General features: G+C 33.1%; 1 protein-coding gene across 7 annotated transcripts; it reads left to right on the forward strand.

Annotated features, from left to right (window-relative positions):
• The first annotated feature begins 228 nt into the window (after positions 1 to 228).
• Positions 229 to 34,121, forward strand: LOC132751959 (putative uncharacterized protein DDB_G0285119). 7 transcript variants are annotated; one of them, XM_060742181.1, is made up of 2 exons: positions 229 to 373; positions 33,187 to 34,121. In XM_060742181.1, exon 2 carries the CDS (start codon positions 33,228 to 33,230, stop codon positions 34,104 to 34,106), a length of 879 nt encoding a protein of 292 aa, XP_060598164.1. In that variant the 5' UTR covers positions 229 to 373; positions 33,187 to 33,227; the 3' UTR covers positions 34,107 to 34,121. The 7 variants fall into 7 exon arrangements, with proteins under 7 accessions (XP_060598164.1, XP_060598168.1, XP_060598167.1 ...); XM_060742185.1 differs by lacking the exon at positions 229 to 373 and adding an exon at positions 4,873 to 4,965; XM_060742184.1 differs by lacking the exon at positions 229 to 373 and adding an exon at positions 8,799 to 8,922.
• Positions 34,122 to 72,089: the final 37,968 nt, after the last annotated feature.

A 72,089-nucleotide genomic window follows, 5' to 3' on the forward strand; every position in this document is an offset into this window, starting at 1 on the left:
ATGAAAAGCAAAAACTCTATCTAAACATAATATAATTAAAGCATACAAATGCACCAGCTGTACATGGTAAAAGAAGCAAACTATTTTTTTATTCTCGTGCCAGTATTTTCAAAATCATGTTTTTAATTGTAAATTTTTCATTCATGATAAATTATACAGGACGGCTTCTTAATACATTGATTTCCCCACTTGGTGCCCACAGAACTGTCACTTTAATTTTTCCCACAATGCATCATTGACATTTCCTTCAAAATATTCAAAATGGCGGAAGATGTTTAGATAGAGTAAGGATTACGACGAATTTTAGCGATTTACTCGTTAATTGGAGATTACTGAAGTTAATAAATGTGGCCATAGGAAGGCAATTTATTTTGTAAGTTAACTTAACCAGTTGACATTCACATAGCATCAATGTTAGATGATGTTTTCATTGAAAGAGTGCAAATTTTGACCACGTATGGTAGAAATTATCTTTAAATTAATTTTTCAAAAAATCAAAGGGACATAACCATTTGCTGCTGTTGCATATGCATTATTTTTCCCAATCTGTGTGGGTGTATTTTATATGTGCATGTTTACATAAAAGCTATGTTTTCAAAATCATTCCGCTAGATTTAACTTCTTTTCATGTTTCTTAAACTGTTAAATTTAAGCCCCTTCATTATTTGCAAGAAAACAATGTTGTTATTATCTAATTATGTTAAACTTAATAACATAACTAAATAAGAAACATATGTTACTATCTATTCACTTCCCTGTATCCTTATATTTCCTTTCCATGCGGTTAGATATATTTTCTAACTTTTGCAGCACTAAGATATATACACAAACATTGTTTCTTGTATTATAAGGGCATGCTACAAACTGATGGAATCAACACTAATGGATTCGAAAGTATATATTCATTGTAGTATTAGTTTTCCTCTGTCAATATTCAGATTGACATTGAAAATGTGAAGATTGCATTGAAAAGACATGCTTTTTTTTAGATTTTAGTTAACCCTGAAAAATGAGTTAAAATAAAATTATAAATTATTAATAATGAAATAATATTAGAGCTGTCATTGATTCAAGGCAAGGTATATTAATGATATATCGATATCAGATGACAAATATTCACGATACACTGATATATATTGATAATTACCTAAAATAACTTTTCACTTTTATACCTGTTTAAATGATTTTAGTTGAAAACATGTTCTGTTCAGTGTCTTGTTTATAAAAGCCCATTGCATTATTTTTATCCAGACCATTTTTTATTATCATTGCTGTGAAATATTTCCTCTATGTAACAACAGATAATATTAGACATATTAACGAAACATCGATATTGTTTCAATTGATGACAGCTCTAAATAATGCAATTATAATCATACAAGAGTTAAGATATAATTTTGAAAAGCATAGTAAGAAAAGTGGTACCTGTCGTCATCAGACTCTCAATGTGGAGGTCATGGTTTCACCAAAGGCAAAATAAATATACATATGAGCCGTATCAGTCAAAACCAACATAATGGTTTTGCGACCAGCATGGATCAAGACCAGCCTGTGCATCCGCGCAGTCTGATCAGGATCCACGCTGTTCGCTATCAGTTTCTGTACTTGTAATAGGGTTTGTAAGCGAACAGCATGGATCCTGATCAGACTGCGCAGATGCGCAGGCTGGTCTGGATCCGTGCTGGTCGCAAACCCATTATGTTGGTTTTGTCATGATACGGCTCATATGTTAAGTAATATTTTTAAAACAAAATTGGAACTTAATTTTGTAAGTTATTTTTTCAGTGCTTCTTTTTTCTTTAAGTGGTATGGTGGCATTAAGTTGACATGTTGCAGAGATGTTGTAAAACGTTTTTGAAGTACATCATCATGCATTCCATTTCTAATTTGGTATTATTTGTGAAATCTAAATAATAAATCTTTTGTTATTTTAGACATGTAGTTAAAACTAATATAAAGATCCTGTTACACATTTTTTTATGGTTTTATATCATAAATTTGATGCTCAAATAAAGAGTTATCAATTTTGTAAGTTCCAAAAAGCGTTATTTAAAAAGATATTACAGAATTTAACATTTCATATAAATAAAGGGAGGTAATAAAAGATTTATTTTCTATTAGGTCTAAGTCAATTTTTTGCAATAAGAAATGAATGCATATGTTTTAATATTTGCATATTTTACATATCCTTCGATGTTTGAAAATTGTTTTATAAGCATAATTATATACATATATATATATAATTCCACTTAAGTGTGGTATACAACTTCAATTACAACATACCAATCTCCTATGCAGTGATCTCCCCTTACAGGATTAGATCTCTGCCATCACAACATTTTCGTCAAGATTTTTGACGATATGAATTTTTTCAATTTTTACATTTATTTTAAAAAGTAAACACGGTTTTGCTAATGTTTCAAGACCGATAGGTGTTAGATGTGAACTAAAATAAAAAATAATTTTGGAAACATAAATATTATGAAAAATAATTTTTTTAAATTTTAATACCGCACCGTTTATTTCCAAAACAATGACCCCTCTCGAAAGAGAAATCATTCAAGTAATTATTAATTTCGACTCTACGCTTTACAAAAATCAATTTTTTTCAATCATATCGACATATTTGAGACCAGAGTTCAAGTTTTAATGTCGCTGTTTATTACAGATAAAACATTTTTTCAACGATTTCATTGGCGTATACGCCATTTTTACACAATCATGTGATAAGACCATCATCACATGATTTGTGTGAAGGCAGTGGTTACTGGCCGTAGCATACTAACCGGTGCGCGGAGTTTGACAACATACAGGATCTTTAATATAGGAATCTGTGTGAACAAAGTTATTTAAAAATACTACATTGTACTTGTATAATTTTTGCTACCTTTACAACACATAACTGGACATTCAGCCCTACTTTCCTCAGCTGTTAGATATCTAAAAAATACTGCCTGCAACTGACAAATTGTGAAAAATGCATGTTTAAGTAGCCTCCATTTTGAAGTCACATGCCCTTTGCTATAATGATCTTAAGGTGTTTGTGAAGGCAGTGATTTGAGTGCAGCCATTCCAGTGATTTTTTTTCACTGTATTTAGAAATTACAGCGGAAAAAAGGCTGTTTCCTCTAGCCCAAAATAGGCATATTTTCCCTTATCAATGCTAATATTTTCCCCTAAAATGCCTTAGGCTCTTCCTTACCAGAACCATGACTAACAGCATCTGACTTATATCAGCTAGAAGACAGAAAACTGTACCTATAGATAGCCTCTGCTATGTACCATACATGTAAAATTGAATTGAAAATGAAAATTTTATAAAATGTGTGGGTAAATTCCATTTTCAGTTGTTAAAAAAAAAATAAAAAATGACGTCGCTTCTGGTAATTTTATAAAATTTTCAGTTGTTGGAATTTGATTTAAAGCTTTCCCCCTTTTCTGATTTATCATGCTATATTTTCCCCTTCAGAAAGCCACAAGTGGTTTTAAAAATTGGCAAAAAATCACTGCAATCAAATCACTGTGATGAGTTTTAAATACTGGAGTCTATGCATCTTACAGCTCCAGCAGGTGAGGTCGTTTTGAGCCCTAGTGTTGCTTTCAGTTTGTAACACCCAAGTTTCCTCTTTTTGCACCGTATTACCTAAATTGTGGTGATGCGCTGTAAAACCAAACAAACAAAGTTTCATCCCTTTAAGAAGGAAACATGTTATTTGATATGTATTGAAAAATATTTTGTTTTTGCCTTTTTTTATTTTAAGAAGATAAGGCAATTATAATATTCAAGGTAAGACTATTATAGTCAAAATCTGCATAATTCTTGCTTTCCCAGTCATTTCTACATTCATTTATACAAGCAAAGAAATGTATTTGATTAGGCAATTTCTTTAATTGTTTTAAATTGATTAGTATGAAAAACATTTTAATTAGTTTAACAGTCTTTATTTTAATTGTTTAAAATGATGACTTAATTGGAGGGTGATTTTGTCCTAGGTAGCAAATTTAATGAGGGGATTTTGTACACTTCAAAATTTCACACATGAAGGGGATTATGTCCACTCATGGAGGGGATTATGTCTAGATATACAAAAATACATCAAGGGGATTTTGTCCGAAGGGGATTTTGTCTGACATTCAAGAAAAACACGTCTTTAGGCTGATACAGCCAAAAAACTACATCTTCACATTATGTAATTGTATTACATTTACCCCTAAAACCAGGGCCATAACATTACAAGAATCAATTCAGTGTTGTTATTTGACCAGCCTGCGCATCCGCGCAGTCTGACCAGGATCCAGGCTGTTCACTATCAGTTTCTCTACTTGTAATAGAGTTTGTAAGCGAACAGCATGGATCCTGATCAGACTGCGCGGATGCGCAGGCTGGTCTGGATCCATGCTGGTCGCAAATCCATTATGTTGGTTTTGTCATGACGCGGCTCAAAATTTTATTCATTTATGACCGAGGGTCACATCATTTTATGTTGAGTATACTAAGTCATTAAAGGAACATTATGCCTCAGAAATCCATATGTATAAAATTCTTTAGAATTATTTTGATGTTTTAATTTGATTGTGAGCATGTTAGATGTTTAACAGCTGAGGAAAGTAGTGCTTAATGTCCAGTTATGTGTTGTAAAGGTAGCAAAATGTGTACAAAGTACAATGTAGTATTTTTGACTTCTATACAGTTCTATACAAAAAGTAATTCACTAGTATAATTATACCAATTGCCAACGAAGCAAAAGGGGCAAAGATAATTCATCTATGGAATTTTTATATTGTATAAAGATCCATGCTAAACATGTACATGTATATATTGACATTTGAACAGCTGTGTCATATGTCATTAAATATTCTAGAAGGTCTGTTTGTAGATATGGTATATTGACATTGATTTTGTTTTTAGTAAATATTGTCAAAAGTCAGGAAAAACACTTTAAATATTTTACCTATGGTAGGCAGGTAAGATTGCTGTTGTTGTTTTTTGTATAATTAAAGATAATTTTACATTTCTTTTATGAAGATAGTTTTAAATTATCTGGTCACATCCTGACCTCTTATTTTACTGATATTTGGAAAAGAAATGATTGTAGGTTGTCCCACAGCCTGTATGGACAAGTGGAAATTTTCAAGAATTTACTGTACAGATAAAAACGAACAAGTTAGTCAATATCAGATTTTGCCAGCCCTGACAGAACAAGCCAAATTTCAAATTTTGTTACAGTTTATGGCATTTTTAACAGGAATTATTTTTGGGTGAAATATTGGTGGTTCATCTGTGTTATAAATGGTATATTGTGTTTTTCACTTGTGTGCATTTTTGCTAAAAGTTGCCTCAATAGAATCTTGAATGATTAGAACAGTCATCAGTGATCCAATATTGTCTTAAGACTGGTTCTAACAAATATAATACAGAATCTTGTTCACTAGATTGAATTTGACTTATTTTTCAATTAATATTTTAATATAGCTTTCAATTTTTCAATTAATATTTTAATATAGCTTTCATGAAAATGAAAATTGTAAAAAAGAGTTGGAAGTATACATTTGTATATGCATATTTTATGTTAGCCTTAAAATTGTTAAGATACAATGTACATGATTGTGTTGCGTTATGGAAATAATTCTTTCAGTTGTAATAATAATTCTGAGGAAAACAACAAAACATGATTTTGCTATGTCATCTTGTTTGTTAATAAAACAGACTGTAAACAAAACAAAACAAACCCCAACCAAACCTCGAAACATTTCACTATTAATTAATAATGACATTTTGTGCCTTGATTACAAATATAAAATTCTGCTGACATATTAATTATTCATTGACTTGCTTGTCTCACTGAGAAGAATAAGAAGCTTTGTTTGAATAAGAATTGTAAAGAAACAAAGTTAAAAGGGAAATCTAAGGGCCAATTATAATAATGCATTAACTTGCTATGAAAGAAATCATTTTCAAAGCAAAAGTACTTGGTGTAGTTTTTCTTTCTTCTTTATTAGTGATAGTAAAAACCAATATTTCCATCATATCACAAATAAAAGTAAATAACATGTACCAGTACTACACATGCATTAATAATTTGTGTTTTTGTCTTTATTGAAATATTTTCAGCTTGACTATAACTGGTTTTCAGCTTTGTTTTTCATTAATTATAGAAGAGGGCTTTTTTCCTGGAATTTGCTTATGAAGATCATATATATATATGTCTTCAGCCATAATTGTATTGTAGGCATTGATAAAGACCAGTGCATACTCAGTTATTTCCCTTACCTGAACTCTGATATATAAATTTCAGCATCCTTATATAATTATATACAAAATTTATTTTAGTTTAATTGTGTAGGAAGCTATAAGCTTATAGGTACACTTTCGAATCTGTTCCTGGAACCAACCAGTACTGAGTCATGAGTGTAAAGTTTCTTGCTATAGGAAACAACGACTTGGCCCCGACAGGGTTTGAACCCATGCGGCTAGCGATCATTAGATTACTAGTCCAATGCGTAAACCACTCAGCCATGCCACGACTTCACCATCCTTAGTACAAGCATTGGGAATGAAGAAAAGTACACTGTCCTCGAACCGTACTTGTCTTAATGTAAAGGGACGCATGACCATATTTCTACCTATGTTACTGTTTGGGTTCTAAGTGGGGCTTCTGTGTAAGTGCTAGTCAAATAGCAGTGCAAGTCTAGCCTGTTAGGTACAACTCAAATACTTAGTACTGAGTTGTTTTTTGTTTTTGTTTTTTTATCCCTTTCCAAGCATGGGCCAGACCCTGCTTTGAGAAAAATCAAATTTTAAATGACTGAAAATGTAAATTGGTACAATTAAACAGAATGTCAATGTAGAAACATTTAGTATGCAAGTTCACATTAAATCACAGACCTATGATTCCAAATGACAATTGTTGTTGTGCAAACATTTTAAGGTGAAAATGCTACCGAAAATGTCAGATTGTATAAAAAATATAAAATCCTGTTAAAACACCTGTTACTGTTGATATGTTGACATATATCTAATAATCTGTGTTTGGATAAACTATGACATTCATTTGAATTTATTGATAGTTTATGTTGTCATCTTTGTGCAGTTAGAGTAACAGGTTAACTTCTATTGAAATTAATAGGAGATAATCTCTTACTGCATGTGGTGTGGAATATGCTCTACAGACTGCATATATGTGACTTTCAGATCACTTTTTAAAGTTCTTTACCCAATGTATTATACATTTGCCTTCCTTGAGAAGACATTCTGACATTTATGTGACTTTTAGGTTACTCTTTAATTCTTTACCCCATGTATTATAGAATTGCCTTCCTTCAGGAGATAGACTGTACATGTGTGACTTTTAGGTCACTCTTTAATTCTTATTCCTTGTATTATAAATTTACCTGTTATGAGAAAACAAATTCCTTTTTTGGGAAGGCTCAAGCTATATATAGTATAATTATGCAGTTAGCCTGTTTACACCTGAGAAGTGCCTGAGGGCATATTCTGCCAATGTTGCCAAGTCGTAACAGAATCAGTATGACAAGATAGGAAGTAAAATGTCATGTTCATTAATGTCCACAATTTCCTATTCAGGAGTTAAAAATAAGTCCTTAATTGATAAATAAAACAGACATGGGATGTGTATCAACAGTTATTGTAATAATTGCCTATTGTTATCAATGCAGTCCCAATGATCTTTAATAGGAAAATCTCATTATATAAGCATAAATAAGAGCCGCGTTACGACAAAACCAACATAATGGGTTTGCGACCAGCATGGATCCAGACCAGCCTGCGCATCCGCGCAATCTGATCAGGATCCATGCTGTTCGCTATCAGTTTCTCTACTTGCAGATGCGCAGGCTGGTCTGGATCCTTGCTGGTCGCAAAATATGATGGTCATGATTCATTAACAAATTCTTCACTATTTGATATTAAAGTCATAGACTCAGGTAAGTGGGGGAAAGTTGGGGAGCGAAGCAACTATTCATTATTATAATTAATGACTGTTTGATATAGTCTAATTGACTAATTTGTCATTAACTAATATTATTGGATATAATAGTCAACTGATTGGTCACGAGCAATGCAGCAAAATTAAAACAATTGCTGCCACTGCTCCGTTTGATTGAGTCTATTTGTTTTAGGTAATGGTGCTAACATCCCCCAAACTTGCCTCAAGTTGTGGTGACTTGTTATAACATTCATCAACCTTGTTGAAATGAATTGATTGAATAGTTTTGTGACATAACAAGGTACAACTTGGTAACACTTTTGAATTATTGACAATTTTGATATAAAAATACAAATAATTTAATTATTGGTGTACTTAACATTTCTGATAATGATATTAATTATTTACAGTTGAAAAGTACAGAAATTCAAAATCCAATACGTGACAACCTCCTTTTTGTGTTATAATCAACCAAAGCTGTAATAGAATATAGCAAGTAGAACAGAGCATTCTGTTGTCAAGTTTAGGTAACATGGAACAACTAGAATCAAGCACTGTGGAAACATATAACCCTAGAACTTATAATATAAGCTCTCTCACAGTTGTCAAGTAGTAATTCAATACAAGAACCAAGCAACTATTTTGGTGCCTGTGTTAAAGAATTAAATATGGCAAATTAGTTAATCAGCTTACACTAATGAATGGAAAAAGCTTGTGTTATCATAGGATGCTAAATTTATTATAATACAGCAAACATTCGACTGCATGATTTTTTTATGATTTTTTTTCTATTTATAGAAACTGTCTGTGTCAAGATTAAATGGAGTGTATGTCAAATTCTGAGGAGGTGGTTGTTGCGAATGTTTTTCCCAAGCTGCTCTGAGTTTGCTTGTTGATTGTGGAAATAATTATTTTCAGGTGCCTTTTGAGAAATTGCCTTGAATTTGGGGAAAGAAATCATTTGTATTGCTTTATGGTATGTTTTCAATTAGACAGAAACATTTCATTTCCACAAGTCTACCCTCTTCCCTAACTCATGACATTTCATTTCCACAAATCTACCCTCTTTCCTAACTCATGACATTTCATTTCCACAAATCTACCGTCTTTCTTAACTCGTGACATTTCATTTCCAAATCTACCATCTTCCCTAACTCATGACATTTCATTTCCACAAATCTACCCTCATCCATAACTCATGACATTTCTTTTCCAAATATCTACCCTCTTCCCCTGCCTCATGACATTTCATTTCCACAAATCTTCCCTAACTCATAACATTTCATTTCCAAATCTACCCTCTTTCTTAACTCATGAAATTTCATTTCCACAAATCTACCCTCTGCCCTAACTCATGACATTTCATTTCCACAATCTACCCTCTACCCTAACTCATGACATTTCATTTCCACAATCTACCCTCTTCCCTAACTCATGACATTTCATTTCCACATATCTACCCTCTGCCCTAACTCATGACATTTCATTTCCACAAATCTACCCTCTTCCCTAACTCATGACATTTCATTTCCACAAATCTACCCTCTGCCCTAACTTTTGTTATATGATTTTTATGCCACCGCAGCATCTGTGATGCGGTGGCATATAGCGATTCACCTGTGTGTGTGTTTGTTTGTGTGTGTGTGTGTTATATAGATTATATAGTGAACTTAAAAAATCTTCTTGTGAAAAACCACCAGTCCAATTTCAACCAAACTTGGCAGGATTGATCCTTGGGTGAAGGGCTTCCAAAGTTGTTCAAAGAATTTCTTTCCATGCAGAAATCTGGTTGCCATGGCAACCAAAAGGAATTATAAGAATAAATTTAAAAAATCTTCTTGTAAAGACCCAAAAGGCATAGAGCTTAGATATTTTGCATAAGGCATTGTCTGGTAGACCTCTACCAAGATTGTTCAAATTATAGCCCTGGGGTCAAAATTGGCCCCGCCCTGGGGGTCATTGATTTTCACTATATATACATATAGTAAAAACTTAAAATACCTTCTTGTAAAGACCCAAAAGGCCTAGAGCTTAGATATTTTGCATAAGGCATTGTCTGGTAGACCTCTACCAAGATTGTTCAAATTATAGCCCTTGGGTCAAAATCGGCCCCGCCCCGGGGGTCATTGGTTTTCACTATATATGTACATATAATACCTTCTTGTAAAGACCCAAAAGGCCTAGAGCTTAGATATTTTGCATAAGGCATTGTCTGGAACACCTCTACCAAGATTGATCAAATTATAGCCCTGGGGCCAAAATCGGCCCTGCCCCAGGGGGTCATTGGTTTTCACTATATATGTAAATATTGTAAAAACTTAAAATACCTTCTTGTAAAGACCCAAAAGGCCTAGAGCTTAGATATTTTGCATAGGGCATTGTCTGGAACACCTCTACTAAGATTGATAAAATTATAGCCCTGGGGCCAAAATCGGCCCCGTCCCGGGGGTCATTGGTTTCCTTATATGTATATAGTAAAAACTTATAGTAAAAACTTTAAAAAAAATTCTCGTAGCAATTGACAAATGCTAGAGGTTTGATATTTTGCATGAAAAATTGTGAAGTGAACTTCTAGCAAGATTGTTCAAATTATAGCTGTGGGGTTAAAAATTGCCCCCGCCCCGGGGGTCATTGATTTTCAATATATACATATAGTAAAAAATCTAATTGTCTAAGGTACAAGGCTTAGAGCTTTAATATTTGTTTAATGATAACATCTATTGGTACTCTACCAAAGTTGTTCAAATTTTGCCTCTAGTGTCAAAATTAGCCCCGCCCTGGGGGCCATAGGTTTTCCTTATATGTAATATAAACTTAAAAAATCATCTTCTCTGAATTTACAAATGCTAGAGTTAAGATATTTTGAATGAAACATTATGTAGTGAACCTCTAGCAAGATTGTTCAAATTATAGCCCTGGGGTCAAAATTGGCCCCACCCCCAGGGTTCATTGATTTTCAGTATGTACATATAGTAAAAAATTTAAAAATCTTATTGTCTGAAGGTACAAGGCTTAGAGCTTTGATGTTTGGTATATAATATCATCTATGGGTCCTCTACTAAAGTTGTTTTAATTATGCCCCTAGTGTTAAAATTGCCCAGCTGCCCCAGAGGCGATAGTTTTCCTTATATGTATAAAGTAAAGACTTGAAAAATCTTCTTCTCTGAATTGAAAAATCTTCTTCTCTGAATTGACAAAGGCTAGAGGTTAAATATATGGCATGAGACATTGCGAAGTGAACCTTTACCAAGATTGTTCAAATTATAGCCCTCAGCCAGGGGTCAAAATTGAATCCGCCCAGGGGGTCATTGATTTTCATTATGTACATATAGTAAAAAAATAAAAAAGATTTTTGCCTGAAAGTACAAGGCATACAGCTTTGATGTTTGCTATATAATATCATCTATAGGTCCTATTCCAAAGTTGTTCAAATTTTCCCCTGGTTTCAAAATTGGCCCTGTCCGGGGTCAGTGATTCTCATTATGTACACATAGTAAAAACAGAAAATAAAACAAATGTTTTCTGAATGGGAGAAAGCTACAGCTTAGATATTTGACTTGAAATGTTGTTTGGTGGACCTGTATCAAGATTGGTTTGAATTAAATCCTTGGGGTCCAAAATTTTGCCTTGCCCAAGGGGACAGTGACCTACTTTCTTGTCCTTTAATGTACAGCAATGAAATTTTGACCATGTGCACAGTTTTAGTTGTAAAATTGAACTGTGATATCAGGTGACCTAGATTTTGATGATGTGACCTACTTTCTTGTAATTTGATGTACAGCTTTGAAATTTGAACCATGTGCACAGATTAAGATTTAAAGTGAACTTTGATTTCAGCTGACCTAGATTTTGACAAAGTGTCTTTACTGTGTTGTCCTTTGATGTAGTCATGAAATTTAGGCTGTGTGAAATATGACCTTCGCCACCAAATCCACTAGACTAGAGTGCATTGATATATTCCTACTCTGATCTTTTATTGAGTTAACAACAGATTTAACCACTAATCTGATAATAAGAATTAGATAGGTTAGGGATCTATGCATTATGACAATCTTCAAAATTGTATAGAAACAAAAAAAATCTGTTCCTACACTACTATTTAGTGTTGTATTAATGCGGTGGCATAGCATTTTTCTCAAATGCAATCTTGTTTTATCATATAGGGCATTTATATACTATTAGTTCCCTGGAAATACCTGCAGCCTTCATACCATTCAGACAGCTACTTCCCTGCATATTTTAGCCATATACTAAACATTTTAAATATGTATAGCGTTTTTGACATAACAATTAAGTGATTTAAATAGTATTGACCTTCGGTGTAAAATCATCCTTTTTGACATTTTATAATGTAGTATTTAATGTCTGGAATATTGTGACTTGCAGTAAAAATTGATATGTTTTAAGAAAATGCTTGGTTTAATTGTGTCTAAAGGCTACTGTTTTATTTGTTTATCTGATGTCTAGGTCTTAATTGATTTTTTAAGTTGATTATAGATCATGTCCATGAAACTACATCTTTCTTATTTATCACTAGTAAACTTAATAATGATTTTGTTAAATATGTTTTCAACACAAGATGTTCATTATGCCATAGAGTACATGTTGAATATATAGATTGCACAAAGTGCGTGTAGATTTTTTTTAAAAACATGTTCAATATATAGTTAACACGTTGTCCATGAGAAGAACATCTGTTCATCGTTTTAAATGACTGTCTGTCATACACTATTAAGTATTAACAATTTTCTGTTAATGATACGTGTCTAGGTTTATCATTACAATGAAATTGTCATAGTCAGGGGAAATACACATCAAGATTTTTTATAACGGTATGGTGTTTGTTTGATTTCAGATGCTTTTTTTTTACTGTTTATATGAATTGCGTTGTTTTAAATTTCTTATGTTATGAAAACTTTGATTTTGCTGTACAATCTTATTTTATGATTTATGCTTCTAATTTACATGTATTGAGATTCAAGTTGCTGTTATTTTAAATCATTTGAAAAGGGTAAATTCTTTATATAACAGACTGTGAATCAATTTGGCTGTTATTTTAATTGTGTTTGCATCTTTTTCCTGTGCTAAGCTTTCTTTGATCTTGAGTATAGTAAGAAATATTTGATCTTGAGTAAAGTAAGCATTCTTTGATCTTGAGTATAGTAAGTATTCTTTGATCTTGAGTATAGTAAGCATTCTGTGATCTTGAGTACAGTAAGCATTCTTTGATCTTGAGTAAAGTAAGCATTCTGTGATCTTGAGTATAGTAAGTATTCTTTGATCTTGAGTAAAGTAAGCATTCTGTGATCTTGAGTACAGTAAGCATTCTTTGATCTTGAGTACAGTAAGCATTATCTGATTTTGAGTATAGTAAGCATTCTGTGATCTTGAGTATAGTAAGCATTCTGTGATCTTGAGTATAGTAAGCATTCTTTGTTCTTGAGTATAGTAAGCATTCTTTGATCTTGAGCATAGTAAGCATTCTGTGATCTTGAGTACAGTAAGCATTCTTTGATCTTGAGTACAGTAAGCATTATCTGATTTTGAGTATAGTAATCATTCTGTGATCTTGAGTATAGTAAGCATCAGTGATCTTGAGTACAGTACGCATTCTTTGATCTTGAGTACAGTAAGCATTCTTTGATCTTGAGTTATGTAAGCATTATTTGATCTTGAGTATAGTAAGCATTCTGTGATCTTGAGTATAGTAAGCATTCTTTGTTCTTGAGTTATGTAAGCATTATTTGATCTTGAGTATAGTAAGTATTCTTTGATCTTGAATATAGTAAGCATTCTGTGATCTTGAGTACAGTAAGCATTCTTTGATCTTGAGTAAAGTAAGCATTATTTGATTTTGAGTATAGTATGCATTCTGTGATCTTGAATATAGTAAGCATTCTGTGATCTTGAGTACAGTAAGCATTCTTTGATCTTGAGTACAGTAAGCATTCTTTGATCTTAAGTACAGTAAGCATTATTTGATCTTGAGTATAGTAAGCATTCTGTGATCTTGAGTATAGTAAGCATTCTTTGTTCTTGAGTATAGTAAGCATTCTGTGATCTTGAGTACAGTAAGCCTTCTTTGATCTTGAGTATAGTAAGCATTCTTTGATCTTGAGTATAGTAAGCATTCTTTGTTCTTGAGTATAGTAAGTATTCTGTGATCTTGAGTATTGTAAGCAGTCTTTGATCTTGAGTACAGTAAGCATTCTTTTAACTTGAGTACAGTAAGCATTCTTTGATCTTGAGTATAGTAAGCATTCTTTGATATTGAGTACAGTAAGCAATCTTTGATCTTGAGTACAGTAAGCAATCTTTGATCTTGAGTATAGTAAGCACTCTTTGATCTTGAGTATAGTAAGCATTCTTTATCTTAAGTACAGTAAGCATTCTGTGATCTTGAGTACAGTAAGTATTCTTTGATCTTGAGTACAGTAAGCATTCTTTTAACTTGAGTACAGTAAGCATTCTTTGATCTTGAGTATAGTAAGCATTCTTTGATATTGAGTACAGTAAGCAATCTTTGATATTGAGTACAGTAAGCAATCTTTGATCTTGAGTACAGTAAGCATTTTTTGGGACTTAAGTACAGTAAGTATTCTTTGATCTTGAGTATAGTAAGCATTCTGTGATCTTGAGTACAGTAAGCATTTTTTTGAACTTGAGTACAGTAAAAATTCTTTGATCTTGAGTATAGTAAGCATTCTGTGATCTTGAGTACAGTAAGCATTCTTTTAACTTGAGTACAGTAAGCACTCTTTGATCTTGAGTATAGTAAGCATTCTTTATCTTAAGTACAGTAAGCATTCTTTGATATTGATTACAGTAAGCAATCTTTGATCTTGAGTACAGTAAGCATTTTTTGGGACTTAAGTACAGTAAGTATTCTTTGATCTTGAGTATAGTAAGCATTTCATGATCTTGAGTACAGTTAGCATTTCATTCTTGAGTACAGTAAGCATTCTTTGAACTTGAGTACAGTTAGCATTCTTTGATCTTGAGTTCATTAAGCATTCTTTGACCTTGGGTTAGCATAATAATTTTGTTTGATTTCAAGGTAGTTTTTTTGTGATCTTGAGTACAATATGCATTCCTTGATCTTAATTCAAAGCAATTTCTTTGATCTTTAGAAAGCATTAATGTATTTTGATATTGATATTTGATATTGATTTTGATCTGACAAGTAAAATCGGTAAGCAAGCGTAAGTCACTGTCCATATTCATTTACAAGTAATCCATTATTGTAAGTTTTTTATGGTCTTGTTGAAGCATTCTGATAAAGCATTTGGTTAAATTTGAAGTAGTGTGCTTTGATCATGCATTCTGTTGCCTGGCTTGTTTTAATTGGAGTTGTCCTCGCGTTACAGGAGTCATTGAACACCAAAAACTACAGTTACCTATAATAATTTTTTAATGAAGGCAGCCCTGTTAAAGGGCTGTAAGTGCCAAGTATTTTTAAGAACATGCTTTTAAAGCCATCACTGTTTACAAGGGGCTCAGCACCTTAGCTTAGCACCTTTCTTTGTCGCCACTGCCTGCTTTGAACGGCCTGTCAAAACATTAGAAGCTGGTTTGCAAGGTACCCAATAATAGTTGAAGGTTCTGCATCAGTGAATTGTAAAACAAGTTCTTCAAAAAATCTTCTGCTGATACCCTTTACATCTCAACAACATGAACATACTAAGGAAAAGAGAGAGCATATAGGCATGCCCAGCTGATGTTAGGCTTTATGTATTGTTATAGTTGAGTGCAGAGCTTTCTGCATAAGTTTTTGTTCCACCTCTGACCACTGCATCAGGGGCATGGATGCTTTTTGTTTAGTGGCCTAGAACATTGTTCCTGTCTTTGTAAGCTGGTGGTGGCGCCTTTGAATCCCAGCTTTACGCACAATACTTTTTTTATACGCCTGTTTCAAAAACAGGTCGTATTATAGTTTCCCCCCTAGCGGGCGGCTGGGCGGACAATGTCTAATATTTGTCCGGAGCATTATCTCCTTCACCAGTGGAGGAATTTTATGAAACTTCAAACAAATGTTCACCACTATGAGAAGTCGTGTCACAAGCATGAACCAGGTCTCTTGGTCAAGGTCACACTTAAAGGTCATGAAAAAAAGAGTTGTCTGAAGCAAAACTTCTACATCATGCATAGAGGGATTTCAATATAACTTGGCACAGAATGATTTTCACTATTGTGAGGCGAAGTGTCACACTCAAAATTATGTCCCTGTGGCCAAGGTCTCACATAGGGGTCAAAGTTCAGATAAAAATATGAAAATGTGTATATTGACCATTTGTCATCATTTATTGAAGGATTGAAACACAAATGGTCATTTTCATGACTACTTGTGTGAAACATTCAAATTTAAGTTAATACAATGTATATGCAAGGTCAAGGTCACTAAAGATGATTGTGAAGGTCATTAAACATCATAAAATATAAAGATTTTGTCCAGAGCATAAATTATCTCCTAAACATACGGAGAGATTGTAATGAAACTTCGAACAAATGTTCACCACTATGAGAAGCTGTGTCCCTTTTCTATGTCAAACAGCAAGGTCACACTTAGAGGTCATTGAAAAAGCTTGTCCGGAGCAAAACTTCTACATGCATAGAGGGATTTCAGTACAACTTGGCACACTATTGTGAGGCGGAGTTTTGTGCGCAAAATTTAGGTCCCTGTGGCTAAGGTCAAGGTCACACATAGGGGTCAAATTTCAGATAAAAAAATCACCAGAGATGATAAGATATCCAGATATTTTCCAATGGGAGAGTTTCTAGATAATCCAGCAGAGTTATCTCTGCAGCGCCCCTGACAAATAAGAGGTATACTACTGTATGCTGGCTATCTCTGTGTACAGCTGGTTTACATTGAAATTCAATGGGAGGATGCAGAGTATGTAATCAACTGATCTAATTAATAAGCTAAAGTTTATATTTCAAAGTAAACTGATTAACACTACAGTCTAAAAAATGGTGAATTACTGTTGTGTTCCACTTTGTAATGGGTTTGGAGGGTTTCATTTTCCACAAGACAAAAGATTAAAGAATAAATGGAAATTATGGTCTCGCACATTTGCCATGCCAATAATAATCAAAATGTTAGTTCTGGCTTCCAAAACTTTATAAGCCGCTACTTTACATTTTTGTTTTTCATCTGATGCAGCATCTTATCTGTTCACATCATGTCATAGTATATAAACGGGTTAGCTGAAGACCTTGAGCTGAATTCTAGATAAGTTCAAAATTCTAGAAAAATTCTTAAGCTGAGAAAATTGAAAAAGAAACCAATGTTTGCCAATTCCATTCAAAATTCGCTTGTTAAAACCTGGAAATAATGTTCGTGCATGTCGGTCGTGCATACAGAAAATGTGTCGGGTATCAGTCCGAGTTGCATAATCTTATCGATCAGTCAAGCTCATTTATTTTTCTCCATGATTCATATAATGGTATCATTGGCCTCCCGTGCATCAAAATGGTATCATCACAAAAATCGACTTGCATACATATTTAGTATCATTCAATGAATTACTGAATTTAAAATTAATAGGTCAACTTTTGGTTGATAGTAGTAACATTTTAGGACATGAATGGTGACATGTCCAGGGTCCGTACTCTCAGTGCCTGAAAGGGCAAATGGACCCTCAATAAGACTAGAATACATACATACACCTTAAGCTATCAAATTGTCATAACAATTAATAATAATAGTCACCCATTGATCATCAAGAAAAAAATTACTATATAAAATATATTTTATATACCAGTAGTAATAATTAATTTTCTTGTTGCCTGTAGTCAGAGACACGTGTATAGCATCAATTTCAAAACGGATACATGTGGAAGGGGTAATAGGATTAGCAAAGCAATGGAAAATTATGAAATCAGAACTTTCTGCAGCTATAATTAAACAGGGATCACATATTTTAAACGTCTGTTTCATGGTTATAAATTGTTGTAGACAATATTTAAGTGATTTGACATACTAGAATGGAATATCATGAATCATACAATACGTAGTTGATACTCATTAACAATAAAGACAGATATATAATGTGAAGATTTTATTATTTCAGACACACATTATCATGATTGTGTCACGTTTTAATGCACATACAAGTACATCTTGCCTTTATACATGTAATAAAGTATGTAAAACTGAGCTAATGGATTGGTAGCAGAATGGGTTAATTCTCCCTTAACCCATTACTTCATGAGCATTTTGTGAAAAATGGCTGTTTTCATTGAAAAGTCTCCCGTTACAAGTTCAAATTGCTATAATACTATAAAAACTGCTTCAACACTAATCAAACTTGGCACAAATGTTGACTGGACCATTGCCCTGGCAACAACATGCTCAGGCTTAAATTTTCTGTTACCATGGCAACGAGGGGACATCTCAAAATTGCCAAAAATCACTATTTTGCGTTGATTTTTTCCATTAAAATTGATTTCAAAGTGCTGCAACTTCTCAATGGATTGAGATAGAGTCAAATGCTTTTCAGCGTTGGTTACACATTACCTTATGATCAATCTGGGGTCATTTACAGCCTCTCACAAGTCCAAAATTTTCTTGGCGATGAGGGGGACTCCGCCCCCCTTCAAATTCCCCCAAACAGAAGGGGGCACATCCGCCTTCTGGCAACCCCCTGATGTATCTTTTGGCTGGGGGGCGGCGCCGAAAAAGAGGTCACTTTTATTAACAACATTTCTCAAACAAAAACAACTGTTTGGGGCCTAAATAAGGCATTTTTTCATCATTTGAGACAACAAAAAGGGGGGGTGTGAAAAAGGTGTTAAAAGGCGTGTATATGAAGTAATGGGTTAAAGACTAAATTTCTGTCATACTTCTCCAATCTGTAAAAATTATATAACTGGATGCATTTTATTTACTAAAGAACAAACTTGAAGCAATAAACTCTATATGATTAAATTTATTTGAAGCATCATAAATAAACAAATATACCAAAATAGATTATATCAAACAGATTGTATAATTCACTTTAATTAGTTCTACGTAAATTAAATGTATATAATGGCATTACATTTTAAAAGTTTTAACAGGAAAGTGTTAATTATTTCTCCAAGATCATTTTCATACTGTTATTCAGTCTACATTGTCTACATTGTACAGTTGACAAATAAAGCAGTTTATATGTTTAAGATTTAATGTAATATATTCAACTTGTTAAATATAATAACCTTAATATTAAATGATAAAATCTCATTTTATTCCTGCAGCTGATTTAGCCCCTTTGGTAATTAATTAATATCTTGAATTGAACAACTGACCCGTCAAAATACTCTGAAACCTTCTATTAATCTCTGTGTTTACATCAAGTGGCCGTAGTTTGTATACCTCTTATTTACTACTTCCGCTTATCAGTAGTGTGTGGGAAACTCCCCCATTGCCCACAGCAGATCTCCTTTATGCATATCTGTAATGCCCACATCTCTCTCAAAAGCTTCTGTGGCAGGCGTATATTGTGACAATGTTGCCCTTGTTATCTTTCTGTTATGAATTAAAAATGTTCAATAATTATGCACTGTTAAAAGAGGGGGAAGATTATGTAAAATTTTAAGTGAGTTTGTGGTTTTTGATGAAATAAATCATTGAAAGCATCTGGGCCAATCCCTTTTTTTATAATAATGTTTCCAACACGAAATACATTTATCCATCCCTGGTACTTAAAGTATGATCTGCATGAATGAAGATTTAAACCCCCTTTTTTATTAGGGTAAGTTTGTTCAAGCATTGGTGAATTCTCCCATAACTTCTTAAATATCATAATTATAACAATGAAATTACCCTATATGAATTAAAGGGAAAGCAAAAGGGATTTGTTAAAAGTGTATTTGCCAACTTTTATAGATGCTGAAATAAACATAGAATTTTAACTTGAGGGACATAAAATAAACTTGCCAAAACACCATTAATTTTTGTTCTTGATGTGAAAGGCTAGCATTATACCAACAATAAATTTTAAGGAAATAAATTAAGGTCATGGTTTATAGTAGTTAAGACTTATGTTCATGTAAGTTCAAATCCCATATTTTATGAGGTCCAGTGGCAAAGTATGCTAATTTGTCAAGTTTATACAAAGAAGTTGGCAGTTTCTTGCAGGAAGTATTGAATGCTGGTGCAGATTTCAAAAATGTCATGTTTATCTGTTTTTCTGCTTTAACACAGATTTTAACATGTGTTTTTGGTTACATGTATATCTCGGTGGTCAATCCACCTAACTGGCTTTCAAGGATAACTAACCAGTAATAATTTATATCACTGCAAATAAACGGCTTCTAATTTTACATGATTTCCTTATCATCATTGTGAGACAAATGACAAATATCAATTGTGAGAGGAGATGTTATTGAGAGGAGATGTTATCTGTGTGTTTTTCCCCATCTAATCAAGGGTCCAAAACAAATTTTTACCATTAAAGACGAGAATTAAGATCAACAAGGCAAAGGCAATGTTCACAGGACGCAGCCTCAAACACAGCCAAGCCACCACAGCAGGGCATTCTGGTGGCAAACCAAAACCAGAAGTGGACCTTGAAAACTACGAGAGGAGGAGAGGGACAAAATATGTGTGAAATAATAAAAACTAAAACTGGCCCATATGGGACTAAAAGGGACAAGGGTGAAAATGGTTTGGGTGGGGTGCATGGGCGGTCATAAAATGGGAGAAGGGGTTGAGAAAATACTTACTGTTAACAACAATTTACATTAAGATAGACATCACAAAAAATGCAAACATTCAAAACAAGTAATTATACAGACAAGTGAACAATGTGGAGGACCACAGAGAGGTACTACTTTGGAACGGTCAGTGATAGTTACACCACTAGGAGTTTAAACCAGTTTTAGGCATGCCAAACCTCACTTGTAGCCCAAATATGTTCCTATATGACAAGACAGTGTAAATAAAATTAATTCTAAAAGAAATTCTAGAAATGGTCATGGTTACATTAGACAAAATAAATAGAACACATAAATCATCATGTAGATATGTACAAAAAGGTACAGCCCATGACCATTACCAAAGTACTCGATGCCATAAAGGAAGGCAGAGCAACAAGAAAAACACCTTCAAGGGCCAGACTAAGCAAAACAGGAGACGGAACATTAAGATAATTTAGTCCCAAATGGCTTTAAGAACTGTCTATCATAGAGTCTCCCACTCAGTTTGTCTGATGTCATCAAAAGAGGAAAGCGTAGCGTCCAACTGTAAAAGGGATTAACGCCAAGCACCAATGGCTTAAAATGATTGGGTTATAATTTAATAAATGCCATTTGATAATTTTAGTGAAGACAGCGAAAAATTACTATCACCCATGATCCTACAAAGTTTTTAAACCACATCTCCTTAGAAATCAGGCTTGCTTATTAGAAGCCGCTTGCAAGCGGCGTCTGGTAGATATGCATTTGTCCTTAAAGCAATGGGGAAAAATTTTGACTTGATTATGTATAATTTTTTTTTTTTTTAATAAAATCACACTGGTCTCAAGTTTTCTAATAAAAATAGCTTTCCTGATGTACAACATGTCACAGAGCTTTAAGGGGTTTGAATAAACGTCTAACTAAAATGATAATGCCATGTTTGAATATCATATTCTTTTTAGCATTATCTAATGTTATCTTCATAATAAATAACATGCCAATGACCCTGAGTCTATAGTTGATCGTTCTAAAACTTAACTGTTGAAAGAGGTTACGACTGAGGCAGTGTCACTTACTTCATTTGCACCGCCTCTGTTGAAGTTTGGCTCTGCCTTAAATTGTCGCAAAAATTTAAAATGATGTTCCGTATGCTAGCATTTAGTCTTCGTTGACGGGGCAGAAGGGAACCAGGACAACTTTGATCAATATCACTTGTTGAATCATTAAAAAAAAATTACAAATCACAAAGCCTAAACACGCCCATTGTCAGAGAGGCAATACTTCTGCAACCGTAAACTCATTTAAGGTAAAGGCTACGGCCAGTAAGGGGAGATCACTGCAGAACAGTTTGTCCTCAAAATCATTCGAACATAATGCAACTCGTACCAATATTTAAATGGATATATTCTCGGCACATATTGTCTTGAATTCATTTTAAGAATACCAATTATTTCAGGTTTACTCGTTATCCAATTTTTTCTGCTTCGACGCAACAGAAAAACATTTTAGAATTTCAGACATGGCATTACTATGTGAATTTATGCATTAGGTTCTGCTTTTTCACAAAAATATGCAAGTTTTCATATTTAACAACGAGCACATACCAATTTGTGCTTCGGATATTCAACTGTAATAGAGAACTATTTTCAATGCTGATTGACTGTTCACATCATTTGGCAGCGTCGTTGATGTTCAGTGAGCATCAACATTTAACTTTTACCTAGTCTTAAAAGAGTTTTACCATGAAGCTTCATGGTGCACTACCATTCACAATATCTGTGTTCAAGGCATCAACATTTGTAAAAGTTTGTTTATACCCAAGGAGTAGTTTTATATTTAAATATAGGAGTAGATGGGATAAACCCAAAATTGCTGATTTTCTGAGCATCTCTGTAAATTTGTAAGCTCTAGTTCAGTAAACAAGTTTTAATACTCGGGTACAATATTTTAGTTATACTGGTACAGTTTCGGTGATGACTGACACATGACTGTTAAAAAAAAAAAAGAAGTGTTTGAAAATATACCCAAAATTTAAACTTCACAAGTCCTGTGCTGAGAGAGACTGTTGTCCTATTTTATATAAATTGTCAACTGTCAACTAGAATTAAGCTGAAGTCTAGCCAGATATTTAAATAGCTGGAGATAATGTTGGAATGCAGTTGACTTTTAAATTTTCCTACTTCTTAAGAAGTCATATTTAAAGGTTATCTGTTTTTAACTCGCTCAACTCCCTGTGTTTACAATTCTGTCTCTACTATACAAGGCATTCTGTTCCTGACCATTATCTGACCCAGTTCCGTGTTATTGAAATTTTACATATTTGTTTACATGTCCTACATTTAAGGAGAAAAAGGCACAATAAGGGTTTGTCTCCTTTTATATGTGGTATCATTACCCCACATTAAATCATTCATGCTTTGTCTGATTGCTTTGAAGTCTTGAAGCTTCTTTAACTTTCAGTAACCTTTCTCAATAAAAAAGAAAGAAGATCAAAAAGATTGATCTTTTTTTAAACCTTAGAAAAATTTGCTGTTATAAATTAGTATGATTTAAAGACACGCAAACAATAAATAAAAAAGATTTATATAAGATGACATGGCAATTAATATAGTTCACTGATTTAACTTTTAGAGTGCCATAAACTATAATGACTTGTCTGTGTTGCTGTAGTAAACAAGACCGCCAGCCTTCATTGTATGTCCGTGTCTGAGTTATTGTTCTCTGTGAACTTCTTGATCTGTCTTTATTCATTGAACTTCTTGATTTGTTTAATAATTCAATGAATTCTTGGTTTGTTTCTTTTTTCTGTTTTAAACGTAATTTTTGGTACTATCTGGGCATTTAGTCTACCTTACTGGCTTTTTCTGGATAATTAATCAGTTAATTAACATTTTCGTCATTAAGGACCAACTACTTATTTAATCAGTGTTGAGAGACTTAAATGTCCATTAGCCTCAGTATCTGAAATTGTTTGTCAGTGAGAAATTTCATCTTTCTAGAGGATTGAACCAGGGACTGCTGGATTGCTAATCTTATGCTGGATTGCAAATCTTATGCTGGATTGCAAATCTTATGCTGGATTGCTAATCTTATGCTGGATTGCAAATCTTATGCTGGATTGCTAATCTTATGCTGGATTGCAAATCTTATGCTGGATTGCAAAGCTTATGCTGGATTGCAAATCTTTTGCTGGATTGCTAATCTTATGCTGGATTGCAAATCTTATGCTGGATTGTAAATCTAATGCTGGATTGCAAATCTTATGCTGGATCACAAATCTTATGCTGGATTGCAAAGCGTATGCTGAATTGCTAATCTAATGCTGGATTGCAAATCTTATGCTAGATTACAAAACTTTATATGGTGGATTGGAAATTTTATGCTGGATTACAAAACTAATGCTGAATTGCAAATCTTATGCTGGATTGCTAATCTTATGCTGGATTACAAATCTTATGCTAGATTGCTAATCTTATGCTGGATTGTAAATCTTATGCTGGATTGCAAAGCTTATGCTGGATTGCTAATCTTATGCTGGATTGCAAATCTTATGCTCGATTGCAAAGCTTATGCTGGATTGCAAATCTTTTGCTGGATTGCTAATCTTATGCTGGATTGCAAAATAATGTTATGCTGGATTGTAAATCTAATGCTGGATTGCAAATCTTATGCTGGATTTAAAGTGTATGCTAAATTGCTAATCTTATGCTGGATTGCTAATCTAATGCTGGATTGCTAATCTTATGCTGGATTGCAAATCTTATGCTGGATTGTAAATCTAATGCTGGATTGCAAATCTTATGCTGGATCACAAATCTTATGCTGGATTGCAAAGCGTATGCTGAATTGCTAATCTAATGCTGGATTGCAAATCTTATGCTAGATTACAAAACTTTATATGGTGGATTGGAAATTTTATGCTGGATTACAAAACTTATGCTGAATTGCAAATCTTATGCTGGATTAAAAAAAACTGATGCTGAATTGCAAATCTTATGCTGGATTACAAAACTTATGCTGAATTGCAAATCTTATGCTGGATGGCTTGAATCTCATATAAGTCATGAGAAAATAGTGCAACATTGGGAACTTGGAAGATGAAGGTAAAGCATTGATGCTTTAATGGAAAGATATCGAGCTACCTTTCAGTGTCTTAAAAATAGTAACAGAACTTCATAAGTATTACATAATTATATTTGATGGAAATGGTAATTATGCATGTTGAGGCAGAAATTTATAGAAAAAAGTCTTTCAGTTTTAACTCTGCTTCTTTGAACAGAAAATAATTTAGCATGCATGATTACTTATACCGTTGTTGTCTGCAGCTGCAAAGAAATGCCTAATCAACTTTCTTTTCATTCAGTGTATACAGTTATATCTTGATGGACAAGAAACCGTGTAAGTATCTTGCCTTGCAATATTGAGTAAAGATGAAGCACAAAAAAAAGTCATCTTTACCGAGGCCTCAGCTGCTTGCAGAGAAAATTAAATCTATTTTTGAAAACCTCTTTACCTGTTTAATATAAGATAAGGATATTTTAGGATGTAAATCGGAATTACTTTGTAGGCGACATATTAGAACCTGTTGCCAATAAATCTTACCCACCTCTGTAATACATTGGTAAAATCTTTTCCTATTGTTGTAGGACGAATCAATGAAATACTTGGGGAAAAAAAAGAATTTCACAGTGCCTGTATACAGATTGCTATGACTGTGTGGGAGTGAGTTTTTCATGATAAATATTTGCCGTAAGGACTGGCAGGAGAGACGACATTTTAAAATGTCATGAATTCTGCCATTCATTAATGCCATATAAGGGAGGGTGAAAAGTTCGGAGTGCCTGGAATATGTCCTCTGTATGAAGTATAATGTAATTTCAGACATTTATTCATGATTTTTCTCGCCAGTCGCTCTGCATGAAAATCAATATAGTGGCTGTAAAATGATTCTGAATGGGTTTACGTCAGCCTGTTAAAGCAAACATGAAAATAAATAAAAACAACAGGAAATGTATTTGATGAATGATTGAATAGCCAGATTGGAAAAAAAATGTATCTGCAGTTAAGATGTGAGTTTATATGTAGGTGTGATATATAAATTAATTGTAGTTTTGTTTTTAAACAATATTTAATGTGTAAACAGGTTTTCAGTTTTGAAAAAAAAGGAAAATTCTTTTGGGAAGGGTCATGATGATACAAAAAAGTAAGTTTTAATGATTTAATTAAATCAGTTTCATAGATGATACAGGATGAATAAATACAGGATCTGAAGAAAAAAGAAAAGAAAAAGAAAACTAGTGAGAGAATTGATTCTGTTATGGATAAATAAGTAGATAATTTTAGGAGCTATATTATTTTCTGGAGTATATTAAGCAATATGTGAATGTATTTAAGTTATTTAATAATGTTTTACTGAAATAATTGAAGGTGTTGTTTTTTTCCATGTTACTTTATATATTGTCATAAGATACATCGGAATGTAGTGTTGGCAACTGTTAGCAATAAGAGTTTAAATTAAATGAAATTTATTTCTGTCATTCTTCATTAAGAAAGTTTAATATTTATTTGTTAAAGAATTTTTTTTAAACTTGATTATGAAAGAAGTTCAATTGCAAGACAATTAACCCAGTACTGGTGTTATATGATAAAATTGTGGTCTTAACCCAGTACTGGTGTCATTTGATAAAATGTAGTCTTAACCTACTGGTGTCATTTAAATAAACCAGTACTGGTGTTATATGATAAAATTGTGGTCTTAACCCAGTACTGGTGTCATTTGATAAAATGTAGTCTTAACCTACTGGTGTCATTTAAATAAACCAGTACTGGTGTTATATGATAAAATTGTGGTCTTAACCCAGTACTGGTGTCATTTGATAAAATTGTGGTCTTAACCCAGTACTGGTTTTAATTATTATGATGGAATGTGGTCCAAACCCAGTACTGGTGTTAATTATTATGATGGAATGTGGTTTTAGCCAAGAACTGGTGGCATTTGATAAATGTGGTCTTAACCCAGGACTGGTGTTAATTATTATGATGGAATGTGTTCTTAACCCAGTATTGGTGTTATATGATGGAATGTGGTCTTAACCAAGAATTGGTGGCATTTGATAAAATTGTGGTCTTAACCCAGTACTGGTGTTATTTATTATGATGAAATGTAGTCTCAACTCAGTACTGGTGTTGATTATTATGATGGAATGTAGTTTTAACCCAGTACTGGTGTTGATTATTATGATGGAATGTAGTCTTAACCCAGTACTGGTGTTGATTATTATGATGGAATGTAGTCTTAACCCAGTACTGTTGTTATATGATGGAATGTGGTCTTAACCTAGTGCTGGTGTGATATATTATAATGGAATGTGGTCTTAACCCACAGACGCTTGGGGTTTGGAGCTCAAAACGCCTTTAAAATCCAAATAAAATGCATATTTGTCAATCCAGGACATGTACTGATCATATATATAAAAAATCTTAATATATGCCGTTTTGAAAAAAAAAATCGTATTTCAACATCTATAATAATACACAAGATAAAAATGTTTTCGCCGGAAAAAATCCGCACCCCTACCCGTCATAATCACCATGTATTTTAATCCATTTCCAATATTTTCACATAATCCTTTGGTCGCATCGACACAGAAGATATAATTCTTCACGATGATGGTAAATTTTAAACTTCAACGGTAATATAAACAACGCAACAGCCGAAATAAACATCAATATTCTCGCCGTTTTTTTTCAACGACAAAAACTTTCGATAAATTCAATGGACCAGACGGCTATGAACGAAGCTATCCGATTATGTGGTTCCCAAACTTAAAAGCGCTGCGCATTTTGCACACGGCAAAGCTGGGGCCACATAATCGGATAGCTTCGTTCAATTTTTGCAGAGTACATTTAAATTTGTACCAAACTGATGTATATTTCATATAATTGAGAGGTCATTTAAGAGGTTTTCGAGAGTTTTTAAATGCCCTGAAAAATAATGCTAAAACCACTGCCACCTAGGAGTAAATTAGAATCAGATCATTCCATGGTATTGCAAACCTTATACATTTTGTCACTAAAAATGAAGAAACAAAAAGTTGTCTAAACTTACAAAAATCAGTAAAAGAACAAATATTTTGAAATTGTGTAGGCATAAACTGCAATAGCTGCAAATCAAGCTTAAAAAACAAAAACAACCAATAGCTAAAAATTGTATAGAAATATGAAATACCGTTGACAAATCATTTAAAATTTGAAGTAAATCTTGGATAGAATGTTACAAAATCTTTAATTATGCTTATTATATTAATATCCGTTTAGAATTGGCAATTGACTCCAGATATTGACCAATGAAAAAGCTTTCCGCTTATATGTAAAAAGTATATAGAACCAATAAAAAAACAAGATACTATGTGGTATTGACCAATGAAAAGGCCAGATTTTTATGTCTATCTCGAGGTGCTTTTTTTCTGAGTTTATTCAAACTGTTGACATTATTGGATTGACAAACAATTCAAGCTTAAGGTTCAATTATTGTTAAACTGATTAATAAAAAGGAATAAATTGTTTAGATTTCACAATTCGGGATATGAAAATTGTGGCTTGTTAATAATTAATAACTTAATATAAAGCGAAAGTTTTTATTTTTAGAAAGCATGTTAAGTTATTTTCGCTTCCGAATATCTTTATTTAGTATCGGATATGACAGATAGGGGAATATGGGTTTTACCCATTCGTTGTACAGATTTAAACGTTGGTTACATATATAACTAGTTGATAGTATCTGTTATAGTCTTCCCACGCGCAAAAAAAAATGCATGTTGTGTTATTTTTAGCAGATTAGGTGCACTTTGTTTTTACTGATAAGATCAGCTACTGTGAATGCACTGGATAAATTTATAATACACATCATTGGACAATTCATTTTACTGTCTGGGGTAAAAATAAGATTTCGTTACAAAATAAGATTTTCGTTACAATTACAATGAATTATTAATTGAAACTTAGCCCACACTCTCTTTTTCTCATTCTATTTCGCTATTATTTTTATAGTATTGGGGATAAACACACAAGTTTTTCAGGTAACTTGCTAAAGAGAAGGATCGGTTCTTGAGAGAGGTATATGGAATTTAATGTCATAGGTGAAACATTTACAGTTTAATTAAGGTGAGGAACATAATAAAGGGAAAGGAGTCTACATGTATTTTAAATAAATGATGATGTCACTGTATTAGGGGACTCAGATTGGGAGGATGTAATTGTTATTATAGTTCACAGTCAAAACTTTTGTCTTTGTTCGAATGCCACTCTTATTTCTAAGCTGGACTTTATAGAGTTAATGTAAAAATGTTTCAATGGTCAAAGACATTAGCTTGCTTAAAATTAAACTATTTGTTAATTACTGCACATCTATTAGTAAATACCAGGTTGTTCTTTCATCAGCTTTTGAAAATGTCATAATCTTATAGATACAATTATGGTCAGTAAAGCTGGATTATTCAGGATAGATACCTATTGTGCCTTTACAAATTGTCACCCAGGTGCAGTAACAGGTAAACTTCATATATAATTTAATAGAAGTTAACCCATTACTGCATTAAGGTGACGAAATGACCTCGGATTGTAATCATATCCCCAGCTTAGTGCAGTAACAAGCTAACTCCTTATATGATTTTATAGGAGTTAACCCATTGCTGCACAAAGGTGACAAGATGTGAATAAAAATGACTAAAATTTAGTAGATTCCCATCAGAATAGATTAAATAAAATTCATGTATAATAGCAGAACTAATCTGTTGTGAACCTGCAGGTAAGTTTTTGAACTTTCAAGACTGATCATGACTTGTGCATAAACTAATTTCTAATGCTAGCATACAATCTGTAACTGGACGCCTAATGAAGGAGTGTTTGGGGCTTCTTGCTTGATATTGTGTCCTGATGTTTGTTTGTTTGTTTGTTTAATTTTACGCCTTTTTCCAACAGTATTTCAGTCATATAGGCGGGTAGTTTCCTAACCATCGTTCCTGGAGAGTTACACCAGTACTTAAGACTACCTTCCTCCGCGCTAAACTACCAAAGCATCTCCTGGGGATCGAACCCACGCCAGAGAGGTAACTGGATTAGAAGTCATCGACTCTAACCCCTCGACCACGGAGGCGGTCCTTGTGTCCTGAAATGTGCCATATTTGTTTAACAGAAGAGTAATTTACTATTTACCATTCAATTCCATGCAAATCTAATTTCTAATGTTAAATGGCTTTAGCATAAAATGATTAAACCTATAACTGGAGGCCTGATGGAGGTGTGTTTGGGGCTTCTTGCAGTGTCTATTCTAGGATTCGAAAAAAAAACAGGGGGGATTTTTATCTAAAAGTTAGAATTTATTACATTTGTTGATCTTTTCCCTTTTTCTCTACGTGAAATTTTCCCCCTACCTCTAAAAAATAGGGGGGAAATTCTCAAAAATATGGGTGAATGTAACTTTTTTTAAATTTATTGGTTTGAAAGGGTGAATAAAAGTTAAGGATTTGTAGGTTTTGTATTTTTTTTATTTTTTGTTGGCACAGCATGTATTTTAGACAAGACTAGTTTAATACAATTAATTATTTAAGTAACCACACTTTTATAAATAATACAGATATTTTATAAATTACAAAAACTTTACTAGACTGAACAACAGTCAGTCAAATGCCATTCCCCCTCCTAGAATAGCCACTGTTCTAGCATGATCTTGTTTCCTGAAATGTCCCATACTTGTGCTTTACAGAAGATCAATTTATTTAGATCATTTACATTTTACCATACTATTCCATCATTCACAATCTACATACTTAAGAAAATTTCACCATAGTATATTTTTTTTCTTGCAAAATGGGGAGTGGGTGGGTTGATTCTGGGGGGGGGGGATTAATTTTTAACAGCTATGTCCACAGTTTAAAAATAGTCAAAAAGCCATGACTGCATATCCTTCGAAAAGTTTATATTTTGGTTGAAAAATAAAGAATTGTTCTAAGTATAAACTGATGAATCTTTTGAGGAATTGCAGTTTCAAAATTGTATAATTTAAGACTTAATATGTTAATAAATTTAACAAAATATTGTTAACTTGAATAAAAGATTACTTATAATTATATGAAATGCAATCCACTGAACAGTTTATCTGATATAATATATTGTACGTTTACATTCTTTTACCTTTAGTCAAATAAAAAAAAAAATGACTGAGACAGTATAATTATCATTTTCGAAAAATAAGAAAATCTGTATTAAAGAATTTTTTAGACATTACACGAAAGCGCACATTTTCAGGAAAGCCAGGGCTAATATGTTTCAGGTATTTTAAAAATAGCTCTTTGGTAAAGTTTAATTTCCCCGACTGAAATTATTATAATAAGTTATAAATGTTGAACATAGTAGACAGATATGATGATGTAATAAAACGGACATAAAACACTTGTAAAATGATATTTTATGGTATTTTACTAGACTGAACAACAATCATGGAGCGCATATTAGGTATAAAGAAGATATATATGTATGGTGAACTCTTTATGTACATTAAATTTTTTCGTCTGATACTCTCAGTTCATGATTAAGAAATGATAAATATTAATTCTGTTCAAAAGGAAGAATTTTTCATACATCCGTCATTTATTCATAATTACAAATTATATCAAAAGAGATCAAATTTAAGATTTGAAGATTATTTTATTTAGAATGCCTCGTTAAATAAATGTTATATAATATTAATGTTCATTATCTTTCCTTATTAAGAAATATAGGAAGTGTTTCAATGTTTGTATTTAGTTATTTGCAATTCATTGCTTCGTGTTTTATTTTACATTTTTACATAACAGTAATATTTATTGTCTGCAGTTATTAGGGTGTCTGTGGCCGAGTAGTTATGGTTGTTGACTTCAAGTCCACTTGCCCCTAACTGCTGTGGGTTCGAATCCCAACAGCTAGCTTACGGAATGCCGTTGTTATACTCAGGTAGGAAGGGCACCTTAGGTCTTCCTCCACCAGTAAAACTAGAATGTCATCATATGACCATTACAGTGTATGTGTGATGTATAACCCAATCAAAACAAACAAACAAAATCTGCAGTTATTGTTTTCAGTGGGAAAATTGTGTACTCATTCAAGACACTTAGGTTTACTGTTAACTTCAGTTTTCAATACAGGGTTATTCCAGTACACTATTCTATTTTGGTAATATGAGAATGTATAATTATACATATGTTTTATATTTATGTACCTACTTGTGTCAGAGACATAATTATATAGAGATAATTTCTTAGTAAACCATAACAGCCTTTTAACAGGCTTTAAAAGTACTGAAATTTTTATCTCTTCGCTAATTTTCATCTATGTAGAAAATGAAAGTACAGTGTAAAAAAAAATGAAGTTTTAAGCTGGAGAAAAATTCCCATGTTGGTCTATACAGCTTCTCAGTTTTGCCATTTCATTGGGGATAGGGTTGTTGTACAGGCTCATTTGAAGTTGAAATTTAATGTAGGCTGTAACTTAGTGCCTTATTGTACTAAATTCAACAGTTAAACAACTTACATAATCTATTAATGCTGATAACCAGCTTATGTTATCTTCAATAGACAGGTGGTTTATAAAACTAAGTGAAAAAATGTCTTGGCTTTGAAATTTTAAAAAGATGATTTAGGTAAAATTTTAACTTATTTCGTATATTTTATTATTTTGGTGGTTGTACTGGATATGTAAGTAATTCTAAGTTGTGAAATTTTGATAAATTTTGCTTATGTTTATTTTAATGTACATTTTTTTTTTCTCTGCAACATTTAGAATGCAAAGTCCAATCCTTGCATGTAGATTTTTGTTGTTGTAAAAGTTCAGTTTTAGAATTTGTAAGTGGCGGTAACTGTTACTGGAAGTATTTATTTATCAATTGCAGCTGCATACAATTTTATAAATCAATAGCCAATAAATTAAAAGGGAGATAACTTCAGTTGTACATTAGACATAATATTAGGACTGTGTGGGCACTTCATAATATGTGGTCAGTTTTTATTGGGGTTTACCCACGAACATTTAGATGTAACCTTTTCAATACTTCCCCTCATAGATTTTACAAAAATAATGATTATTTTTATTAAAATGGGAGTGATGTGTGTGATGATAAAATATATTGAAATATTGCAAAATTGTAAATATTTTATTATTATATCTTGCTTGTGTATGTGCTGCAATATGCCCCTTTACCTCATTTTACATCAATGTTATATTATATTATAACATTAACAGAATACTTGATGTTGGATATGTATTTAATTTGAACAGAATCTTTACTGAAGTTGTTCAGTCAGTTGATTGGTAGTAAAATCATTTTGTAACCAATTGTCAAGAGTGGTATATTTAAGTGAATAAGCCATGTTTACCTTTTGTAAATCAGAATCTCAGTCCTTTGAACTTAAGGAGTGATTAATAACTATTACTACAAAACAGTTGTTAGTGAAATTGTGTCAATGTAACATAATTGTCATAAATAAAAAGATTGTTGTACTATATATGTGTAAGATGTTTTATATACGATGATGATTTATACTTTCAGACGATCGACTACCAATAGAAAGATGTTGGTTTGATAACAAAATGTCTACGTGTGATCAGACAGGTCTTATAGAAAATAACGTTGCAGTAGAAAACGGGTGTGACAAGGACAATAGTTTATCTAACGGAGAATCTGGAATAGATACAGATACTGACTATTCGTCTAGTAACGTGAACGAGAAACAAAAAATAATGCGACTGAATTCAACTGAGGATAAGAGTGCATCTAACTGCATCGAAGCTGCCATTAATGCTAAAGAAAACCATGTTGATTCAAACATGAATACTACATCGGAAGAATCTATGGATAATGCCAATATTAACAATAATAACGTGACTTCTGATGAAACTGGTAGCTCCCAGAATTCTGTGCACGGTAGTGGGATTAATTCAGATGGGATGGAGGTACTGACAAGTAATCAGACTTATTCTGATATGAACCAGATTCCGGTAACACCAGATAGCAATCATGTGACTATGTCCATGACAATGCAACCAGATGGCCAGTTTACTTCTACAGGCACTGCTGTAGGTATGATGGGACAATCTGTTCCCCATGGTACATCTACTTCCATGCCAATGCCAACCATGGCAGGATTTGTACCTGCAGGTCCACCTGTTGGCACTTGCCATCCTATCCAGCACCCTGGCGCTGCATCACCAAATCATCAAAGCACCACACCAGTGACGCCTCCACAATCTGGAGCCAGTACCCCTAATCCAACTACTGGTGCCGCGAATAATGGAAACCAAGGCACCGGGCACCAGCATGTAGTTCATGTACATATTAGTCCAGGAGAAACATTTACAGTCCGAGTTGATGATCAGCTTCAGCATATTCAAGGTAGGTCTTTGTTATTTTTGGATGTGATTTTAGGTCTTTGTTATTTTCTTTGTAATATTTGGTCAATGTTATTTTAGGTCTTTGTCTAATCTTGTGAGGGGTATTATGTATTTCCTTCAATAATTTTGTCAGAAATATTTGACACATAGTATTAATAAGTTAAAGATGTCTTGTGCTCAACTGCAAATCTGATCAAGGGAATTAACCTTGGGAATACTTAAGTCTTTTTACACAAAAGAGTTACTTCCCTTGTTACCAATTTTGTGATTCAGACACTAAAGTCATAATTACCTCTATGTACTGCCTGTTTTACTTTATATAATTAGGGGAAAAACTGGTTACTGACACAACCCTTGGGAAAAAACTAATTGCTCTGAATTCAAATACAGATACAGGGAACATGCCTCTGTTTACCTTTGAACTAGCTGTATTTTAGATGGATAAAAAGCCAACCCACCCAAAAAACCACAATCTGTTGAAAATGTTCTTTTTCTTTCAACATTGAAGTTGATTTAATTTGTTTATCTGTAACAAGAGCGTTATATAGAAAACACAAAGCTAGATGTCAATTTGGACAAGTATGAAAAGCTGTTTAAATTGATTTTTTGGCCTTTGTGTTGCTTGTTTTATTATGATGAATTGGTGTATTTAATGTTGTTGTGTTTTTTTTGCTGATAATTTGGATGGGATATTTTATCTGAACCAAGTAATGTATTGTTTTAGGCAGCCTTTTTTTACAGGCATATAAAGTTGGCCAGCTGAAGCAGAAAAAAATAAAATAGCCAGTATGATTATTGTTAACAAAAAAAAAAGAAAGTTTTCTGGAAGAACCACTTTGATTTTATTAGCTTTATAGCATATTGGCTCTATCTTATATATAAATTTTCAATAAACCAAATATTGTCCTTAATGGCCAAATATGCTAATACAATGGAACTGAAACTTTTTGTACTTTTGAGCTCTTTAAATAACATATCTATACAAAACTAATTCTGATGCAAAGCATCAAACAATCGTAGCACATGTTTTTAAAAAATCAAAGCCATTTAGTGATAACTGTCTTAATATTCATGTTCATACAATTTATAATACTGGCACTAGGTTCGGGTGCTTACTGTTGTTTGGCTGTAGTTGATGCATTGGACAAGTGAAATTTTGGTGATCACCCAAACTTTGGAATCTGAGAGACTGTGGTTATAATGAGGAAATTTGTGATGTCACTATAGTCTTTTGCTTGTCTGTTCGAAAGACTGTGACAATAGATAGTGTCCGAACACAATGCAACAAATTTATATTATACAAATTACTATGACACTGTATTACAGTTACGCAGAAAATAGTAAAAAAGTAGATATTAGAGAGTCTGTAAGGAATATAAACAATTCGAATAAGGTTTTATAGTTTATTGTAAAAACATTAATGCTTCTAAACAACACGAGAGCATAACATTTAGATGCATACCAATACTGGGCTGTTTTATGCACTAAATGATTAGCAGGTATTGGGTCATATTGGCCCGATACAGTTGATTGCCGATTTTAGTATTGTGATATTGCAACCCCATAAAACGCAATTAGACCATTTCACTTCTTAGTAAACCAAGTCCATGATTATATATATTTTTTTTATTAAACTGTATTCTGGCAAGTGGAAATACATTTGTAGACATCTGTACATGACTGTGTTCTCGTTTTTTTTTGTGCTAATGGAACAAACATTTTGATTATATGGTTCATTAAATCATTTTCTCTTGATCATTGCCATGAAATAATTATGTCACCAGAATGTCTGATTGATCTTCACTGTAGCTAGGAATGAAACAGGCAGCAGGGAAAGATAATTATAAGCTCTGCTGTTTCGAAGAAAAAATCCAGCTATTACGAATAAGCTGTGTTGTCGTAGTGATTGTTATGGTGCAAAATTTTTAGTGTAGTCCATCATCCAAACTTTTGAAAAGTTTATCAATATCAAACTTGGAATAATTGCTTATCATGACAAGGTGCAGTTTTAGACAAGGTGCATAATTCTAACAGCAATGTTTTATGAGTTATCCCCCTTTTTAACTTAGAATGCATTAAAACAGCAAGACATAATAATAGTGAAACATAATTTTTTATGCTGAAATAACTTGAACAATTTTTTTAATTTTTTTTTTCTTTATTTTTTTTTTATTGAAATTGCATGGTCAAGAAAAGGAGAAAAATGTATATTGATTTCCTGCAAAAGGCTTTCACTTTACAAATATCATAATAAAGTCAATAATAACATTGGCATCATCAATGCCAGGGAATGTCTGTGGCTTTCTCTTTGGGAATTCTTTAAACTCTAGGTACAGGGCCAAAAAACCCTTCTTTGTAGGGGCCGAATATAGGCTACTTCCCCAACCTAGCCTCTTTTTTTCCCCAGTTTGGTCCTCAAAATTCCCCAGTCTTTTGAAATTTCCCATAGAATTTAGAACAAAATTAAATGATGGTGTTGAATTAAGGATTTTGACTGCCTTATTTGTATTTCCCAGTGCTTTTTGCTTTTCTATTTTAAAGAACTTGTTAAAAGTTTGTGTTAAATTTAAGACCCCTTTTCCCAAAGTATACCAAAATCACGCATATTTTCCCCAAGAAAAAGGCTGAGGCCCCTTCCCCAAAAATGGTGTTTTGGCACTGAGGTAAATGGCCCTCTTTGTGGGGGACAGACCCAGAAGAAGAAAAATTTATGCAAAAATGTGTTACTCTACCCACACCTGCACTGTGAAGTCTATTTTTATGTCAAAAAATAAAACCACTGCATCAACTTCTTGGCATTGTGGGTAAAACACTGCTCATTTCCCCTATTATCCCTTGCACTGGGGGTAATATGGGAGTACCGGGGGTAGTCTGTACAATCAACTGATGCTTAAAGGGCAATCAACTGTAGGGGTGGGGGGGGTACTGTACAATCGACTGATGCTTAAAAAAGGGCAATCAACTGTACACACACTGATGGTGATCTTGACTGGTTTTTCCATTGATGAACCAGACAAGTTGTAGATAGGATATTACCAATTTCTTCTCAAACTTTGCAGAATATTAGCAATTATGTCTCAATGATTAGAGAATGTCTAAGCAGACACTTCCTTTAATACATATTCTTCACACAGCAGGTGAAAGTTGCAGACTTTTCTGTAATTTCCGGCTTATCTTGGGGTTAATTATTAATTTACACTGTCATATTATCTGAATGTTTCTTAGATAATCTTTAGGTGTTTCAAGTACTAAATGTGCTCTTATAAGGAAATCATATAGATATATTAAATGAGGGTTGTCTGGTCAAGAATGGAATACTTAAGTAGCAACAGTGACCTCTCTTTGCCATCATTCTGACAGGCCAGACCAGTCTGCTCTTGTTTTCAAACTGACCTGGCCCTATCTTATGTGCAGTCTGACTTGTCAGCCTTTTATTTTGTCAGGTACAACTGAACTATATTTTAGTATTTTTAAAAAAAAAATTATAGATTTCCATTTGAAGCAGAACAAAAGCTTACATCAGTTAAGGAGGTCATTAAGCTTAATGTTATTGTAGATTATATTGTAGAACCCATACTGAACCACTTATATATATGAGGAGCCTTTATTTTATGTACATATTTTGTTTGGACACATGAAAAAATGATATTTATTGTTATTTAAAATCAAGTGTAAAAAAAAAACCCTAGAAATATAATGTAAATATACATGTATGTTGAAAATAGGTCAGAGCAATTACTTTATCAGGATTGCCAGATTCCGTATCAATTACTGAACAGTTCTTACATGTCAGGCATATCTTTCTGCATGATTTACAATTAGATCTATCTCTCTTCATCTTATACACATCAAAACAAGACATAGGTCCGGGTTAAAAACCTACATGCTCCATTATTTTTTTTGTTACATGTGTTTTTTTATGCCTGTGATGATATGTTTAAGTTTTGAGATATTTTTTTTAGCTCGACTTTTCTATGAAAAGGGGAGCTATCCTACTCGCCCCGGCGTCGGCGTCGGCGTTAGCGTTGGCGTCACACCTTGGTTAAGTTTTTCGTACCACCCCACTTTATTTCAGAAGTATTACAAGTATGGCTTTGAAACTTACCATACTTGTTCACCATCATAACCTCCATCTACAGACAAGAGTACATAACTCTGTCAAGGTTTTTGACAGAATTATGGCCCTTTTTTGACTTAGAAAGTGTATTGAGCTTGGTTAAGTTTTTTGTACCACCTCACTTTATTTCAAAACCATTGGAGGTATTGCTTTGAAACTGACCATACTTGTTTACCATCACGACCTTCATCAACAGACAAGAGGACATAACTCTGTCAAGGTTTTTGACAGAATTATGCCCCTTTTTGACTTAGAAAATACATTGAATATGGGTAAAATCCACTTATTGCCTTAACCCTTTGAGATATTGCTTTGAAACTTTTAATGCTATTTCACATCATTACCCCCATCTGTACGCAAGAGAAGGTAACTCTGTCAAGGATTTGTTTTAAAAATTAAGGCCTTTTATCGACTTAGAATCTTGGTTAAGTTTTTTGTACCACCTCACTTTATTTCAAAACCATTGGAGGTATTGCTTTGAAACTGACCATACTTGTTTACCATCACGACCTTCATCAACAGACAAGAGGACATAACTCTGTCAAGGTTTTTGACAGAATTATGCCCCTTTTTGACTTAGAAAATACATTGAATATGGGTAAAATCCACTTATTGCCTTAACCCTTTGAGATATTGCTTTGAAACTTTTAATGCTATTTCACATCATTACCCCCATCTGTACGCAAGAGAAGGTAACTCTGTCAAGGATTTGTTTTAAAAATTAAGGCCTTTTATCGACTTAGAATCTTGGTTAAGTTTTTAGTACCAGTCCACTTTTTGACTGAACTGTTTGAGATATTAATTTGAAAGTTGGAATACTTGTTTACAATCATGATTCCCAAACATGTCCAGGAGAAGGTAATTCTGTCAAAGATTTTATTTGAATTATGGCCCTTAACTGTCAATGTTTTGTATTATAGGCAAGCACTAAAAAAGTCGAGCGCGCTGTCTTACGGACAGCTCTTGTTTCCTTCAGCTTTAAAGTATGGAAGAGATAGCCTCTAAGTATAAGGGTCAGCCACTGTGGATTTATGATAAAATATTAGTTTATAAGGTAGGGGGTGGCCAATGGCATTAATCTTGGCTTACTGTTTTGCCATGATACTACTATCTTAAGAGTTGAAATCTTGGTCTGATGTTGCCATTGATGAGATTATGGTGTGTTATTTTTTTTTTTTTTTGTAAATGATTAATTCTAATGATCAAGAAGTTAGTAAATCAGGGTTATTTAGTACAAAACATTCTAGTCCGTTTTAGTTAAATTTTGTATCATTTAATGATGATTATAGCAGAAAAATCCATACCTTTATGTGAAGAATTGTTACTTAAATTAATTTCTGCCAGTTGTCAAATGAGCTTTTTAAAAGAATCCTGAGGAAGTTTTCTGTAAGATATATATATAAACCTAAGGATATATGTTATAAACTGAACAAAGTGCACAAAGACAAATGATGGGTTTTTCCCTGTAAAATTTTAATTAGAACTGTAGATTTCAGTCTGAAGTGGGATGGATGTAGACACGTGCTTAAAGGGTGCTTTTACCTTCAATTCTGATATTTAGTTCACTGTGCCAGTGTTACACAACTATAATAAATGTATTAACACCAAAGAAGCCAAAAAACGAAGATTAACCTTGAGAAGTTGGCAAGATTTTTGCAGCTACGGAATATGCACCAGGATGGTAAAATATTATTTAACTTGTCTGCGAACAATTTGTTCGGCAGTTGCTTTTTTCCAGCATATATCAGTATGTTTCTGGCAGGGACTTCAGAATCCTGTGTCTGACACTAAAGGTTTTCTTAATGAAATAACGGGCGGCACTTGAGAGAGCATCTGGTTTACAGTGAAACAGAAACCTTGGATAGAGATTGTGAAACCTGTATAAAACAACAGAGGATGAAATCAATGTATTAATGACTGTTGTTTGAATATACGTGTTTTGATACGCAATTTGTAAAGTTATCTCCCTTGAAGTCTACAAAATTTTATTATAAAATCTGTCTTGGTGAGATTAAATCAGAAAAATTATTGTTTAACATTTTAATCTACGATATTGATCATCTTTAAATCCTTAGGGTTTATAATGATTTGGTGTTTTTTTGGGGTTTTTTTAAACACAGTATAGAAAATCAATGTTTGTTGAAGTAACTGCAGGGTAGTATTTAGAATGTGATAAGAATGTAATATAAACAATAACTTGAAAGCATCACTTATTAAGACTTTTTCTGTAGTTGCAAATTTGTGATTTTGAAAATCGGTTGAAAACTAAGAGGTAATGCTCGTACACAATGTTAAGTTATTAAATAAAGCAGCTTATCTTTTGATGTAATTATTCGATATTTTGTTGAAGATTCGTTTTTATGCAAATATCATTAGACTGTGATAAAACTCTATCTGAAAATGCTTCAGTCACAAAAAACAATGACAATTATAATATAACAACACAACAGTAAATAATGCTAAATTGAAGAACGCACTTAAACGAGATGCATGAAATTATGATTGTTTAAATGTGACTGCACCTATTGATGGTGTTATCAATTAAATTAGCAGAGCAATCAGTAACCATGAACTGTCGTCAATTACAGAGGTTACGCACCTGTACTGATTATATCAATAGAAATCAATCTTGTTTGACTTTTAAAATAAAAACTTTGATGTATTTTCATGTAACAAAATGATTTGCTGTTTTTGTATGCTAAAATTTCCTCAATATTTTAACTTAGGAAGTAATATTTGAGAAATAAAAACAACAACAACAACAATAACAACAACAAGATAATTTTTTACACACAAGAGATAATAATAGACAATTCTGAATATATATAAGCACTGCATGTTCATTTACAATATAAGTGGGGTGAACAAAAACATGACATAATGTTAAGTTGTTTTCATTTTGTGAAAAAAAAGAGCACCAATACTTTTGTCTGCTTCCCACGATTGTTGGAATATTTTAACCTATTTAAACTGAACCCTTAGCTGCCTTTCCTATGCATCATGCATAAGAGTGTGTAATTATCCTGAGATATTCTTCACTTTATGATTCAGATGTCCTTGAAAGTATAAATGTGAAAAACAGTTTCATTCATATATAGGAAGTCACATGACCAAGTCACATGATCAAGTCACATGAGCACTTAAAATGTCGCTTTTAATTAATTGGAGTCGGAATTCAACACTAAGAAAATTGAGAACTTTTTTATAAGCCAATTATCTCCGAACTAAAATGTTTAAGATGGACATATATTTTTGTTGAAGGCAGAATTGTTGTTAACTGATTTTCAGGTTTTCTCATTGTTGATATGTGTAGTTTTATATAATACATGAGTATATACTCAGATTACATGACTGAAAACAAGGATATTTTTTACGTTCAATTAACAGATATTATTGTAATTCTATCTGTCTTTGTTTGTATTGATAATATCCTGAAGTGTTTCCTCAATATTTTTTTTCTGAATTTCTGAATATGTATGAGAATAATGCTTAGTACAGTTAAACCTGTGCTTTAAGACCACAAGTCATGTTCATGCTATAAATACAGGCCACTCCTTTAACAACCCTTTATTTTGTAAATAGATAAAAGTTACCTGCAAATAATGACGATTTATCTTTAAAGGTCATGTTTGGTCTCTCCTTTGCTTGGCCTTTGTTCATAAGTTTGTCTGTAATTGTTTTGGTCAGTGATTGTTTTTCTATATCAGATAAAATTAGAGGAATTTGGCCATTTTGAAGGTATACAACAGTGTTATAACAGTGGTTTAACTGTAAATATATGTTAGAAAAAGAGAACATCATGTCTGTGACTACAGGTTTTACTGTAATGGTGAGTTGCCTGCAGATTGTCCTAACATGATTATTTAATCTTGCTGTATTGACCACTTGAGGTAGAATTTTATGACCATCTTGTTCATAAAAGTACAGGGCAATAAAACTGTCAGTCTGTAATATAGGTCTGTTTAAGGTATTATAAGGTTTTGGGACTAAGAAGTCTCAGCAGGCCAAGTAAAATGTTTACATGAGTTTCATGGTTTATATAATCTTACATTATTCATGCACAGGATAATGCCAATGTTCAGCGAATGATCATTGTAGTCATAGATTATAATGTAACGTGAAATGATTGGTTGATTTTTCATTTGATACCCGAGTCAACAATAATGACAGTTAACTTTGCAGGTGTCATCATGCAGGCGCTTTAAGGTATCAATCAATCAATCAATCAATAGATAAACAAACAAACCAACAAACAAAGCAACCAACTTATCAATCAGTCAATCAATCAATCAATATAAATCCAGTAAACTTATCAAAGGATCTAGCCATGCTTCTTTTTCTAACCTTGATTGAAACAGATTTGAGATTTAACTGTTAATATTAAACACCTATTTGAATAGCAAAAATGTTGGCAATATAAATATGTATTATGATAAATAACAATTTTCACAAACATGCAAAACAGAGTTTATGACACCAATTTTCGTTTGCTTTTATATATCATCATTTTCTGGTGTTTTTTAGCTCACCTGTCACAAAGTGACAGGGTGAGCTTTTGTGATCGCTTTTCGTCCGGCGTCCGTCCGTCCGTCCGTCCGTCCGTCCGTCGTCCGTAAACTTTTACTTTAAATGACATCTCCTCATAAACCACTAAGCCAATTTCATCCAAACTTCACAGGAATGTTCCTTTGGTGGTCACCTTTAAAAATTGTTCAAAGAATTTAATTCCATGCAGAACTCTGGTTGCCATGGCAACCGAAAGAAAAAACTTTAAATATCTTCTTTTAAAAAACCATAAGAGCTAGAGCTTAGATATTTGGCATGAAACATCTTCTAGTGAGTGTCTACCAAGTTTGTTCAAATAAAAGCCCTGGGGTCAAAATTGGCCCCGCCCCGGGGGGTCATTGATTTTCCCTATATGCATATAGTAAAAACTTAAAAAATCTTCTTTTAAAGAACCCAAAGAGCTAGAGCTAAGATATTTAGCATGAAACATTTTCTAATGGGTGTCTACCAAGTTTGTTCAAATAAAAGCCCTGGGGTCAAAATTGGCCCCGCCCCGGGGGGTCATTGATTTTCCCTATATGCATATAGTAAAAACTTAAAAAATCTTCTTTTAAAGAACTCAAAGAGCTAGAGCTAAGATATTTAGCATGAAACATGTTCTAATAAGTGTCTACCAAGTTTGTTCAAATAAAAGCCCTGGGGTCAAAATTGGCCCCGCCCCGGGGGGTCATTGATTTTCCCTATATGCATATAGTAAAAACTTAAAAAATCTTCTTTTAAAGAACTCAAAGAGCTATGGCTAAGATATTTAGCATCAAATATGTTCTAATGGGTGTCTACCAAGTTTGTTCAAATAAAAGCCCTGGGGTCAAAATTGGCACCGCCCCAGGGGTCATTGATTTTCCTTATATGTGTATAGCACAAACTTAAAAAATCTTTTTTTAAAGAACTCAAAGAGCTATGGCTAAGATATTGAGCATCAAACATGTTTTAATAGGTGTCTACCAAGTTTGTTCAATTAAAAGCCCTGGGGTCAAAATTGGTCCCGCCCCGGGGGTCATTGATTTTCTTTATATGTGTATAGCAAAAACTTAAAATCTTCTTTGAAAAAACCCAAATAGCTAGAGTTTAGATATTAAGCATGAAACATCTTCTAGTAAGTGTCTACAAAGTTTTTTCAAATAAAAGCCCTGGGGTCAAAACTGGCCTGGCCCAAGGGGTGTCATTGTTTTTAACTATATGTGTATAGTAAAAACTTAAAAAAAATCTTCTTTTAAAAAGCCCAATGAGCTAGAGCTTAGATGTTTAGCATGAAACATCTTCTTATGGTTGTCTACCAAGTTTGTGCAAATAAAAGCCCTTGGGTTAAATTGGCCCTGCAACGTTGAGGGGGGGGGGGGGGGGTTGTGGTTGTGGGGGGGCCTATATACAGGTGAGCGATCTCAGGGCCATCATGGCCCTCTTGTTTTTCTTGTTTCATTAATTTTAATGAGAAAGAAATAGTTTACAGCTGAAATATAGATAACTATCATTACAACATTTCATAAACAAGTGTTTTTCCCTCATTTCATGGCTGATAGAAGATAATTATATAAAGTTATGTTTTATTAAAAAATGGGGGAGGGGGAGGTAATTATTTGTATATTGTCAATTACATGCTTCTGTCATCTACATTAAGATCTGAAGAGGAGGTGTTACAGCAGACTGGCCTGTTTTGATTGGTTACTCTTTTGGCATACTTGTTTTTTTGTTTTTTTTCGTATTTGAATATTTAAATGCAAGTTTATAATCTTGCATGTTTGTATATCTATATTTATTCTACATATTACATAATTATATTCTTATATAATTCTCAGGACTGTATAAGAATCACTCATTTTATCACAGTATTCATCCCTTTAATCATCATCATTGTCATCATTATAATTATCATCATCATAATAATAATGGTAATCATAATCTGTCATCATTGTTATAAATATCATCATATTATCATCATCACAGCTAACATCACCTTTGTCTTTGTGATAAATGTTCACAACTGATGAGCGAAAATTTAACATTGTATTCCCCATCCTACCCCAACCACCCCCCAACCCTTTATAAAAACAACAGACAACAACAGACTTGCAAATAAGCTTGTATTTTGTGGTGATCAGCAGTAAATGTTAATTGAAATTATAAATGATTGACTGTCGGTCAGTAGTGTATGTGTTGGTCATGCATTACAGTCATTGACCTGATTTTAAGAGAGCCTGACCTCGTCTCTGGTATTTGGCCTGACCTCTCAGGTTTATATTTATGTTATAAGGTATCATGTGATAGGTGAAGTATGTAGATATACTGGTTTATATATATAGATGTAAGTTATACAACCATTCATTTAAAGCTGGTAATGGAAAGTTGGTGTCTAAAATTAACTTAACATGTTTTGAATATATCGTGACCGACTAGATGTGTTTTAAATGATTTACTTTGCCGGAGAGAAATGTTTTCGACAACGGGGCTAGGTTTGTTTTGTGCAAACTAAACGTCTGTGTTTTTTTTTTACAACTATTGTGTGGGAAAAAGACTGTGGTTGTTCAAATTAAGTGGAGTTTAAATACTGCTTTTCATGAGAAAATAAAAAAAGGTTTTGCAAAACACAGAATAGGTTAAAATATATTTTGTTTTCCTTTTTTGTTTAATTTGTGGATATTTTTGGTGTGTACAAGCGTACTTTTTTCTCCTAATGTTTTTTAATGTTAAAAGTTATTATAAATGTACCAGTGTCTAAGTGGAGGTCTTAATTGTTTGTATATGTTTATGTTATAGTACTTGATGTTGGAAATTAAGATGCTCAAGGACAAAATGTTTGTGTAAAGTTGAAGCTTAAAGCATTTGAATAATTTATATGGTATAATGGTGAATATAAAAAGATTTCAGCATGTTCAAGGGAGATAATTATACTATTGGTAAAGTCTTTGGAGTTTTTCAAGGGAGTTAACACATTCTAAAGATGCAACTGTTAACAAGGGGAGGCAATTTTGTTCAATTGTTTCATCATATTACATAGATAATTACTTAATGAAATTTATCAACATGTGGTCATAAAGTAGGTCACTGTGTCTGGGAAGAACATTTACATGCTCAAGTTTTGTATAATGAACATTGTGGATTCTATTGGTAAAATTTATATTTATTTCTATATTGCTTAAAAAATTGTATATAAGGCCTCTAGCTGTTTTAGAGTAATAGTTTCTCTTAGATTATGGCATATTGTATTTTCTGAAAAATGTTAGAGATAGATGGGTAAATTTAGTAATTCTCTTCAAAAATTCATTTGCAAAGAATATAGAATAATAAGAAAAACAATAACGTAATCTTGAACCAAATTCCAATATTATTGTCCTATGAATATTCTATTGTTTATATTTGGTTTTGGCTTTCTGATAATTTGACAGCGCTCGCTGATCAGCTTTTGGAAAGATTGGATGGAAGTCATATACTTATTGCAGTATTTGCATGCACTCGAGGATATTCTGTCCAAGCAGACAGTTCATTTATATCGGACATTATCGATCAGACTGTTTACTACTTTACAACAGAAAATGAACTCTCGCAAAAATGAATCTCTATGGCTGTCTACTATGAAGTATTACGAAGAAGAACACGAAAAGAACATCGTAATGAAACAACAAGTGCAGTTTGTTGTCGAGAATTCATATAAATGTATGATGTATGGATTTGATTATTAAGTTTGGATAAATTAATATTCCCCTGGCTAATGCTGTAGTCGGAGGGGGGGAAATGTTAATTGTTCAACAAGATAATGTCAATATGTGGAATTAATTTGCTACATTTGGATAACTGTTCCATAAGCTGGCATTGTAACATGATTGTTGAGTTGTGCACAGTTCAATAATGTTGGGTAACTTTTGTCAATATGTTTGCAGAACATTATTTTTAGTGTTTTTTTGGAAGCATTTTAATGTTTGTTTTATTTTTCATGGAAGTTTGTTTAGAATTAATCAGAGTCATGATTATGCAAAGTCCATTAAATAGACAAGCAGTTCTGTTCTGTTCTAGCCTGTTACATAATTATATTCATATTTGTTCATTTTTCTTGACTAGAATATTTTGGTTTAACAATATAATGAATTTTCTATTACATGATCAACAGTTCGGAAATACAACATCCAGACAGACTACGAGTGTTAACAAATAAGGTTGTCTGAATATGTTGCTAATGTGTAATTATTTAAGATTATTTCTGGCAGACTTCCTGGAAATGGTCAGACAGTCACATATATATTTGGTCAGAGATAGGCATTGATTGTCTGACCAGATAGTGTTTGATTAATGACTCACTGTTTTCTTCTGAAACATTTGAATTGTTCTGTCTTCTATATACCAATTTGTGCAGACATTTGACTAAATTATTGAATAATACTAAAAGTTGTAGTTAAAAATATGTCTATCCAGCTTTAAAAGTTGAAATTTTATTTGCTTAATAATAAATAAAAGAAAAAACAAATCATTTTTGCCAGAATTAAATCAGCATGTTTTCATAGATTCACATAATATGCATGAATTGTTACTTCAAATGATAATTCTCAGGTCTTGGTTAAGCAGTGAATCACTTTCAGTTTAAGAGTTCCTGACAGGGACTTTGGATTCTTTCATGTGAGAAAACTATCCATCTAGCTTAGGGACTTAGGTGCCAGATTCTGCCTGAAATAATGCACAGTAGGGCTCCTGAAGTCTTCCTGCTTGAAAGTCGCCATATGACCTATACTGTGTTGGTGCGATGTTAGACCAAACATAGCAAAACAGTGGTCACCCCAGATGAATGCTTCATTATAAATCCTCAGGATTTAAAGAATGGTATGTTTATCAATTCTGTAGATTTGAAACTTTGAATCCTTGGTATTCATGACTGGATCCTTGGTATTCATGGTTGGATCCTTGGTATTCATGACTGGATCCTTGGCATGGTTGGATCCTTGGTATTCATGTTTGGATTTTTGGCATGGTTGGATCCTTGGTATTCATGTTTGGATCCTTAGTATGGTTGGATCCTTGGTATTCATGTTTGGATCCTTGGCATGGTTGGATCCTTGGTATTCATGACTGGATCCTTGGCATGGTTGGATCATTGGTATTCATGTTTGGATTTTTGGCATGGTTGGATCTTTGGTATTCATGACTAGATCCTTGGCATGGTTGGATCCTTGGTGTTCATGTTTGGATCCTTGGCATGGTTGGATTCTTGGTATCGTTGGATCCTTGGTATTCATGGCATATTTAATCAATTCATGTGTCTCAGTAAGCCAATTCCTGTCTATGATTATGCTCATTTGTCTGTAATACTGTACAAAAATGGCTTAGTCTCTATATTTGACAATGACATTCGAGAGGTAAATAGAGGTAAATAAATATAGTGCATTCATAGCAATACAAAGTGTCTTCTACTATTTTGGACAAATAATTATATCATATTGTGTATAAATAAGAAAGTGATATACAAGTATGATAGATGGTAGTGAACATTTTTTGTGTAAAAATAAAATATGACTTTCCTGTACATTTGATTTGCTGTACACATACCACAGTGACTCCCAAAATTTGTGGTTAATCAAAATATGCAAGATTTCTTCAATTAAGGCTAATCAAAACAGGTTTTAAAAGCACTTGTTTAATGGTCCTGTGTCAGTTGTAAATGAGATTTATAAACTTTTTTCAAGGCAAATTTAACATTATAAATACAAACATGTACATGACACTGTCTTATATATTGATGATAATTGGCTGATTTTTGTCTGACAACAGCAAACTTAGGTTTTAATAAAGAAGTGTTTTGAATTCACTCTTTAGATAAATGGAATTTTATTGGTATAAATATTTCACAAAAGAAAGATGCAAATACATCTGGGAAAAAAACACACCTGAAACACATGGGATTAGAATTTACAAAAATGAAATTTTATTCAAGGGAGGTAATAAATTTATTATGGTATGAATTTGACTTTTACCATGCTAATATCATTAGTGGACAATCATGTCTTTTTATCTAGACAGTGTCATTCATGGTACGTGTCAGCTCAGATCTTGGTCTGCACCAGTTGAATTGGTCTTACATTTGACTCTCAAAAACTGCATTGGTCTTACATTTGACTCACAAAAACTGCACCAGTTGAATTGGTCTTACATTTGACTCTCAAAAACTGCACCAGTTGCATTGGTCTTACATTTGACACCTGAGTTGCATTGGTCTTACATTTGACTCACAAAAACTGCACCAGTTGAATTGGTCTTACATTTGACTCTCAAAAACTGCACCAGTTGCATTGGTCTTACATTTGACTCTCAAAAAATAAAATTTCTGCCTCAGAAACTATGCATTATTTTCTGTTTTTACTTGGGACGAATGCAATGAATTTTCATTCATAAGTAAAAATATTTTCGTGACTTATGTAGCTATTATTATACCGGCAGTGCCTGTAGGCAAGTAATTAAATACGGATATTCAATAGTATAGCCATGTTATAACACAGAAATCTCTTTATTTGTTTTTTTGATGTGATACTGATTTCTTCGTGGGCTTATTTGGAGTTGTTGTTGTTTTTTTTAAAAATCTTTCAAAGGAATAATTATAAAATCAAGGAGCTATATTGCATACAATGGTCAATTGTCACATAGGAAAAACGTTGATAAAAAAAATGAGATTTTTAATTGAGGTATAGATTGTGTTTGTGTGTTTTCAAATGTACTCGGGTATCATGTTTAAAAAATGAACAAAACATTTGACTGTGATCGTCAAAATTGATAATCTTTGATTTCCTTTGATCATTTTAACATTGAATTTTTATCGGCAATTGAAGATGAATATCATATTTTAACATGCTTACTTTTGAAGAGAAAGGGGTTATTGTTTATGTAAAATATAGATTGCAAACAGTTATACAGGGGCGTTGCTGATATAGGCAAAAGTATCGCCTATCTGCTTAATGTGATGGTACAGGGTTTCTCTGAGTCAGAATATGATTATTTTCATTGACTTGTTTTATAAGGGGGAGGAGAGATTGTCCCAGGGGGATTGGGGTTGTGGGTTCAAGTAACACCAGTCATTATTACAGCTTTTAGTACAGATGGAGGAAATCCTATGATGCTTGGCCTCCAGCACAGGCACAGTAGTCATGTTAATGGAACTTGCTGGGTGACAGGAATTCTATGCAAAAAGAATATTGTACAAATTAAACAGCTGAAAGCTTATATGAAACTCGTGATATAAACAGACCTGTATTAAATGAGAAGCATATGTTTTGAATTGACCCCAAAACCCAGTTTCATATGCTTGCAAAATTTTGCTGAACTCTCATTTTTGTATGTTTAAGAGCCAGGCATTGAAGATTGTAATCTAAATGGTAGTTAATGGAAAAACCACCTATGTTGGTTCCCTCTGTGATGCGATTTACTTCACTTTCGTAATTTTGTTACTTATGTTTTTGACAATTTACTTGTTTCAATTTCTGACATGGGAAAAGAATACAAAATTTAAGTGATGGAATTTTCAGAAATGTAATAGTTGAAGTGCCAGAATGGTGGAAAATAATCAAAAGATTTTCCTTGTTTTAAAAGCCATGATAAAGTAAACGGAGGTATCCCCCTCCCCCTCTTCCTTTTGGTGCAAACTGAAGTTCAGTTTTCTTCCTTTTTTGGTTAAATGAACTCGTACAATACTGCATGTTTGTAACATTGTTTTTCTTTGGATAATCATGATGTTTATATATCTATAATACATGGCCTCAGTAAATTTGCGAATAATTTTTTTTTCTTTAAAAGGAAGTTAGCAATATAAAAAAATTCGTTATAAAGAATCATTATTGGTTATATGGTCATATATAATATACAAACAACCATAACTATAGGGCCATATAGCTTGTCAAACATTAACTAATAAATTGTAGGTCATCAGGCCAGCTAGTTATATAAATAATGAAAGTTTTTCTTTTTTATCAAGTTCAAGGTCAGTTAAACTATAGTTACGTAAATTGTCAACAAGTTTTATATATTGCTTTGTAAATTGAGTGTTTAAAACCTGAAGTGAATAAAGTTTAGAGTTTTAATAACCTTGGCATGTAAACTATATATACTGGCAAAGCTACCTGAGGTCTTCCTCCTTCGTAAAACTGGAAAGACGCCATATAACCTGTACTGTGTTAGTGCAACGTAACACCCGAACTTGCAACTGTATCTATGTTTATACTGTTACAGGCATATCCCATCTGCCCCTCTGACATAATTTCCGGTACCCTACCATATCTGGTAAGAACCGCTAACCGGTTTAAGCTAGCAGACTAGCATTTGTAAAAACTGCCACAGATTATCGTATTACATGTAATATAAAACATAGCAGCATGAGAATGACTTGTGCTTTTTGTATTTCATAATTTTGTTGTAACTGATCATGTAAAAAGTTACGATGACTAATCAGGGCGGTTAAAACACTAGCTAATGTTAGAAATTGGTAAATAATTACAGATCCTGTTTAATCATTGTTTTACTGAAGGTTTCGATTTCTCTTCCATTAGTCTAACTTACAGTGAAGTACTCTAAATTACTAAAATTTATGTTAAGGTATTTCTCTCATTGAGCAATACAATATTTAAAAGTAAATTTCTGATTGTGACTTTTTGATACTTTTGGTATTTTACTGAATTTAAGTTCAGGAAACATCAAGATAAATATTCATGAATATTACTTGTTTATATAAGTTGACTCTGTCATAGTGCAATGATATGAACAATATGTTCATCTGTCCTCACTGCAACATCTTCATTTAAATGTTCATTAAAATTTCAAATTCAGATCAAGCCATTTAATTCCATTTTAGCATAATGCTAGAAGCCAATATATTGCTTAATTGTGGCCTTGACAATACCTTGCTACTGTGACTTACCTAACCTAGTATGCAACATTTTCAATTTTGCCGTTCTGGGTGTGAGTCTTTAGGGATTTCGTTTCTCAAATTTTAAAAGTCAGTAATATAAGTACATTGTATCATAAAAATGTTGTGTGCTCATATTCCTGGCAAGGGAGGAGTTCTTGTCGGTACGAATCAAAGTCATAATCTAGGACAAATAAGATGTTGTAAATCTTAATTTTAGCCCTATTAAACTAACAGCTGGATAGACACCACTCCAGGCTGGTTTTCAAAGTCTTTCAGAACAATACCAGACAGGTGGGCTAACAGTTTTACAGTTATTTTCCTCTTACCTTTAGTGTATATAACCAACTTGTTGGAATATACCAACATTATCTTTTCTTGCAGCAATTTTTAGCTCACCTGAGCTTGCTCAGGGTGAGCTTTTAGGATCGGTGAATGTCCGTCGTCCGTCCGTCGTACGTCCACAATTGCTTGTGAACACTCTAGTGGTCGCATTTTTGCCTCAATCATCATCAAACTTGGTCAGGATGCTTATCTAGTTGAAAGCTCGGATGAGTTCGAACATGGCTCATCTCGGATGAAAAACTAGGTCACAAGAGCTAAAAATAGAAAAACCTTGTGAACACTCTAGAGGTCACATTTTTGACCCAATCATCATCAAACTTGGTCAGGATATTTGTCTAGGTGATAGCTCGGATGAGTTCGAACATGGGTCATCTCGGATGAAAAAGTAGGTCACCGGAGCTAAAAATAGAAAAACCTTGTGAACACTCTAGTGGTCACATTTTTGAACCAATCTTCATCAAACTTGGTCAGATTGCTTGTCTAGTCAATTGCTTGGATGAGTTCGAACATGGGTCATCTCTGATGAAAAACTAGGTCACAGGAGCTAAAAATAGAAAAACCTTGTGAACACTCTAGTGGTCACATTTTTGACCCAATCATCATCAAACTTTGTCAGGATGCTTGTTTAGATAATAGCTCGGATGAGTTCGAATATGGGTCATCTGGGATGAAAAACTAGGTCACCGGAGCTATAAATAGAAAAACCTTGTTAACACTCTAGCGGTCACATTTTTGCATCAATCATCATCAAACTTGGTCAGGATGCTTATCTAGTTGATAGCTTGGATGAGTTCGACCATGGGTCATCTCGGATGTAAAAGTAGGTCACCGGAGCTAAAAATAGAAAAACCTTGTAAACACTCTAGCGGTCACATTTTTGCATCAATCATCATCAAACTTGGTCAAGATGCTTGTCTAGGTGATAGCTCGGATGAGTTTGAACATGGGTCATCTCAGATGAAAAAGTAGGTCACCGGAGCTAGAAATAGAAAAACCTTGTTAACACTCTAGTGGTCACATTTTTGCATCAGTCATCATCAAACTTTGTCAAGATGTTTTGTCTAGGTGACAGCTCGGATGAGTTTGAACATGGGTCATCTCCGATGAAAAAGTAGGTCACCGGAGCTAAAAATAGAAAAACCTTGTTAACACTCTAGCGGTCACATTTTTGTATCAATCATCATCAAACTTCATCAAGATGCTTGTCTAGGTGATAGCTCGGATGAGTTCGAACATTGGTCATCTCGGATGAAAAAGTAGGTCACCAGAGCTAAAAATAGTAAAACCTTGTTAACACTCTAGTAGTCACAATTTTGACTCAATTGTCATTAAAACTTGGTCAGGAAACTTGTCTAGGTCATTGCTGGGAATAAATCGAACATGGACATCTCGGATGAAAAATTAGGTCACAGGAGCTAAAAATAGAAAAATCTTGTTAACACTCTAGTGGCTACTGTTGTGATCCAAATATTCCGTTAATTGGTCTGAAAGTTTGTTTTGATGTTTTCTAAGTCAAGATCGAACATGGGTCATCTTGGTTGAAAAACTAGGTCACACCGCCCAAATATGGAAAAACCTTGTTAACATTCTAGTGGTCACATTTTCGACTCAATTATCATCAAACTTGGTCAGGATGCTTGTCTAGGTAATTGCTTGGATGAGTTCGAAATCGCATGTGAAACCTAAGGTCACCGGAGCTAAAAATAGAAAAATCTTGTTAACACTCTAGTTGCTACTGTTTTGATCCAAGTATCCTGGAAATTGGTCTGAAAGTTTGTTTTGATGATTTCTAGGTCAAGTTTGAATATGTGTCACCTGGGTAAAAAACTAGGTCGCACTGCTGAAATATGGATAATCCTTGTTAATACTGTAGTGGCCACATTTTTGACTCACCTGTCATGAAGCTTGTCTAGGTAATTGTTTGGATGAGTTTGATAAGTCAGGTGAGCGATCTAGGGCCATCATGGCCCTCTTGTTTATAATAATATTTACGAAAACACTATAAAACCCTCACATATGTTGATATCATAGTTAAATAATTTTTTGTAAGTAGTAATGCCCCTTCTTTGACTGCTTTAATTATATTAACCAGCACTGAGAGCATCCTGTCTGCGGTGTTAAGCAACAGTCATAGATTTCACAACAGTTTGTAACCTTTCTTTTATGTAGTGTAGAATGGTGAAATTGCACAACATTTATAATTAAAACATATTAAATTTTTTATAAGTCTCAAGGTAGAGATGTTAGAGATAAAATTTCTGAAATAACATGCCTACAATAAAGAATGTATTTTGAAAAAGTTCTAAAATTTATCACAGCAGGATGTGAAAAGTAAAGTACACTGTGGGACTGCCATATGTCAGAATTGATGATCTTTATCATAAACATATAGTTTGGCTTCTTGCATGTAGGAAGGAAAGGGGAGAAAAAAAAATTGTACAAAAAGTTTGCAAAGGTTTCTTAGCAGAGAATATAAGGTAGAACAACCTGTGGGATTATTATGTCTGGCTGCGGCTGATAAGTAGATGAACAGACATAGGTGAGCAGCCTGTGCCTGATCTTGAATATATTGCTGTTTTTCTTGGAACTATTTTCTCTTTGAATTACTGGAAGTGCTCACATATGAAGTGTTTTCCTGGTACAGAAATTCGTGTTGATATTGGTTTCTAGACATTCAACATGTAAAATTTGTTGTCAGGCTAAATAAAGACAATTTAAAGTGAAATTCACAGTGTTGATTTAAAGTTTATATATGGAATTTAATATGAAAAGTAATATTTATATAAGGTGAAGTTTTGTTTAGATGTTTGGATGTTTTTCAGAGATGACAATTTGCATGTTTTTCAGTGATGACTCAGATTTGAGAATTTTTTGTGATGGTTATTTGTGAAGCTGTCTGGAAGTAAGATGAAGTAATTGATATATAGGTGTTGGATTTTTATTAGATTTTGTGTATGTGCAGTATGAATACATATTGGATTTTAAATTGTCGCAGTTTTTCATAAGCATAGTACAAGTATACATGTTTGTCTAGGGAAGGAAATTTTGTTAGTTGTCTCCATTAGCTTCCTATGAACGGGCAAAAATAATGAAAGTTTGTTTATTAAGCCAGAATATAAACTGTCATGTGGGAAAGCTATCTAGCTAGCTAACGGAAAGTCGGTGGCTCTTACTTAGGTGCCCATTTGTACCTGAAATAAATTACAGAGGAGGCACCTGATGTCTTGCACCTCCAGTAAACCTGGAAAGTCACCCTATACTTTGTTGGTGTGATGTTAAAACCAATCAAAAGAAAGAAAAAGTAAAGAATATAAACTTGAATTTCTAAAAAAAATTAAAATATCTTGTGTTAGTGTCAGCGGTTACACAAGCAAAATGATGAATATGCAAAAACATCTGTTATTAGTTAGAAACTGCAGGTGACCAGTGATTTTCCTACTTGTATAACAGACTCCGAAAGAAGGCCTCTTCCCAATTGAAATTTTCTTTAAAATCATGCAGTTTTCCCAAAAATCTGAACTTAAACCAGCTTTTTTACTTCCCAATTTAGCATTTTTAGCGTTAATTTTTCCCAAAATGTAGAGGCTAAGGCCTCTTCCCAATTTGGAGAGAAAAATCACTGGTGACATTAAAGCAGTATAAAAGCCTTCATAGGTTTATTTTAGAACAGCCGGTTATTTTATTGCTATAACTCCATTTATTGTATTATATATTAATATTTTTATAGGTCAAATCTGACAGGTAGTCTGAAAAAAATAGGTTAATTTGAGTAAAATGTAGCTTTAAGTACAGATAAAGTTATTATGGTATATGGTAGCTATTTTAGTACCAGGTGTGTTAATTAATCTGATGGATGCAATTTTCACGAGTTCTTACAGTAATTGTTTAACACATTTTAGATATATTTGTTGTTGCTTATTTACCTCCTGATGCAATGCTTTTCTCTGTAACCCTTCAGCCTGTTTTAAATAGCCTTCTTTTATTGAAAAAGCTTTTGTCTTTTTATTAATACGCAATTTCAAATTTTTGCACTTTAATGCACTAAGTATTAAAAAGTTATTGATAGATCTGCTCCAGATTTAATATTGCGTTCTATAATACTGAGTGTTATAAAACTTTTTAAAGGCCGAGAGGGGGTGGTTGGGGTGCAAAATTGTACCTATATTGCAAGTTGTACATAATGAACCAAGTCTGCTTGTATGAAGTTGCTGACACTAATAAGATATATTGGCTCATCCGCTTGAAATACTTCATTTTGGTTTTGAGACAATGGGCATGTCAGGGTGTCCATGGCCTAGTGGTAAAAGTTGATGACTACATACCACTTGCTCACTCACTGCTGTTGGTTTGAAGCCTGGTAGGATTCTTTCATGTGGATAGCTTACGGAACTAAGTGGTAAAAGACTACTCGCTTGTACCTGAAATTATGCACAAAAAGGCACTTAGCTCTTCATCTGCTAATAAGCGGGAAGGCAGCCATATAATCTCTTCCGTATTGGTTGATGTAAAACTCAACCAAAAAAAACAACAAATTAAAAATTGACATGTCCAATTTCAAAGTGGGGTAAGTCCTATGACATAAATTCAGCATGATAAAGGGGAGCAACTCCTCACTACTTGCTAGTTATGTTTCCTTGTTGCCATTAAAATAAGCTTAGTCTGCAATTATTGATGATTCTTTCAATTAAGAAAGCTATGCAATTTTTATTTGACTTTTTCCTAAAGTGGTTTTCCAGTATGATTAAGTTTTACATTTAATATAAAGTGTTGCAGCTTTTACTTTTAACATGAAAACTGGCCATTTGCCAGTACATGACCTGCAGGACTATGATAGTGTGAGATGCTTAATTAGCAGGTTACATTATTAATGATCAAATTACATAAATTATCTGCCAGACAAGATGCTTACACTAGCTATAAAACCATCATCAATTTTTGTTTGTTTGTTAAATTTCAATTGCTATATTCAATATTGAATACTTAGATGTTCTTTCGTTTCCAACCGCATAATATAGGTATAAAAAATTGTATGTAAATTTTGGAAACCACCTGTTATAAAACCAAGATATCAGAAGTAATCCACTTAGGCAGTTATTTCGCTGGAAGATTCTTCATTCAGATAACATAACAAGGTGCAAAGTTGGGCATTCCATAATCATGTTATGAGGCTAATAGATAAAGGGAGATAATGCAAGATTAAAGGGAGGTTAATCTGTAAGAGATATTTACACTAATTCGTTGTCTTGATGGACTAGAGATAAGACTGATGTTTGGAGAATTAGGTGATAGGAGAAAAACAGGATTGTTTTGACAGAGTGCACTTAAACTACTAAGTCTGTCAGTTTATTTACAGTAGATGTCCACAGTTACATAAAACTATTACTTACCCTCCTCCTCCCCCCCCCCCCCACCAACACCCCTTCTTATGTAGGATTATGTATTTCTTGAGGATTGATTAATTGTCCAGATCTCTTAATTCAATGGTTATGGTCATATTTATGTTAATTGGTGATGATTATTTTTAACTTGAAAAACAATGAATTCTATTGGTCAGATTAGACTAAGGGTTGCTGGATTATTAACCAATCAGAAAGCTTAAAGATTTTTCTATTAAAGGAAGTTTAATATGGATCATTGGTGAAAAAATATTTTCTTTTTTTGCAAACAGTCATGACTTGGAAAATTTTGAAAGTAGTTTTTTTGTGGATAAATCATAAATTACTTGATAATGAACATTTCTGGAGCTGATTTTGTATTAATGAATTGTAAATTTATTCTAAATATTTCAAATATTTCAAATAACAGCATGATAATTGATAACACAAAATATAATGCAGGAAATGTCCCGTAAAACATTAATATTATGTTATTTATTTAATAATTTAGTCCATCAAGTCATTTATGATTCATCAAAAAATATTTTATTTTTAGCTCACCTGTCACAAAGTGACAGGGTGAGCTTTTGTGATCGCTTTTCGTCCGGCGTCCGTCCGTCCGTCGTCCGTCCGTAGTCCGTCCGTAAACTTTTGCTTTAAATGACATCTCCTTATAAACCACTGAGCCAATTTCATCCAAACTTCACAGGAATGTTCCTTTGGTGGTCACCTTTAAAAATTGTTCAAAGAATTTAATTCCATGCAGAACTCTGGTTGCCATGGCAACCGAAAGAAAAATCTTTAAATATCTTCTTTTAAACAACCCTAAGAGCTAGAGCTTAGATATTTAGCATGAAACATCTTCTAGTGAGTGTCTACCAAGTTTGTTCAAATAAAAGCCCTGGGGTTAAAATTGGCCCCGCCCCAGGGGGTCATTGATTTTCCCTATATGCATATAGTAAAAACTTAAAAAATCTTCTTTTAAAGAACGCAAAGAGCTAGAGCTAAGATATTTGGCATGAAACATCGTCTAGTGAGTGTCTACCAAGTTTGTTCAAATAAAAGCCCTTGGGTCAAAATTGGCCCCGCCCCGGGGGGTCATTGATTTTCCCTGTATGCATATAGTAAAAACTTAAAAAATTTTCTTTTAAAGAACCGTAAGAGCTAGAGCTTAGATATTAAGCATGAAACATCTTCTAGTGAATGTCTACCAAGTTTGTTCAAATAAAAGCCCTGGGGTCAAAATTGGCCCCGCCCCAGGGGGTCATTGATTTTCCCTATATGCATATAGTAAAAACTTAAAAAATCTTCTTTTAAAGAACCCAAAGAGCTAGAGCTAAGATATTAAGCATGAAACATCTTCTAGTGAGTGTCTACCAAGTTTGTTCAAATTAAAGCCCTGTGGTCAAAATTGGCCCCACCCCGGGGGGTCATTGATTTTCCCTATATGCATAAAGTAAAAACTTAAAAAATCTTCTTTTAAAGAACCATAAGAGCTAGAGCTTAGATATTTGGCATGAAACATCTTCTAGTGAGTGTCTACCAAGTTTGTTCAAATAAAAGCCCTGGGGTCAAAATTGACCCCGCCCCAGGGGGTCATAGATTTTCCCTATATGCATATAGTAAAAACTTATAAAATCTTCTTTTAAAGAACCCAAAGAGCTAGAGCTAAGATATTTAGCATGAAACATCTTCTAATGAGTGTCTACCAAGTTTGTTCAAATAAAAGCCCTGGGGTCAAAATTGGCCCCGCCCCAGGGGGTCATTGATTTTCCCTATATGCATATAGTAAAAACTTAAAAAATCCTCTTTTAAAGAACTCAAAGAGCTAGAGCTAAGATATTTAGCATGAAACATGTTCTAATGGGTGTCTAGCAAGTATGTTCAAATAAAAGCCCTGGGGTCAAAACTGGCCCCGCCCAGGGGGGGGGGGGTCATTGATTTTCCTTATATGTGTATAGCAAAAACTTAAAAATCTTCTTTGAAAAAACCCAAATAGCTAGAGTTTAGATATTTAGCATGAAACATCTTTAAGTAAATATCTACAAAGTTTCTTCAAATAAAAGCCCGGGGGTCAAAACTGGCCCTGCCCCAGGGGTGTCATTGTATTTAACTACATGTATATGTGTATAGTAAAAACTTTAAAAATCTTCTTTAAAAAACCCAATGAGCTAGAACTTAGATGTTTAGCATGAAACATCTTCTTATGGGTGTCTTCCAAGTCTGTTCAAATAAACAAATAAAAGCCCTTGGGTAAAAATTGGCCCGGGGGTGGGGGGGCCTATATACAGGTGAGCGACCTCAGGGCCATCATGGCCCTCTTGTTATAAATGTCCGCAAAAATCGAAATTAAATGAGAATTTTATAAAAGAATATTTTTGAACATTTGTCATGTTGAATTTGTCTTCAGCTTAGTGTATAAAACATGTCATTTTCATAAAAGCCAGAGACCTGAATTATAAAAGCATTGTAAATATTTTAGTGTGTCTCATTTTGCATGTAGTAGTTTGTGTGAAACCAGTTGAATATCATTGGCAAGATTTTCTAAGACTATATACTGCTGATGGGCATCTAGATCTTAATTACACTCCTCAAATTCAAAATCAGCACATTTTCAGACGAAATTTGTCTTTAGTGTGCTTCTGAAGTTACTCTGAAATCCTTCGTAAAGCAGATAGCAAATGTTGTTAGTAGACGTAGGCGTTTCTCAAAGGCAGTTAAGAATTTTGTTTTTTTCTTTACTTTGATTTGTAAGGATGAAGATTTTGTTTCTGAGCTTAAATTTTGTCTGAAATATGAAGCGTTTGTGCAAGGAAAGTTTAAAAAAACGGTGCAACGGGGAAAGAAATAGATTGGCAGCAGTTTGAGGGACATACGTAGGTGACTATTGAATATAACATTAAGAGTATTATATCTCGCAGCTTTCTTTTGGATTTGTGCGTTTTATAATTAAATTTAAAATTGTTGACAGATTAAAAGATAAATTTAAGAAAATTGTCAAACAGACTGATTTTCAGTTAAATACTATTCAATTTATCAGCTATTCATCAGCATAGGACATCAGAGTGTGTAGGCGGCGACTTTTTCGAACTTCAAAACATGTTGCATAATTATGTGAGGCAAGTCCGCATTATATAAATTAGGCTTTAAATTAACCAGCAACAAATATCAGCAGTAAAGTGCTAGTAATAGTCTGTTGATAACAGTTTATATCCTGCTATGCAGGTAATATGATAATATGTTATTTATGTTGATAGATCTTCATCAGGGAGGTCAAAAAGTGAAACACACATTCAGGACTCAGTATACAACCAATCAAATGTCAGCATGTATAAACAAAAGAACCAATCAGGTGTAAGCGCTGCGGATGACTCAGTTTGTGAACATTTTGATGAAATTTTGGCATAGTTTCAGAACTTACCAGACACAGTAAATTTGTGGTGAAGTAGCTGATTTATAGAGGAGTTGTCTGTTCAGTTGTACTTGCTGAATAATTTGTTAATGCAGTAAAGTGAAGAAATTACCTTGAATACTTACAATACTAAATATATCTGCCAGTAATTTTAACTGAATAATTACCTTGAATACTTATAGTACTAAAAATATCTATCAGTAATTTATGTCAGTAGGTCAAATGGCATTTGTAGAATAATTCCTAAGCATCATTGCTTAGTAACGCTGAACTGGTATAAATTGGGTGTTCCTATTTAAACAAAATTAATTATCATTGCTATATTAACATATTGTGTGAGCCATCCACTTAGCTCAAAAGATAGTTGATTGGACTGTGAATCTGGCCACCCGGGTTTGATTCCTGGAAGGTGCAGGTCACTTTTATTGTGATTGATCATTTCATTGGTCATTCACACTGTACCTCTGCTCTCAGAATGTACAGAAGTTCATGTTCAATACCATGTGAATGTAAAGGCTTTTTTCTTGTTAAGTCAACGTGGCTAACTGCTGTGATCCAAAGGGTAAACTGTATTAACCAACACAACCCCCATCAAGTTAATATTGTATAAGGCAAAGATCATAGTTATCATTCTTTAACACCAGTTATGACCCTTGTTTTGAGTAATTCAGTAAAAAGAGATTAATTTTCTTTAAATTAATAATACTCTCGCACAAAAATGATAACTTTTTCAAAGTCAAGGTCATATTATATCTTTGACTTGTAGATGGACATCCCTTAAAAATCAAAGCACAGAAGGCGCTGAATTTGTTTGGGTCTCAGAATGTAAGAAAGGTGCAGGTTGTGAGATTATATGTATAGTGCCACCAATGCTTTCCAGCGTTTTAATTGTAGTAAATTGACTATAAGACTAATTGCAACACTGATATTCAATCAAATGTTTATTTGACTTTAACAATTTGAGAAAAAAAGAGTTACCTTTACTGGGATTTGAACTCCAGACCTCTCGCTTCCTAAGCGAGCCCAACAACCCTTCAGCCACGGTGAATTTATATGTGAACGGCTTGAAGAAAACCATATTATTCTAAATTAGGGCTTGTTACGACTTTAAATGTTGTTTAACACAGATGTAAATAATCCTGGAGCTTACTATAAGCATGTATATTTATAAAGAATCAAAGGGCTGCAAGTTCTGTGGTATTTTCTGATCTTTGCAATATAAATCGTACTGTATATCTGTATGCATTTTCCTGTATAAGTTTATTTTTATGTATTATAATTCATTTTGCAAGGCACCAGAGTTTGATACATACGGAATTCTGCATAACTAGAGTTGCATCAAAAAATCATTTATGTTAATTTTTTACGACAGCCACACTTTATCCTTGCATATCATGGCTACTTTCTTAACAAAGACACTTAACCTTTTCCCTTATATAAGCGTGTTTTGACGGCTTTTTGCACCCCCCCCCTTTTTTTTGAGGCCTAAAACAGTGAAAAAGATGCCCTATTTAGGCCCAAAACACTGTATTTCGTTTTAGAAATGTTGTTAAAAAAAGTGAGCACTTTTTCGGTGCCGTCCCCCATCCAAATAATGCATCAGGGGGTTGCTAGAAGGGGGATGTGCCCCCTTCTGTTTGGGGGGTTTGAAGGGGGGCGGAGTCCCCCTCATCGCCAAGAAAATTTTGGACATGTGACAGGCTAAAAATGGCCTCAGGTCGATCTTAGGGTAACTAGTAACCGACGCTGAAAAGCCTTGTACTCTATCTCAATTCATTGAGAAGTTGCAGCACTTTGAAATCAGTTTTGATGGAAAAAAACAATGCATAAAGTGATATTTGGCAATTTTGAGACTTCCCCACGTTGCCATGGTAACAGGAAATTTACCACTGAGCATGCTGTTACAGAGGCTATGGTGTAGTCAACATTTGTGCCAAGTTTCATTAGAATTGAAGCATTTTTCATAGTTTTATAGCAGTTTGAACTTGTTACAGGAGGCTTTTCAATGAAAACGGCCATTTTTCGCAATATGCTCATGGGGTAAAGGTTAAAAAAGAATTTAACAAAAAAAAAGTTTCCTCGACTGGGATTTGAACTCGAGACCTCTCACTCATTAAGCGAGCGCGTTACCACTGAACCACGGAGAAGTTATACAAACAAAGGCTGATTAACATCAAGTCATTCTAAATTTAGAACTTCCATTGCATTTCGGGTTTGTAATCCTTATTAATTTCGAGGTATTTTGTTCAGGATAAACCTGTTGTTTAAAATTGAAGTAAATATTTTAGCGAAAATCTTCTCGCCCAAACAGTCCGACATGTAGAATCCATATATTCCACTACTCGGTTTGTGTAGTATTCGGTAATCGATATCGCTAAAAATAGTATTTTCATTGATAAAATCATATTCATCCGCGTAATTTGTGATTGTGCATTTATTGACAATTTTTTAAGCCAACGCTATTGTTTAACTTTGAATGCGTTGTAATTTGTTGGATACTTGTAATAAAATAAAATATTTCTTTCTTTTAAATCGCTAGTTTTAAGTTGTTTTGAGAACTACTTGTTGTTAGGTTTGACGTAAACTTCTGTGTCAGAGATTGAATTTCCGCTTTGTATTTACTTCTTTTCGATCAGAAAATACAATAAAACAATATTAGAAATCTTCGACCATTCGGGAATAACTTTGCATGAAAATTAATGCGCCTGTCTTTGACCATCTTTACACAGTGATCTCCCCTGAATTTTCGGCGTTAGTGTACATACAAATGGGAAGTAACTGCTTCAAAAAAGTGGACTACTTTCGGCATTTGCAATTAACAACATTAGACTCTGAAATTTTGCTACCATTATTTGTTTGGTCTGACGACCCAAACAAATAAAAATGACAGCTACTAAGCTGTTATATGCTAATTATAGAGGGCAGTTATATGCTTATTATAGAGGGTGTATATATGCTAATTTAGAGGGCCTGAATAATATGACATTCTGCATGCTCATAGCCTTGTAAAATCAGTAACATCTTACTCCAAATCTGACTAACTGTTGGAAAAACAATACTTTTTTACCTATTATCTTGGACCAGGTATAGTGTGTCATCCTAACTCATTACTGTTGGGGGTTGGGGAAAAGTTTTCATATTAAAGTATGTCATACATGATGAAAGGGGCTTAGGAGTAAAAGAACAAAATATTTTGCATTTGATGTTCAGTGACAACATGCTTATGATCTATTGAAAAAAACAAAAACAAATATGTTTGTGGTGCTTTAATTAAAAGAACAGAATTATTCAATCAGTCATCACTGTGAAACATTGCAGAAAAAATGTGTGTTTTGTATTTTTGTTGTAAGCAGAGGGCTTTTGAAAATGCGGTTAATTACTATTTCTCAGTGCAGCGTGTCAAAAAATCATGGAGTAAGCATTTTGTAGATTAATTGATAAAATAACTCTGGTATATTATTTTACTGCTCTGGGGCATTTATACTCTGTAGCTGGCTTTGAATGTATTTGGTAAAAGTGTGCTTTTGTCATGAATGGATTATTTTTTCTTTGTGAAGTTTCAGATGGCATTCCAACTTTAAGGCACAATTTAGACATGGTGTAATGTGTGTGAGGACACACCTACCTCAGTTACCACACCTACCTCAGTTACCACACCTACCTCAGTTACCACACCTACCTCAGTTACCACACCTACCTCAGTTACCACACCTACCTCAGTTTTTATAATATATGTACCCTTGTTTACTGATTGAGGCATCACATTTAACCCTGCCTGATCTAAATGGGTTTGAATAACTGGAGTCTATGCATTTCTTAGAATATAGAAATGTTTAATGTTACAAAAACTTACATGCATACAGATTTTTTTTTCTGTCAGGTTTTAATTTATAAACTTTTATAGCACTTAAAAATGTTATAAAAATAAATCATATGTAAATGGTTTAAGATGCTAGAACTTTCATGTTAAATCAGGTTGTTGTTAGATTTATGGCTGATGTTGAGAATTTCTGTCTTGAAAGAAATTGTTTCAGTCTCATTAAAAGTGGTTTAAGGCCAACAATAAGATTGTTTACAATAACAAAAATAGTTTTTCATCTCATTAGATGAATGAATTGAAATTTCAACGCACAAGTGTAAGTGCTGGTCCCCTAGATTTAAAAATTATATGGGTGGGTTCAGTTGTGGGGGGGGGAAAGGGGTAAGGAGGGGTTTGCTATGAGCCCAGTATTAACACGAGATTCCGTTTCCCCATTAAAAATTTCTAATTTAAAATTTCTAGTTTGAACTTTTCATGTGAGAAGCTAAACAGCAGACAGTTGACAGAAGGTCAAAGTCCGGTTTCTTAAAGAGCAATCATTTTCAAAACACAAAACAAAAATTCCCATAATGTTATGTAACAACCTACATTGTACTTTTCTGGCTACATAAAACTTGTCAATTAACATTTTTATTTGGTTTTATAGAAAGTTATGTTTCTTAATTTGTGTAACCTTCCTTGCAAAAGTTGAATGTTTTTGATTGATATAGCAATGCTGGCTCCTAATGAGTCATGTTTCAGTCTTGGTATTATTCATTTTTAGGGCAACTTAACGGGAATAAGCCTAGATGACTATTGGGGAAACTTTATGGGAGTAAGCCTCAATAACTTTTAGGGCAACTTTACAGGAGTATTAGCCTTGATAATTTTTAGGGCAACTTTGTGGGAGTAAGCCTTGATAATTTTTAGGGCAACTTTACAGGAGAAAGTCTTGATAATTTTTAGGGCAACTAAACGGGAGTAAGCCTTGATAGTTTTCAGGGCAACTTTATCGGAGTAAGCCTTGATAATTTTTAGGGCAACTTTACAGGAGTAAGCCTTGATAATTTTTGGGGCAACTTTATGGGAGGAAGCCTTAATAATTTTTAGGGCAACTTTATGGGAGTAAGCCTTGATAATTTTTAAGGCAACTTTATTGGAGTAGGCCTCGATAATTTTTAGGGTAACTTTACAGGAGTAATTAAGCTTTGATAATTTTTAGGGCAACTTTATGGGAGTAAACCTTGATAATTTTTAGTTAAACTTTACAGGAGTAAGCCTTGATAATTTTAGGGCAATTTTACGGGAGCAAGCCTTGATAATTTTCAGGGCAACTGTACAGGAGTAAGCCTTGATAATTTTAAGGACAATCTTACAGGAGTAATCCTTCATAATCTTTTTAAGCAATTTTACGGGGGATGATTCTAAATAGGATAATCATACAGACCATGCAAAATCTCTTTATCAATTTAAATCATCCAAAGCACTTAAATCTAGAGTCTTATTGATTTCTTATCATTTTAAAGTTCTTTGTTGAATTATCCACTAGTCTTAATTCGGCTATGCACAGATAACAAATATTTGTATGTAAGTGGCCCTAAATTATTAAGAAAACTAGGCAGTTTCTGTTGAATCCGTTCATACATCTCTTAGAGCCATTATTTTCCCAAGAGATGCATTTTAGATGTTTTTAAAAAATGGCTCTCGGAAGCTGCCTGTACGAAAAAGTCTGGGCAGAATGCAGACAGAATCTGTACAGACTTTATTTAGAAAACTCTGTACAGAGTCTGTACAGAAAAAAATCTGGTCAAATGAAACAAAGTTGAACCAGAATTCTATTAATAGATTTTAGCAATAAGGATAAAGAACGAAATCTGTACAGATTTTTTCTGAAATATTTAAATTAAGCCGATTATTTTCTGGGCAGAAAAAAATCTGGGCAGAAAAAAAAAATCTGGGCAGAAAAAAATCTGGGCTTCTTCATATTCTGTACAGAATTAACCCTGTCCATAGGAAATATCTGAAAGGGAATTCTGCACAGAAAAAATTCTGTACAGAAAATATTCTGTACAGATTTTCGTTTTTTTTGGCTAAAAACAAAATCAATTTTCCTTTTGAACATTTCTTATTTATAAATTTTAATTAACAATTTTTATTCATTTCTTTCCTGAGAGGTCTATCCAATGAGTAATAGCCTTGTTGAGGGCGCTGTCATCAGGAATTGGCTTGTCTCTGTCTTTGCACCACACACACATCCTGACATAATCTAGAGTAAAAAAAAGGAATTTGAATTATGTTCATTCTATTATTAAATGATATGCAAAATTTGTAAAATATTTCAATGTGTATAATTATAAAACAGTTAAAATTGTATACCTATATACCTTAAGGTTTTTTGCACCAAGTAACATCAAAGTCACTGACTAATAAAACTGTTTACATATATCATCCCTGACCAAAGCTTGTGTTACAAATCTACACAGTCATGTAAATTGCAACATAACTTAAAATAGGAGAGTTTTACAAGTGGCCAATATTCTAAAAATAGAATTGCTGATAAGCACTGACCATAGCAACCGTTGCTGGTCATACATTCTACACAATTTCTGGGAGTTTTGAATTGATTAATTTAAACTAAATGAATTGAATTATAGAATAGCAAAACCAAAAGCTAAACTTTTTATTGCATATTAGAGCAAGAAATTAAAAAAAAAAATAGATCTTGAGCTATCAACTGATCAAAAAGCAATTTATGAACTTATAATTTCACTGGCCCAGCTTTGACCTCAGTGCATTAATTATATACTCATTAGACCATAGTGGTCTGTCTCAAATCAGAGTAAATTTAACTAATATAGATAATTCATAGACTATTAAAAGATGTATAAATTACAGTGGAAGGTATAACCAAATAATTCAAAGAAAAATTCAAAAAAAACATTGCAAAATCTTACCTCTGGTTTTGATTATAATTCCATCATAATTCCTCTTTGGCCCCTAAATCTGAGAATTTCAAGTCTCTACATGATTGCTCTTCACAACAACTAACTTGTTAACTTATCATTAGAAAAAAAAACTAAACAAAACATAATATTATTAATCTTTGCCAATGTTTTAATCTTTGCCAATGTGAAGACACTTTGTGTAATAAAACCTTGTGTGGCAGTCTGAGAGATTTGAATTGACCAACAGGGGTTACATGGGGGTTACACCTGATATTACAGAATCATCTATCTACTACTCTGAGATTAACTCAGAGTGAAATTCTGGCTAGAAAAGTAAATTCTGTCTCAAGATTTATCTAAGTGTTAAAATTCTGTGTGTCTATGTAAATTCTGCCTCAATTTTTTTTCTAAGTATTGAAAATCTGTCTTGTAAAAATAACTAAGAGCAAAATATCTGTGTGAAAATTTTTCTGTACAGAAAAATTTTTGATTCTGTTTTATTCTGCACAGAAAATCACATATTTCTTAGGCCGATTCTGTGTCCAATTCTGTGTCGGTGTCAACTCTGTACAGAAAAATGAAAATCTGCCTCTATAACAACCAGAGTTGGTACAGAGTCTGTACAGAATTGGCTCAGAATTTTCGTACAGGTGACGTGTTTGTCTTGTTTTGAAATTATGCAGTTTGCAAAGGGATTGAAGTCTGTATTTATGGAAAAGGCATTTTGTGAATAGACATATTCATAAGAGAGTGTTATTTTTGGAATTTTACATATCTGTGAATAGATTTTGTTTATGCTGTTGTTATATTTAGAAGGAATTTAATGGAATTTAATATTTTCTGATAAGCTAATGGTGTTGTTTTTTCCAGCATATGGTGTTTTTCATGGTAATTATATTTATATACACCATTTAACTGGTGTAGATGTTTTGTGGTTTAATTATATTTTATAATATAATACAGTGCTTAAGATATTGCTCTGAAAATAAGGTTTAAATTTCAATTAAATTATGAAATTTGCAGTATTGTAATGTTTGCAGAGATTTAAAGAAATTATAAGTTGAGTAGGGGATATAAATAAAGTGCTGTTTCTAGTAAAAAAATGAATGATTCATTAATATGTTAAATAATATGAATGATATGTGCTTGTTTTAGTATACATGTTAACATTGGTCAGTGTGACATATTGTGTAATTTCAAAGTACATATTGTCACCTATGTGCAGTAACGGGTTAACTTCTTTTAAAATTTAATAGGAGTTAACCCATTACTCCACTGTAACGTGTCAATTTGTTTTGGTTATATTTGCTTTATTTAAATCCTGAATACTTGCAATGTTGTTTTTTTTCTGCTGAGTAAGCAAATATTGTTAAAATATGTTTGAATTTCTTGGAGAGTCAAGAATCACTAAATATTAGCTGTAATTAAATCCTATCTATGGTCAAAGATTGTAATACTATTTTATTTTGAAAATTATTATCAAAATTGTTTATTTATTTGTATGTCTTGAGTTGTTTAGATAAGATGTTCAAGTTGTTTGGAATGATTTGTTTGAATAACCTGTATATATTAAAATAGGTGATCAGTGCATGGGATCAATGAAATGTCAAGGCTGTATTGATAAAGATGGTTTTAAAATTTGCTTTGACTTTCAATCGAATGAAGAAAAATGGATTGTACTAAGTTCTGTTTTGTTTTTGATATAATATCTAGAACAAAGTTGTTTATAATTATGGTATAAGTGGTTTTTGCCTCAATATCCTTAATCTTTTGATGAAATTTATTTGAAGAGAATTTCAGTTTATGTGATGGAGAAATTTTGTGAATGTTTTATTTCTTTGGTATTCAATTGACTGTCAAGTGACTGACATAAGAAGGGCAGTGCCAGGTTACATGTTGTGTCAAATTTTGACAAAAGGGGGGCAGTGTTGGTTACATATTTGTCAAGTTTGACATTATGTTTGTTAATTGACTTCCGAAGAATGCTGGTATGACAGGTTTTCTGGTGATTGAAGATGATTTGTCTTCGCCTCAAGTTTATCACTGGCTTATATGAATATAATATGTTAATTAGCAAGGGTATGCAAATTAGCTTGAATATGCAAATGAGCTACAATCATCACTCTGTTTATGATTATACAACTGTATTGTTTTTTCGGAAGGCTGTCTGTTGAATCTTTCCTTTTTTTTCATTTCTAAAGGTCACAGAAATAATTTTAATAAATTTATTTATCAAATTTAAGAAAGGATTATAAAAATTCAAGGAAAATAGTGCAAGAGAATGCCCAACAAGTGAATGTTTTTTTTTTACTACAGGGATTAAATTTATTGAAATAAGATAAGAGAAGAAACTTTGGAAATAGTTTGTATTTGAAAATTAAGCATTACGAGGAAAATCAATGTTGTGCAGAATCTTGTTTGGAATTTGTGCAGTTACATAATAAAGATTGAAGGAATTGGATCGTAACACGCACATACCAAGAAGGAATTTTAGTGTATTTACAGAATTGAACGGTGGACGGAGAGATTAGTGATTTTTTGTCTTGTTTGAGATAATGGGCAACTAAATGACGGAATTAATAAGTCCGTACTAATGGTTGAAGAAGTGATGTTAAAACAGATGAAGTGTACGGCAGATTGGGAAGTGTATGACCCTACTGCCTCGGTAATGTGCAGTTGTGTTTGTATTGAGGAATATTCAGGATCATATAATACCGGATACGGTGGAACAAACGGTTACTCTCAAATGGGATTTAACGGCTATGGATATAACAATAATGCATATAATAACGGATATTCAAATATGGGATATAGTCGAACAGATATATCAGGTAATGTATGCTTATGTTTTGTTAACTATACTTATTTTAGCTATAAAATTTTACAAATTTAATTAAAATATACGTTTATTACCCAGACCACTTTATGTCCTTTAAAACTCGACTGTTTGAAGAATATTGGGAGCTATTGCACTATTGGTGTGTTGGCATCCTCAGTGCCGTCATACTTTGATTAGGTTTTTGTGTGCAAGTTTGTCCAAAACTACTAATGGGAATGGGTTGTAATATCACACTCTTATTTAAGAGCATAGTCTGCAATGTTCATGCATTATTGTTGAGCTTAACTGTTTAACATTTTATCAAGAATATGATGGTTAAGCTATATTAAGCTATATTGCTTAAAGGACAAATGAAAATTCTGATTTGTTTACCTTTTATTATTGACCTGTTCTACATCCTTTCCTTGTTTACTTAGTTTCTTTTATTAAAAAGATCAGTAGTTTTCCATTTCTGTTCACAAGGTTTCTGTTCACAAGATCAGTGGTATTTTCTGTTCACAAGGTCAGTGATATTTTCTGTTCACAAGGTCAGTTTTGTTTTCTGTTCACAAGGTCAGTTTTGTTTTCTGTTCACAAGGTCAGTGGTATTTTCTGTTCACAAAGTCAGTGATATTTTCTGTTCATAAGATCAGTGATATTTTCTGTTCACAAGGTCAGTGATATTTTCTGTTCACAAGGTCAGTTTTATTTTCTGTTCACAAGGTCAGTGATATTATTTGTTTACAAGGTTAGTGGTATTATTAACTGTTCACGAGGTCAGTCAGGTATATTCTGTTGGTATTTTCTGTTCACAAAGATCATTCACAATATGCTGAAAGTATTTCCATGATACTGCAGACTAGACACAGATTTAAGTTGGGAAAAAAGTCCACTCTGGGTTATTAATTTAATCATGGACAGTACATCTGTACATTTTTTGCCCTGTAATAAATGCAGTGTATTGTGTTGTTTATTCTTGCATATATTTTTCTTACTCCGTGCATGATGGTTTAAACACCACGTCAGCTGTTTTCCCCAGTGTATTGGTTAATATAGGATAAATGGAGAAAAAAGTCTGTTTAGGTACACGTCATCATTAACGACTTAAGGCCATATTGTAAGTGAAATCTTATATGGAAAGTATATAAGTCACTGGAATTTAACAACACATGCCAGTATGAGAGGTAACCATTTATTTAACTTGTATTGTTAAATGCTTTGCATATTTAGTGAACACTATGCTAAAATCACTGGGTGTAAATTTTTATTGTTCTTTATTTCAAACTTTTAAACTTTATAAATGGAGTAAAAACAGCTGTGTTGCAATTTTGCTTTGAATAAGTTTTACATATTTGAAAATTATTGTTATTCAGAATGAATATGAAGATTTTAAAGAAAATTTAAGCCATACCTGATGTAACTTAATGTTCACAGCTATGTGCACCATTTGATGCAGATGTTGTTGAGAATGTTATGAAAATAATAACTTGTGGAATGGCTGTATATTGCATTCTATAATTGTAGAATTATTACGATTTATGTTACGGCAGATTTACATTCAGTAAATGATGCCATGCCAAATCTATGTTAATTTCTTTATGATCTCTTGAAAAATAAATTTCTGAAGTAAACAAAGCTAAAGGTCAAAATCAAGTACAATTTTATCATGAAAAATCTTCATTATTCAACAAAATCTTGACTGGGAATGTTCATAATGCTTGTACTTGGCCAAAAGTAACATACAGTAAGCAAGATTAAGGTCCATCACTTGTTAATGACTAATTTTGGTCAAAAATACTAGATGGCGGGACAACA

The sequence above is a fragment of the Ruditapes philippinarum genome, unplaced genomic scaffold, assembly GCF_026571515.1.
Source record: "Ruditapes philippinarum isolate M1 unplaced genomic scaffold, ASM2657151v2 ctg1029_1_1_1_1, whole genome shotgun sequence".
Taxonomy (NCBI): domain Eukaryota; kingdom Metazoa; phylum Mollusca; class Bivalvia; order Venerida; family Veneridae; genus Ruditapes; species Ruditapes philippinarum.